General features: G+C 45.7%; 3 protein-coding genes across 7 annotated transcripts; 1 reads left to right on the top strand and 2 right to left on the bottom strand.

Moving 5' to 3' along the window:
* Positions 1–10,001: 10,001 nt before the first annotated feature.
* On the bottom strand, positions 10,002–34,104 carry LRRC74A (leucine rich repeat containing 74A). The gene is given in 17 exon segments (XM_064156071.1): positions 10,002–10,083; positions 11,297–11,382; positions 11,998–12,105; positions 13,153–13,296; positions 17,752–17,847; positions 18,554–18,748; positions 19,089–19,174; positions 20,829–20,910; positions 21,700–21,749; positions 22,171–22,267; positions 23,399–23,506; positions 24,086–24,261; positions 25,468–25,578; positions 30,615–30,651; positions 30,653–30,711; positions 32,723–32,789; positions 33,736–34,104. Coding segments are annotated over 17 exon segments (1,953 nt in total).
* Positions 33,990–53,959, top strand: ANGEL1 (angel homolog 1). 2 transcript variants are annotated; one of them, XM_064150358.1, is made up of 10 exons: positions 33,990–34,150; positions 36,719–37,303; positions 37,828–38,054; positions 38,591–38,660; positions 39,080–39,513; positions 41,064–41,190; positions 42,025–42,135; positions 42,920–42,989; positions 43,403–43,566; positions 44,394–53,959. In XM_064150358.1, the coding sequence occupies exons 2-10, from the start codon at positions 36,949–36,951 to the stop codon at positions 44,561–44,563; spliced, it is 1,728 nt and encodes a 575-aa protein (XP_064006428.1). In that variant the 5' UTR covers positions 33,990–34,150; positions 36,719–36,948; the 3' UTR covers positions 44,564–53,959. The 2 variants fall into 2 exon arrangements, with proteins under 2 accessions (XP_064006428.1, XP_064006422.1); XM_064150352.1 differs by lacking the exon at positions 33,990–34,150 and adding an exon at positions 34,231–34,351.
* Positions 51,264–67,537, bottom strand: VASH1 (vasohibin 1). Of its 4 annotated transcripts, XR_010303799.1 has the most exons (9): positions 67,028–67,537; positions 61,995–62,083; positions 59,929–59,985; positions 58,805–58,879; positions 57,279–57,660; positions 56,786–56,898; positions 56,022–56,225; positions 55,262–55,306; positions 51,264–54,915 (listed from the first exon to the last, which is right to left on the bottom strand). XR_010303799.1 is itself a non-coding variant. In XM_064150365.1 (7 exons), exons 1-7 carry the CDS (start codon positions 67,292–67,294, stop codon positions 56,153–56,155), a joined length of 1,056 nt encoding a protein of 351 aa, XP_064006435.1. In that variant the 5' UTR covers positions 67,295–67,537; the 3' UTR covers positions 51,264–56,152. The 4 variants fall into 4 exon arrangements, 1 of the variants encoding a protein (XP_064006435.1); XR_010303797.1 differs by having other exon boundaries at positions 55,262–56,225; XR_010303798.1 differs by having other exon boundaries at positions 51,264–55,306.
* Between the last annotated feature and the right edge of the window lie 2,845 nt (positions 67,538–70,382).

Here is a 70,382-nt window from a genome sequence, read left to right as displayed (position 1 = left end):
CATGCTGAGTACAGGATTCTTGTCCTCATTTCAAGTCTGCCTACATGTTCTTATCTCTTCAAAAGGAACCAATTTATAGAGGTTAGCAGAGAAAATGGGGCTACTGAAACAGTCCCCCACACTCACCTCTCAAGAAGCAACACATATTCCTTTGCACAGAGAATGAAGTCATTACAGACCATATGTTTGCACTTTTGCATCCCTCCATCTCCCAGCACCACTGTGCCTGCAGCCAGCCTGTTACAACATGTCTCCTCTTAACCCCTGCAAAGCTCTGTCAGCACAAACAGCCTCAGTTTTCTTCTTCCAGGTCATGTTAGTGCTTTCTTCTTTGCTGCCTCTCTCCATGGCCTGTTTTCTTTTGCTGTCTTATTCTCTTCTTCAAACTCACTTCAGCAATGAATAGCCAGCCTAGTGTGTAAAGGGCAGTTAGATACAAGCTTGTGTTTATAAACCAGAAAGTCTCTATCTGCCTGCAGCTACTGGCATGTCTGTCCCAGCCACATTTCCTAAGACTAGGATCTGATAAAGGGACAAAGACAAAAGTCCCCAGTTTGAGCAGCTAAGAGCTTTTGGCGTGTAGCTCAAATAATGGCACTTGTCTCTGCATTATGACCAGATGTGTAGGATTCCTCTCTTAGCCAGCATTTCACAGATTCCCCTACATTATGAGAATTTTCAGTTACCTTTTTGAAGGACTGAATGCCCTTTTAGCGGTGCCTGACATTACAGTGGTGACAAACTGCAGACTAAGGCTCTGGCCCAGTTACCTTTGGCATGCTGCTTGCTTTAGATTGTGAGCTCTACCGAGGTCTACAGATGGTGCCTGGGAGTTGTAATGGGAATAGGAAAGAAGCCAGGGAGGAAGACATTTTCTTTTCTGGAAAAGTGACAAGTGCTGATTTTTCTCTATGACTTCTTACACACCACTTGTGTTAGGATGGGATTCCTATCTACAGAGTTTGTCCATTGAATGATCCTAAGAAACTGAGGTATCTTCCTGTGAAAATCTTTGAATCAGAGACTGTGTTTCATTTCAGCTAACCAGGGCATGAGTTACATATGTGGGTCTGCAGTAGAGAGAAAATTAACTGCAGAGAGCAATGCCTATAGAATTAGATTTCACTGGGCCTGTTTGTGAGACACATATCCCTGTGGAAAAGGCACGATAAACCAGCTCTGATAAATATGACCAGGTGAAAGAACTTATTACTCAGCCTGTCGTCTAGTTCAGTGAGCCACATGTGGTATGTCTAGAAAGCTGGTAGCACCCCAGAAGTCACTAACTATGATGTTTAATTAAGGTCCTGTCTCATATTTTAGCAATGGGGCTTGCGTGACAGTATAGAGAAGGGTGGGGAGTGCCACCATGGGCCTGAACTGAGCACTTATAACCCTTAAAATCCAGGATACCTAAGAAAATGTCAGCATAGCATTTGTATTTGTAGCCAAGGCTTATTTGCAAAAAGTGATAGAATGTGATAAACGAGATACCATGCTACAGTTGTACTGGCTTAAAAGCAAGAATCTAGGCTCAGGGGAAAGAATGGATACAGAGGGATGAAAGGAGTGCCCTGAGCAGGGTGGCTTCCATGCGAAGGCAATCCTCAGAAGATGCTGTGAGAACCAAATGTCTTGAGGGTGTCTGGTTAAACAAGCCATCAGGATACTTCATCTGCTTGAAGGGAGGAAGCCCAAATGCTGCAATGTTGCAGGCAGCCAGAACAGCATGTACCATGTGATGTGAAAGATTTAAGCATACATGGGCTTTGTGGTGTTTCCTGCAAATCTGCACAGCATCACTGTGATGACTTGTAGAGCCAGGAGCTGAGTTAAGCAAAGGAGTTCCCTGATGAGCATAACCTGGCTGCTGTCTTACACAGGGCACGTGATTGAAAGATGCTGCTTGGCTGTGTCCCTTCTGAAAAGAAACAAAACAAACAAAACCCCCCCCACCTCTGCACCACCTCTGTCTTCCAAAGAATCCTGCTCCTCCTCATGTTGTAGATATACACCCAAGGAAACAGAAATACTCTCCAAGCTCCCCAGCTTGCTCCAGCTGCAGAGCAGTGGCTGCGACACGGAAAGTGTACAGCATGTAAGGGCTGTCTCTTGTGCCCTTCCCCCCTGGATGACTCCTCCATGCGCAGAGGTGTCTCCTGGTGAGGCAATCATTCAGCTGCTTGAGGTGATGCACATGTGCCCACTTGACTCTCTCCTGGAAAACCTCACACATCTCTTAAGGGTTGCTCACACCCAGACATATACATAGACATGTAACCCTAATGCTATCACATTAATGCAGTTGCAACCTATGCTGGTAGCAGCAAAACATAAAAGCTTCTCCCTTCACGCTTGTTTTTCTGGTTTGAAAGAGTAGGGTGTGAGCCCCTGCGTGGATAGGAGAGGAGTAGTTGCTCTTTCTGACAACACTGCAGCCCTGCTCCAGGACTGACAAGGCACCCTACCTGCAACTGCTGGCATGGAACTCAAGAGCTTCAGGTCACTTCTGACCTGAGGTGGCGCTTACTGTTGCTGGTAATTGTTACGTCCTTACACAAACCAAACAAAAATTCCTGCTGCACCGGCAGAGTCACCTGCTGCGGTTTACTCAGGGGGAAAGGAGTGGGCAGTGATGGCCTGGCTGATGCAAGAGATGTGTTGCTCCGTGCCGTGCCCTGCCTTTTGAGGAGATTAAGGACATCCAGAAATGTTCAGCGTGCATATTAGCTGGTTTTCGTCTCCCATATGTGTGCAGCCCACACTCAACACGTGAGAGTCTCATGGAAGGAGTGCTCATAGTTCTGTGGCTTCAAGTGCACAGGAGAGGGACATGCAGATGGCCCTTCCTTCCCAGGCCAATTTGGAGGGGTGGGTGAAAGGAGCTGAGAGTGTGGTGGAGGAACTACCCGCTGCAGATGACTGTGATTTGTAAGGGCACAAACCAGTGCCCCAGATGGCATCCCCTGCTCTGAACACTGTGAGCCTGCAAAGCAAAAGGAGGCAAATTCCATTTGCAGAGGATTTTTTTTTGCCTTGTTGCAGGCAGGGCCAGCTGCGTTCCAAAGCCGTGACCCCTCCTGAAGGGAGGAAATCTGAGCCCGCAGGCAGTTGTGCTGGGGAGGGCTGCACTCACATTTCTGTTTTGTTATGGAGCGTGTGATAAGTGGTGGCCTTCCTTCCTTCCTTCCTTCCTTCCTTCCTTCCTTCCTTCCTTCCTTCCTTCCTTCCTTCCTTCCTTCCTTCCTTCCTTCCTTCCTTCCTTCCTTCCTTCCTTCCTTCCTTCCTTCCTTCCCTCCTTCCTTCCTTCCCTCCTTCCTCTTCTTTCCCTCCTTCCCTCCTTCCCTCCTTCCTTCCCTCCTTCCTCTTCTTTCCCTTCTTTCTCTCTCTCTCTTTCTCTCTCTTTCTTTCTTTCTTTCTTTCTTTCTTTCTTTCTTTCTTTCTTTCTTTCTTTCTTTCTTTCTTTCTTTCTTTCTTTCTTTCTTTCTTTCTTTCTTTCTTTCTTTCTTTCTTTCTTTCTTTCTTTCTTTCTTTCTTTCTTTCTTTCTTTCTTTCTTTCTTTCTTTCTTTCTTTCTTTCTTTCTTTCTTTCCACTTGCTGCCTGCCTCTCTCTTTTTCTTTGTCCCCTCTGAACGTATTTCCACAGCCTCAAGCAAGGAATTTAAAAAAAAAAAAAAAGGGAAAAAAAAAAAGGCGAGTTCTGGAATGGGAACAAGTATGTTTCAAATTACAGAAAGGATGCGAAAGGTTCAAGAATTTGAGCCCTGACTCCGCCTGTGTCTGCCTCCACCCCCATCCCCCCACCCCCAGAGAGCAGCTCGCTTTGTGGCTTTTCCACTGCGCTGCACAATAATGTGGCAGCGAGGCCAGACCGCCCGGCGATCTCAGGCAGGCAGGGAGGGAGAGAGGGCGAGGGTGAGGATGCCCCTGGTAAGGGAGCAGCCGTGTCGAGCTGCAGCGCTGCCTGTGTCCGGCCGGCCCGGGGCCCCCACGCCCTGGCCGGCTCACACGCCCCTTGCCTGGCCGGATTTGCAAGGGTTTCGCGCAGTTTGTTTTGAGCTTGGTGTGCCTTTTTTTTGTCTCCCGGGGTGTGTGTGTGTGTCTCTGTATGTGCAAGACTTTTTCCTTCCACTGGTTAAGCCCCATCCCGGGAAATGCGCTGAGGAGCCACTTCTGAGGGCAGAGCGCCCTCTGCTCGGTGGAAAGGGAGGAAAAGCAGGCAAAGGTGCAGCTCTAGGGTGGAGAAGCAAGCGTTTTGCTGCTGCTGCTGCAAAGACACTTTCTGTCCTCCTTGGACACTGGTACACTGAGAGAAGCCAGGGCGTTGGCACATCAGTGCCCTCACGGTGACTGGAAGCGAGGGCTGGTCACTGTGCTGTAAGTCGTACCGCAGCGATAAGCCTCTGATTCTAACTGCTGTTGCTTAGACTTCTCAGCACATATTTCCAGTGTGAGTCCCATACCCACACCACAAAGATGGAGTACTGGCAAAGAGGCCTGGTGAAATGGCTTCATCTTCCCTTACTGGGAAAGGTCATGATTGGATCAGATCTCAGTCCTTCATGGAGGACAATATCCTAGAAAGATTTTCTATTGTCTGATTGCTTCATCCTGTGACCCTAAATGCAAGCATAGACCACCAGGGAATGTGCACAGTCAAGTTTCCTGGAAGGAGGGTCCTGTGAATAAGGTTATATGGCAGGACATTATTTCCTTGTTCTCCCAGGACATGGTAAGATACACTCTTTTTTCACAGTATTTCACAGTATCATCAGGGTTGGAAGAGACCTCACAGATCATCAAGTCCAACCCTTTACCACAGAGCTCAAGGCTAGACCATGGCACCAAGTGCCACGTCCAACCTTGCCTTGAAGTGCCCCAGGGACGGCGACTCCACCACCTCCCCGGGCAGCCCATTCCAGTGTCCAATGACTCTCTCAGTGAAGAACTTTCTCCTCACCTCCAGCCTAAATCTCCCCTGGCGCAGCCTGAGGCTGTGTCCTCTTGTTCTGGCACTGGCCACCTGAGAGAAGAGAGCAACCTCCTCCTGGCCACAACCACCCTTCAGGTAGTTGTAGACAGCAATGAGGTCACCCCTGAGCCTCCTCTTCTCCAGGCTAAACAATCCCAGCTCCCTCAGCCTCTCCTCATAGGGCTGTGCTCAAGGCCTCTCACCAGCCTCGTCGCCCTTCTCTGGACACGCTCAAGCATCTTAATGTCCCTTTTAAACTGGGGGTCCAGAATTGAACACAATACTCAAGGTGTGGTCTAACCAGTGCAGAGTACAGGGGCACAATGACCTCCCTGTTCCTGCTGACCACACCATTCCTGATGCAGGCCAGGATGCCACTGGCTCTCTTGGCCACCTGGGCACACTGCTGGCTCATGTTCAGGCGGGTATCAATCAGTACCCCCAGATCCCTCTCTGTCTGGCTGCTCTACAGCCACTCCGACCCTAGCCTGTATCTCTCCATGGGGTTGTTGTAGCCAAAGTGCAGCACCCTGCACTTGGAGCTATTGAACCCCATCCCATTGGACTCTGCCCATCTGTCCAGGCGGTCAAGGTCCCGCTGCAGAGTCCTTCTGCCCTTCAACTCAGTCACATCTGCCCCCAGCTTGGTGTCATCTGCAAACTTGCTGATGACTCCATGCCCTCATCCAGATCATCAATGAAGATGTTAAAGAGGATGGGGCCCAGCACAGATCCCTGAGGGACACCACTAGTGACTGGCTGCCAGCTGGATGTGGCACCATTCACCACCACTCTCTGGGTCTGGCCCTCCAGCCAGTTCCTAACCCAGCACAGAGTGTTGCCATCCAAGCCGCGGGCTGACAGCTTAGCCAGCAGTTTGCTGTGGGGGACAGTGTCAAAGGCCTTGCTGAAGTCTAGATAGACAGCATCCACAGGCCTCCCCACATCCACCAAGCGGGTCACCTGATCATAGAAGGAGATCAGGTTAGAAAGGCAGGGTCTGCCCTTCCTAAACCCATGCTGGCTGGACCTGAGCCCTTTGCCATCCCTTAGGTGCGTTCTTATCACCCCCAAGATAACCTGTTCCATCAGTTTCCCTGGCACTGAGGTCAGGCTGACAGGTCTGTAGTTCCTCTTCTGTGAGGCTGTGAAAGGTAGAGTATTTGTCTTTTAAGAGATGCACAGCTAATAGCACGTTAGTGGATTAACTAAAGTTCTCATGAAGTGTCTGAAATAGAGGAGGCTACCAGAACAATCTCTCCAGCCTGTGGTGTGTGTCTGGGTGCCATCTCAGCAGCCTGAAAGAAAGAGCATGACAAGGCATGAACTATGAGTTGGCTGCATTCTTCTGGTGGGCCAAATTCAGAATCCAGTCCTTTGGCTGATCTCTCTGAATTACAAACTACAAAATAGAGGAGGAGTCACCCAGGTAAGAATAGAAGATCAACTGTAATGTGTGTTTTTCAAGAAGCGAGGTGCCCATTATGATCTTGGCTTTTTGAGTGTCTGGTAAAAACCATTAGCATTGGTCAGGTGACCTGAATATGCTGCCTCATGATGAGAAATTAAATGTTGTCCTTGTAAACCTTCACTCTACTGTTTCTTCAGATTCTGTAACATTGCTGTGACAGATCCAGGTGAGGTTTTACTCATGGACACAGGGCTTAAGTGCCTCAGTTGCACGGAAAGGTACATACATTGTGCATGGCATGCTCCCAGTCCCATGATGTTTCATTTTGTGCATGGCTGCAGGATGCCTCTTTGCATAAGGCATTTGTCCACTGATATTCACTGAATGCCTTTTGATATAATCATTCTATGGATGGAAGGCCACTGGAACAAAGAACTATTGATCTAAGTTTAAAGGATGAAGACTAGTATCAGTGTACACATTTCAGCAGCCCATGAGATTTCTCCTTTGAAAGTAAAGCCAAAAACCTTTAGGCCAGTTCAGCTAGACAGATCAAAGATCTTCCATGTGAACAAGCTGAGATAGGCTGGCATAGAACATTAGTCCTTATACTTACTCTTGGATGGTCAGAGACTCTGACAAGTGGTGTCTTTTTTAATGCAATGGTACGGCATCCTAAGTGTTGCAGTGGTGCCTAGGAAATCAGTCTCAGACAGATCTCATTTTGGTGATGAGATCCACAACAAAAAAACAATTCCCCTGCAAAAGATCCAAGGGTTCATCTAAACACCAAGGACTCTGCGTGTTGTGTTTTCAAAACTTGTTACTTACACGGTGTTAATTTCTTTTTAATATTGAAGAGATCTGACAATGTCACTCAGCTGTGTCACTCTCACCAGCCATGGAAGATACAGAGATTATGTTTAGCCAGCTTTCTGCACTGTCTAATTTTGTGCTGGCAGGCTGAGCTCCAAAAGTATGTTAGATGAGTCTCAGAGCTGCCTTAATTTATGCTGGCCAAAGCTTTTCCTTCTGCGCCATTTCACAGGTGCAGAATCAGCAAAGCAATTCATGTTTCACTCCCCAACTGCTCCTGTTCAGAATCTACCACAGTTATCCCTGAGTTCCCAGCAAGGGGAAAATGCTGCCACTAAGCCTAAAAAACCTTTATTGATCTCAGGGCACTCAGAGAGACTCTGCAACAATACAAACTGCAACTGCATCCCTCCACCACACTGCTTGCATGTGAATTTGGAGAGCTAAAATGTTCACTAGCTCTCTTAGGACAGAAGGTTACACCTAGTTCCTTCCCAGAGATTCAATCTCATTTGATTTTGTGTTTGGCAAAAGCAGGTAGTTTTTACTTATTGCAACCTTCTAGAATGGAAAAATTGGCTCAAGCTCTCCAGCTGTATGAGCTGAATCTCCCTGTAGGTTTTTCCTGGTGTAACGGTACAATCTAGATGCCACATCACTGTTGAGTCTGGAGTTTAAATGGACACTCAGATAAACACCTGCTGCAGGCCAATACCCATCTGATTATGTTGTTTTCTTACAGAGGATTCCTGATGGCTGCAGCTAATCTAGAATCTTCAGGGTGATAATTGGACAAATCAGTTTAGCTGGGCAGCCCATTCTGTGCGAAGCTAAGCGGAATAGTAATGCATGACTAACACACTACAGCAGCTTGCATCAGATCAAGATTTTTCTGTAGCATAGGCAACACAAACCCTAGACACTGTGGGAAGACAAAAATATTTAACAATTATAGACATACTACTCCAGAGTGCACCCTTTTCTGCACAGCAAACACAGTGCTCTATGGACAGTGAAGCACAACCTTCACTGTCTGTCATCAGATACCCAAAGATCTCATTGGTCTCTCTTTCACTTTTTCCAATCTGGAAATGAGTGAGAAACTTCTCACCCCTGATCCAGATGAACTGACTGAAGAGCATCTACATGCTGCTGACAAACCAAGAGCCTCATTTCTGAGGAGAGATCTAGGATGCTCTAAATGTTGTTCTCTGTCAGGTAGCAATAGCTGCAGGACGTGCCAACCCCCCCATTACTTTTTGTGTGTGTGTGTGCAAATATAAAATTATTAGGTGTTCCCAGCTCCCCAGCCTCAATTCTCAGGCTGTGTGTTGGTATTTACATTGTATGCCTCTTAAGCTGAAGAAACACCTGAAAATTTAATTTCTTGGGGCTGAGGCAGGGAGAGACAATAGATACTTTAGGTTAGTGTTGCCAGTGAAGGATGAAGAGTTGATCAATGGACTTGATCCCATGCACAGCAGGAGGAGAGCAGTGGGTCAGCAGGTCTTGCTTAGGAGTGAGCTTGAAATGGTGGGTCTGGCACACTCCCTTGCCCTCCCTGAGCCTTAGTATTTGGGCGTGAGATGCACAGGTTTGGTGTGCACCTTTGTGAAAGCATGCCTTGGTGTTTAGGAACAGTCTGGAAATGCTAACGACACTTAGGAATGATCAGGAAAGGAACAGGAAAGAAAAACCCCTACAGTATTACATACCTGCATGTGCAGGTGCACCAAACATCTCAAACACTGTCTGCTGCTGTGATTCTTTATCTCAAGCCCCACATATTCCATGTGTGACAGGGACACTGACTGCAATCATATGTAAATTCTGGAAGACTCAGCAGGCATCAGAGGATGCAGACTTGCTGGGTTAAAGTCCACTGAAGACTACTGAGCAGTCGTACCAATACCATCGTTTCAACAGTGATGTTGACCAGTGTTAAGGCACTGAAGATACCTGAACTGTAATTCAAAGCCATGTGGGAATTCTGCTGGGAAAGACAGCCTTACCAGATGATAACTAGCTTCATCTTTTCCTTTCCCCTGATGGTGATCTTCCCAAAGGGTCCCACATTTCCCAGTACTCCAGGGTTCTTGCCATCTTGGAAGTTTCTTACATAGCAAAATGTACTTCCTGTGGATCTGCTCACCTGTACATCTTAACATTTTCTGGATCATATTGATTTATAAATATAAATAAATGCAAAGATTTAATCCCTTCTTAAGAGTTGCAACATTTTTGTAATGTTTGTTTTAAGAAAGTGGTTCAGTGTCTAAGTTTAAAAGCTGTTATGGCTTCCATCCTTCTAGCATATTATTTTCCATGGAGATATTAAATAACATTTATATTATCCATAAGTTTTTGAGCAACATGAGCTGTAGTTTCTAATGCATTTATTTTTTCTCCTTTTGCAAAGGTCCCTGTCAGAACTCCCTAAGTCTGGTGGGGGTTGTCTGCAGGGACTCAGTTTTTATCCATGTGCTCTTCTTCAAAAAGGGGACAATAACAATATATGAGGGTGTCTTAGTTCCCTTGTTCCTTCTTTTGTCTAGATCTTTGCAAATAAATTCAGTATTGTTGGTGCACAGAGCAAAACAGATTTGGTAACCAATCTTTTCTTGGACAGAAGGACCAGACTGTATAGGGATCTGCTATGTAGTGGAACATCAACTTTATTTCTATGTTCAATAACTTAGACTACCAGAGCACCCTACTGTTGGGCTTCCCCAAGACCAGGGCCACTCTGAGCTTTCTTCCAGTGTTTGTCATACAAAGTTTCATTGTCCAACCTGCCTTGATTCATTTTTTTGGCTCTTCCTTCTCTGCCTTCTCAGTTTCTCCTTCCACAGGCTTTTGTGATAGCTTCTGCTCTTTTAAGTGACTGATTGAAAAGAAAGAGGTGAGCTAGCATTAATCTGTAGTGAAGTATCATAAAGCTACTGGGAGGACATTCAGGGAACAGGCCCAAGGTGGGAACAGTAAAGACAGCAAAGGTCATAGCTCTTCTGACTCCTGTCACAAGGTGAATATTACCACTACCATACATGCTGCAGTGCTAAAACACAGTAAGAAGCTAGGTAAGGAGTAGGTATCTCTTTATTTCCTCCTGCATATCAACTCCCATGCATTTACGGCACCAAATGAAGTCTCTGTTGGACATTAGGTTTCAGCAGTTCCTAATCTGCTTACTACTTAAGCACAGTTCCATAATTTGTGCCTGAAGTACTCGGGAACCTCTGATCTGAGCATGGATTCTTTTAGTCCATCACCGCTGTATGCAAAGGAATAAAGACCAGACCTAACAGAACAGCTTGCTTCTCTTTGAAAACATCAGGAGGCTAAGTGGGGATGAGATTTGCAACACCGACTCATTGCCTATAGCCTCAAAACTGGACTGAAGCATATATTTAAGACCATGAGTGTGTGCTGAGACATGGGAATATTTGGGCATGATTAAAAGGGCTTTCAGCTGATGAGTCACATGTCAGAACTGACTGAAAATCTAGGGGGAATTTTGGGTCCAACGACAAGCGCTTTAGCCTGCAGCAACTGAGGAGTTTGCTGCTGACTGCTCAAGCTCTCAGAACTTGGACATGATTGCTACAGGCACTAAGGAAGAGACACTTTCAAGAGAATGAAAAGTTTTGTGGTTCGAAGGCAAGTTTCCAGGGAAAACTAGGTCTCCAAAGAAGAAGGATCAGAGGGAAGGAAAATGAGGAGACTCCCTGAGGATGGAAGAAAAGGTCTGACAGCACAGATATGCTGTCTTTGCAAATCTTGCTCTGACTTCGTGGGAAGGACAGTGTTGAGTTGATACTTTTCACACAGGCTTATGAGAATGAATGAAAATGCCATTCAGCTCTGAGATCTCTGTATGTTCACAGCAAGTTTATCAGAGAGAACAACAAACTGACTTCTAGTTTGACTCTACAGAGCTTCCAAGGTGTTTTACTTTTTACTTAACTACGTAATGGACTGGCCAAAAACATATGTCCCCTCATCTGCTAAGTTGAATGAGGTTATGAGTCTTTTGTGTAGAACCAACTTAATAAAAGGAAGACAAACCAGGACAGTAAGTGGAGTCACTCACTCACCTATAGTCCACAAACCCAGTCCGATTATGGTCTAGCTTGCGCACGAGTTCCCTAATCTGGACTCGATCCAGTGGGATGCTTGATTGCTAAGAGGAGAAGAGAAATGCTAACAAGCCTGGGTATTTTTAAGCAGAGAAATCCTCCATATGAGAATAAGGCCTGGCCATCTTCTAATGGGTGAGCAGACAGCCTGGTATATGGATGAAGGGATACAAAAAAAGTCCAGAATGGTTGTGGGGAGACAGTTTTGTTCCTTCAGGGTTAAAATAAGACTTTTTACCTTTTTTTTTTCTTTTCCTAAAAAAGCATCATAGCTGGCTGACCCATTGCTACTGATCCCAAGCAGGTTTTGGTAGGAAAAGAGCTGTCTACTCAGTGTGTGGAGGCAAGGGTTTAAATGCCTCTTTTTCACTTTCCCATAGCAGTAAGACCAAAGTACCTACCATCCTATGCAAACAGCAGACCTCGGTGGTACTCTGAAGGTAATCCTTCATCACTGATGCCATCTGCAATATTTGTTGGCCATCACAGCATTTCTGTTGGCCTCATCCAGGGCTCAGACTTTGAACTGGGTGCATTTAGCCTCCTAACCTGAATAGCGTCACCAGCAAGACTGGCTGGTGGCTGTGCTGCACAAGAGAGGTTTCCCTAGAACAGTATCCTGCCAGAAGAGCATCATGGCCATGCTTTCAGGGGCACACCTGCATCATGGCTTTCCGGAATGCTGCCACAGGGATCTTCGTGTTTCCATCCTTGTCAATATTCCAAAAAAAGTCCCAGAGTTGCAGGTTGTGCTCTTTCAAATATTTCTAAGAGAAACACAGATAAAGCACAGGCAGAATCATGAAACAGCCGCTGGTACCTGCCTCCGGTTCTCTCCTTATTCTTCCATCTGTCACTCTGCCTTTGCTTAGCCCATCACTGAGATACAGAGTCCTTAACTTCTTCTGAAGCCTCTCTATTGTCAGAATAAAACCCTTTTGTTCAGGTTAATCCTATTCTTCTCAGTTATACCTCCTTCTCCCCCTACCTTGAAAAGAGACTCAGCAGTAAACCTGCATCTTCTGATAACTGCACATGGCTATTTGGTCTTCATCCCAGCAGTCACTGCTTGGCTTGGCTGTCTAATCCAGAGACTGTCTTCCTGAGATCTCTGATCACTTTAGTTGCTCTTCTCTAACTTCCTGTCTGTTTGAATGAGGTCACATCTGAGCACCATAATGGCTGTTAAAAACTGCAAAGCATGCCAGTGCGAGCATCACTAGCTGTGAAGCACAGCAGTACTGTTTGATGTAAGCTAACTGCCCAAGCTTTTATTTGAGTTCATTTGAATCTGTATTTATAGCAAAGTCTCATCCAATTAGCTGAAACCCTGCTCAGCAGCTAAGAAACAGTGAAGCTGATAGTGCAAAGGTGTTACTTAGCATTGTTTAAGTGCTTGCGTTGCCTTCCAGTAAGGAGGACAGCACCATCTGCTGCTATCCATACAAATTACAGACCTTGAAAAGCTAAGGAATTTTCATTTAGGACGGTATTTGCCTATAAAACTATATCCCAGTTGTATGAAGAACATTAATTTTGATGTAAAAGTCAGCTATTGTGAACCTGAAATTAATCAATCAATCAATCAATCAATCAATCAGTTTTACACAGCAAGCAAACACCTGCTTGTACAGTCTGCATGGTCTGAGATATGTGAACACTGTGACAGCCTTTGTGAATATACTTTTCTGCAGGGACTTGGCCAAATTCCCCAAGTGGAAGAAAGCTTACTCCTTCCAACCTGTGTCTTTCCAAGTGCTTGGAACATGTACACTGTGTGCAGTGGAGCTATGGACTGCAGTTCAGGAGCTCACCTGAATGACTTTCATGGGATTTGGATGTTGCTTGGGGATCTTGGCAATATGACCTTCAACCTCACCATAGATGACATCTAGTTCAGGATGCATTTGATACACCAAATCCAGCAACTTGACAAAAGTTTCATTCACCAAGACATTCTAGGAGGAATGTAAAGTGCAGTCAGTGTGAATGCCCAAAGTACAATAAAGACTTGTTTGTATTCACAAAGTCATCTAAAGTCAACATTAACTGTTCTCTCTTAAGGGTGGTGCTGCCTTCTGTCTCTGCTCTTCACTTTCAGGATTCTCAAGGAGGCCTGACCCTTAAGAAGTGTTTTTGTTTCTCCTTTCACATGTCTGAGACAGAAAAGGGTATACTACTAATTTCTGTAGAAAGTAGCTTAATGCAAGGTAGATAAAGAAGACTAGGAAAGAGTGGTGCTGATCAACAGCTGGCTGAACATGAGCCAGCAGTGTGCACAGGCAGCCAAGAAGGGAAACAGCATTCTGGTTTGTATCAGAAATAGTATGGCCAGCAGCAGTACTGAAGTGATTGTACCTCTGTACTTGGCACTGGCAAGGCTGCACCTCGTATTATGTTCAGTTTTAGGGTCCTTACTACAGGAAGGAGATTTAGATGCTGGGATGTGTACAAAGAATGGCAACAAAACTGGTAAGGAGTCTAGAGAATAAGTGTTGTGGTTAGCAGCTGAGGGAACTGGGCCTGTTTAGCATGGAGACAAGGAGGCTGAGGGGAGACCTTATTGCTTTCTACAGCTATTTGAAAGGGCCTGGTGTTGTAGTGATGTGTTGGTCAGTCTGTTCTCTTAAGTAATAAGCAATAGAGCAAGAGCAAATGGCATCACATTGCACCAGGAGAGGTTTGGGTTGGATATCTGGAAAAAACTTCTTCACCAAAAAGGTTGTTAAACAGGCTAATTAGAAACTTAATGTCTTGGGACATGCTGCCGAGGGAAGTGGTTCAGCCAGCACTCCTGGAGGTATTTAAAAGACAGGTAGCTATGGTGCCTAGGGACATGGTTTTGTAGCAGACTAGGTGTAGTGCTGAGTTAGTGGATGGACTCAGTGTTCTTGAAGATTTTTTCCAGTCTAAATGGGTCTCTGGTTCTGTATGTTCATCAGGTAAATGTCTACATCAAAGACATTTAGTGTTAGATGGTTCAAGTGATTCATGATCATCCCTGAGACAATTCTATATCGGTGTCCTCTCCATTCAGTTGAGATGCAGACTGCAAATAGAACAATTAATGGCCAAAATGTGCCACAGAGATCTGCAAAAGTGGAAAAAAATAGATAACAAATTATCCAAGGGCTAAAAGGATTTCTGTCTTGAGCAGTGTAGCTTTGTAGCCCAGAAAAGAAAGATAAACCTATCTGAGAAGGGTCTCGGTGTCTCCAGATGGAAAGAACTTCGGTAAAGCTCTGTTTCATTGTGTAACCCTAACAGTCAGCATACCTGATGTATATTTTTTCCTGAGAATTTCTAATGAAGTAGTGACAGCTGAGCATTTGAGACCCCATACAGAATGGGAAGCAGCAAAGTGTCCTGATTTAGGATTTTTGGGCTATCAGAAAGCAAGCTATCGATGCAAATATGCAAATATTTCCAAAGATACCATAATTTATCCTTCTAAATTTAAGTGATGATAAAATTGCCTCTAACTGATCATTTTAAATTATGCTTATGATTTTGTCCATACCCATGATGACAGGGGAATTGTTCATGCATTTTGGTAGCTATATACTCAAGTTGTTGGAAATTTCAAGGCATTTTAGACAATTCCTCAGAGGTTCTGTTTTCTGTCATTGTGGGAGGTTCCCAAAGCATCAAACATTTTATTTTCATCCTGAGGTTTATGTAGAAAGACTCCCAATGCATTCTTACAGCTTCTTTTTAGCAGCTTAAGGTCTACTGTTCTCCAGGTACACCAAAAGCTTATCATCAACTGTGCATGGAGTTTGTGATTTCTGCAGCTCAGAAACAGTCTTGAACAAACCTGGGTCTGGTTGGGTTTGTTAGCTTTCATTGAGCTTCAATAGGCTCATAGGTGCAAAGTGTCTCTCTGAAGCTGTTCAGATATTGTTGCACTGTGCACACTAGCAGAGTGCTCTAGTTCTGGGAATACAGCACAGGAGAGCCTGATCTATCTTTCTTGTCTGCCAGCTTTCTCCAAGGCTTGCCAGCCTGGGTTTAATCTCATGAGAAAGCCAGCAGATGGCCAGTGCAGCCTCAGAAGCAGCATAGCCCAAGCACTGTGTCTGCCCTAACAAACTGTGCTGGGGAAGGGTGGCACCTGGAAGGAGCCAACTTGTGCATTTCTGCACGTTCGACACAGTCCACGGTCCAGAAAAACAGCACAGCAACAGCTGAAAAGCAGCAGCATTTCCTTCTGTGAAGGTGAAGAAGCGTGGGTGCTGGCTATTTTGACTCACAAGTGCTATAGAACATTTGATAGCCAGTATCTGCAAGCTGACACCCTATAAAAAGCAGATAATGAAGAGAATGTGGGGAACAGTCATGCTCAGAAATCTTGTCAGAAGCACTAAACTGTTGTTAAAAATGTGCCTTTCTATGGCTTTGCCTTTGCCAGTGCTGTCAAACCCATGCAGAGGTTTCTAGATGTGATCCTTATTAGAAATTCCTCTCACAGACACACTAGTTCTTCATTTCATAGAAATCAAGATAAGCATTTATCACTGGGCAGAAGAGGCTTTTGTTTATGTCTTCCTTTAAGTGTCCTAATTTCTTATAGGTTTGGAGCTGTGTACTTGCAAATACTCTAAACTGAAATGCAAGACTCCCTACATCAGAGGTGGAGTGAAGTCTGTCAGACAGATTAGATGTTTGCCTACAAGCATTTGACTGGGACACTGAAATGTCCTTGTAAATCTATGCCATTGATCATTTATCTTGTGAAACGCCAGGTAGTCTGAACTTTTTGAAGGGTGAGTTGAAGAGATGATCTGCTAACTCTAAGAAGCAGGAATTCATAGTGAGATTTATGTTGGATTGAGGATTCTTACTATTAGTTAACTCCTTGCCTCAAAATTTCACAGTATCACAGTATCACCAAGGTTGGAAGAGACCTCACAGATCATCAAGTCCAACCCTTTACCACAGTGCCCAAGGCTAGACCATGGCACCAAGTGCCACATCCAACCTTGCCTTGAACTGCCCCAGGGATGACGACTCCACCACCTCCCCAGGCAGCCCATTCCAGTGCCCAATGACTCTCTCAGTGAAGAACTTTCTTACATGCCTCCTTTTAAATAAATAAATGTCTTCCAATGATCTCTTTTAATTTCTCAGAATTTAGCTAAAATACTAATGACTCTTTCCAGCTTTATGAACTGTTTAGGTTACTGGGAATAAAAATAGCAGAACCACTACACTGTAATGAGGTCCTGAACTCCCACACAGCACATTTTAGTTTTCTTTTGCAGAATGAGGCCTGACTCCTTACAGATTTGGCAAAGAATTCTCTTTGATCTCAATTTATGCAGAGAAGATCTTCTGCCCTATAGGAATGCTTGTTCTTTGGATGATCTCTGTTGAAAGCCTTCAATACTCTCCAGAGAGACCATAGATGAATGTTATTTATTCTGCTTTGGGTTAGATTCTTTCTTCAATACAGGAACCACAGGTCAGAGAAACACATCCAAATGTTACTTAGATAGTCCTAATCTGCCCATAGACTTTTGTTTTTCAACTTGTTTCAGGTGTGAATGCATTATTTACATCCCAAGTCCCAAACCTAATCTTCCTGAAATACTTTCTCCTTTAGTGACAAGGCTGCCAAACATGGATGGAGTGCCCTGAGGCCTCTGACAGCTTCTGTGACTGTTCCCGTGAAACACCAGTGCATGAATGGGAGGGTCAGGAGAGGGCTGATGGCTGATGAGAGCCTAGGTCTCTCCTTAGTGCTTGTCTGCAATGCAATCCCTGCCCTCACTCAGGCGCTCAAGAGGCATTTCTGGCTCTCCCATTTTAGAAGCAGCACATAAGGTTACAACAGTATTTGTCATGCTTCTGACTTGCTATGGAGTAGCATACTAACATTTGGATTCTTTGATTTTTTAGTTCCTTCCACACCAGCCTTTTAATTTTTGCTGTTATCTATTTTTTCCTTGCATTTTATAATAGTTATAATTATTAATATAAATAATAGTAGTATTATTAAATTGGTTTGCTTTCAATACCTTAAAGCATCCATTTACTCATACATACTGACAGGGTATCAAAGCACTTCAGAGTATCTAAGATCTTAGACTACCCCTGAAGTGAGACAGCTCAGGGGATGAAGAGATTTCATCCTCCAGTGGGAATTCACTCCTTCTTGTACTACTGTTGCAAAATGGAAGATGCTGAAATGAGATGATAATATAGGCACCTCTCTCTAGAGCTAGCCAAAGGCCTAGCAGGATTCTAGAAGGGTTGTCAAATTGTAGTCCCTTTTTATTAATGGCTGTGCATAAATGAAACAAACAACAGGTATCAAAACAGCTTTGGAAGAGGGCAGCTCTGTGATTCACCCAGTTCCTTAAAATGCTTAGTGTATGGTCTTGGAGATTTTCCAGGACATAGGCTCTTACTGAGATGTTGATCTCCTCCATCATGGAGTTGGAGTTCTTTCTAACAGATGTGACTAGTGCTGTGGCACCTTCCAGGGTCAGAGGATTATTTGCCATCTGTGGAAGAAGAGACATAGATCCAAACATGTTTTTTTTTCTGAGCTGAATTCCTAGAGGATGGTCTTGGATTCAGAAGACATGTTAGTTCTCAGTCCTAACCTCTGAAGTCAGTTTGGTTTATCCATTGCAGGATTATGGAATCCCACTTTACTACAGGACAGTTTTGGTTCTCTTTTACCAGTACTTCATAATACTTCTCTCCTCTAGGTAGTGCTGTGGCATTGCCCTGACATGGCAGCGACAGTTTGTCCTGTGAGTAAATTTTTAGCTTATCATGGACATACTGAGAAAGGCACACTCTTGCCCGCCTGCACATTGCACTGTGGACCTTTGCCTTAGGCTGAAATGCACAGTATGTGCCCATAGGTACCCTGACAATTACATTTTATGTAGATCTGAATGCCTAGGCTCTCATCTGATTGACATAACGTGACAGAAATCAACCACTTTGGGGTAAGAATGGATGTGGGGTTATGCCAGCCCTGGCCCTGGGGGATCTTTTGAGGGAACAGTGCAATTTAGCTGTCCTGGAAGAAATTCATAGGATAGAATTTCTTCCCACTCTGCACACCTTCAACTCAGCACAATACTAATTTCCTCTAGTTCTAGTTCAGACAGCTCACTTCTGTCTTCTGTTTCTCCTGCCTCTGATCTTTCCACTGTCTCTGTTTATTCTTCCAGCTCTGCCTGGGCTTTATTTTACCTTCAGAATTTTGAGCTTTCCATTGACTTCAAGGCCTTTGCAGAGCTTCTTTGCTCCATCATTGTAGATCTGGTTGTTGCTGATGTCCAGGTGAACCAGCACGTTATTGACTTTGAGAGCTTCTCCTAGCGCCAGTGCCCCCTGGTTGCCAATGCCATTCCAAGAAAGGTTGAGGATTTTCAGTGCAGCATTGGTCTTCAAGGAGAAAAGAAGAATCTTAGCTGCTGCATACCCATCATTTGTACCACTCTACCTTTCTTGCCTGGCTCAGACAGGAGCATCCCTTAAGTCACACTCAGGCAGCCCAAACGAATCCAGCATCTCTGCAGTGTCACCTGTGTCTCTCCATCTATGTAAGTCACCAGACCTACTCAGTGCTTGAGTCTTTCTTTTGGTGCTGACTGCCACTGTCAGTAGTATGAGCCTTGCTAGAGCTACTGAATCCTGCACAGAACTCAGGGATGTGAGTTCCCAGTAAGTATTTCAAGCAAATAATAGCTGCAAAGAGTATCACAATGATTATGGACACTCCTACCCTCAGACCTGTGCCCAGCGCTGCTGCCCCATTCCTCTTCAGATGGTTCCAGCTCAGGTCCAGAATCTCCAGTCTTGTATTGCTGGCTAGGAGAGAGAAACTGGGATGTTAGCTCTTGAAGAGTGGCCTAAACACAGCTGCTGATCCACCTACAGACTAAAAGAAAGTTTGCTGGGGGTTCAGCAATAACCTTCATTAATTGCAGTAGGAGGAACCTGTAATTAGAGAGCCTTTGATGTCCACAGCACCCAAAGAACAGAGAATAGGCTGGGTATCACAAGCAGGAAGGGAACACAGGGTTTTTTCTGGCTTAAACAAATACTAAGTTGTGAGGGAGGAGGGCAGAGAGAGGGAGTATTTCTTATATTAATAGACACTGTCTGTTTTTCTCACTGTGAAAAAATGTCTGGGTTCTCCTGCCACATCTAAAATACACACTAACTCACTTTGCATATGTTTGATTAGCAGGAGAGAGGAATTTGGCTTCATATGGTAGTTGTGCCCAGCTGTATATGTGCCACTGCCAATTCACATGCATGACACAATTCATGGTGTAAGTTCTACTTAGAGCAGGATATGTGTGAACTCGTTTGTGTCTACTGTGACACTGAGAAGGGGCAGGACTTGCTGCCAACACTTGCATCTCATTCTCAGAGAGCATTTCTCATCCAGATTTTCCATGGATGGGAGGTTGGGTGGAGGCAGATGGTGAATTAGCTGACTTTAAAATATTCCTTTAAGAGACAAACCATATAAATAACAGATTCTGCAGAAATCTCAGCTGCTCCTGCCTGTAGTAAGCTGAAAGTAAAGAAGAGCTGTTAGACCTTTAATACTGGAGAGGCATTTTTCCAGCTTAGGCAGGTCACAAATTTTTAGCACTGATCCCTACATTGCCTACAGGTTTGTCCAAGGCAGGGACAGAGTATCTTGTTTTCATGGATCCATGTTTTAATGATATGAAATGAGATACATATCAGTGGAGGTACTGAACCACGAGAAGGAAAGTGTTAATTATACTGAAGGCACTGAGATACTGAAAAGCTCAGGGAACATTGAATGCTCATAGCACAGGCTTATGGCCATTATGGTTGCAAGCCTGTTGGACATCCTGTGGGAGGAGGAGTTGTCAGACACTCATGCAAGTCTCCCAGTGCACTACAAGCATCTGTGATTACTGTAACTGTTTTGTTTGCTTTCCCTCTCCAGGGCTACTAGCACACTCTGAATCTTGCTTTGTTTGAACAAAGAAATTAGGCAGCTTAATTTTATTTCTTTCTGTTTCTCTTGCAATTGCTGTGCAGTGGCTCAAAGCATTAGGGTCTGGGCTGCTTCAGAAAAACTTAAATTACTCCTAAACTTTGTAATCAAAAGCTTAAAACAAACAAGAGTTCTGATCTTATTAGATTTTAGTAAAATGACATTCTCTGATTTATACTCCCTGAGGGACTTCCCTTCCAGCTCCCTTCTCTCTGATACATGCTGCTCTGTTACTGTGGTTTCTCATTCTGCCTTTGTGTTCTGATACATCAGTCATAGTTGCTGTGGTCACCTGTGGTGATGAGGGTGAGCCTGTGGACCTGGCAGGAAGCTTGAAATCTGGGCACCCTGTCTTTTCTACTACCCATCAAGTCATGGGTCATTTTTGCAGGAGAAGAAAATACACGTCCACTGTGCTGATGCCATCAAGGCCCCCACAGCCTGTATGCCTGGCTTTGCAGGAGTCATAAATTAAGTTACCAAGCATCTGTCCCAGGAGCTGTCCTCCCTTCTCAGAGAAATCATTGTGGCTGAGGTCCAGCTCCTTCACTTGGTAGTTGCCCTGCAGAGAGACAAATGTACGGAAACAATGAGATCTTACAGTTATCTGCATCCAGTTGCCATGTTAAGGCCCCCACATGAGGATGAAACAGGGATATCAGGCACACTGAAATGTTCTGTGCATGGGGAGATCAGCAGCACGGAGACTGCGGCACTGAGTGTCCCAAAGCAATGCTTTATATCAGAGACACAACATCACAGTGATTATCCTCTCAAAACAGCAAAGCCAGTGGAATTTTGTGTTATGCATACTCTCCTCACACAGCTCAAGTTTGGCCTGCAACACATCCTGCAATTCTGTTCCTGCCCCTGTTTCACTCCCTCCATTGTAACCTGACCAAGAGCACTTTCTGTTATCAGGGCAAGACCTTGCTTCTGGACAGCTTCTGGTGGAACCAAATAATGCAGGGACTTTGAGACAGGAGCTAACCAGAGAAGTAAATCATCTTATTTTTACTGTAGAATTGCTGAGTGGTATGAATTTGGGTTACTTGTGCTTCTTGAAATGTGTTTGTCACTCAGATATCATTCTGTTGTTCTGTTACATAGTCCTGAAGGTTTCTCAGCCAGACTCACACAGCTGTCCTGAGAAAATGTTAACACAGTCCATGCTGCTCTGTGTCCTCTCAGCCTCTCTCATTTCTGAAGCAAGAGGCACTTAGCAGAATTATGCCAGGAAATATTATGGGCATTGCCAAGTGAAACCATGTGAAGTCAGTGGCAGTTTCAAGATGGGGAGAGTCGTTACACAGCCAGGGCTGCGAAAGGCCTTGGATTCCAGGTAACTCACCTTTAATGCCTCAGCGAAGTACAGTGCAGTCTCCTCTCCAAAATTGTTTCCTAGGGAAGAAAAAGATGTTAACAGTGTGCTGATCTCTGCTGTGGTGCTGTGCTGGAGTTTGCAGGAAGCTGTGCTTTTAGGGAACCTCCAGTTAATCACAGCCTGTATCTGGCTGTGAGAAATCAGTTGCTGTTCCACCTCGCTGAAGTAGAATTACCCTAAGATGTGGAATACACTTCAGCAGTTATCTAAATTCCTCATGAGGGACTGGTTTTCAGAGGTGCTAAAGGCTGAGTAGTCCAAATAGTCAATCACATCACTCTAAATCTAGATTTCCACTGTTATGCTGAGTTCCCATCAGAGACATATTTGAGAGACTAATTTTGCCCATAGTCTGACTAATATTCTCAGCATGAGAGACTGGAAGGAAGCACATTATTTCACTTCCACTGCTATCATTGTTTTGTGCATACAGATCACCTGAGAGATGAAGAGCATGGAGGTAGGACAGGTTTTCTGAAAGCAAATTTGCAATGGCTTCAGCTCCTGCTCTGTCTAGATGGTTATTAGAGATGTTCTGGAAGGAAAGAAGGGAAGATGAGAAGTATGAGTCCAGAGAATGAATCACCTTTATTGTCTTCTTAATGCCCAAGTTACCAAGGGAATAATGCAAGACAAGCTACATGAACAATGTCAGCCATACAGTAATCAACATCTCTGCTGTGAAGAAAGACTGGGAGAACTGGTGCTGTTTAGTCTTGAGATGAGAAGGCTGAGAAGGCATCTCATCAATGTCTGTAAATATCTGAGGGGTGGTGTCAGGATGAAGCTGCCAGTGTCTTTTCAGAGAAGTGGTGCCCAGTGATAGGACCAGGAACAACAGGTACAAGCTAGAACACACAAAGTTCCACCTCAGCACAAGGAGACACTTCTTTATGGTGAGGGTGATGGAGCACTGGAACAAGCTGTCCAGAGAAGCTGTGGAGTCTTCTCTGGAGACTTTCAAAACCCACCTGAAAGTGTTCCTGTGCAGCCTGCCCTAGGTGATCCTGCTTTGGCAGGGGGGTTGGACTCAATGATCTCTGGAGGTGCCTTCCAAATCCTAACATTCTGTGATTCTGATTCTGTGATACATTCAACTCCACATCCTTCCTAACAGGAATAAAGCCTTATAGTCATGAGTTTCACATGGGTCTTTGTCACCAGTGAGCCAAGAGGCATTTGGCTAACAATCTTTTCTTTAATGTAACACAGATCCCGTGGCCTATCAAAACATATTTTTTATACCCCAATTTCAGATCAAAGGAGCATTCCTACCAGTTCATATCTGAAAGCTTTGCATTAGTCTCTTAATCTATTTAGAAAAGTTTCCCCATGTCATATTGGAGAAGGAAAATTTCTAACCAAAACATGTTTTCTTTCTGTTGGCTAAGAAAGTCTTAGTTACGGTAATAATTTTCACATCTGCTAATGAAGAGAAGGGTTTTGGGCTCAGCAGACTGCCACCACATGCACACCTGCTCTTCAGAAGCTTGTGATTTTTAAAAGTAGAGCAGCATAAAACATCATGACTTTTAGAATGTGAATCTTTCTGCATGAAAACAAAAGCTATTTGGTAAAAATTGTCAGGCTAATTAATTGCTTTTCTTTCAGATGACTCAACTTGGTGAGCAGTAACTTTCATTACAAATTATGTCAGTTTGGGTACCAGTTCTTGAAGGGAAGAATTCTCTCGTAGCATCTCAGCTATGCATACAGCTCCTTCTGCCTGAATGCAATTGTCTTCCAACTCTAGATGGGTGACAGTTGTGTTGGACTGGGGAGAGACAAAGGCAAACAAAACACAGACAAAACTGCTGATAAATTAATGAAGGGTATGGTTTGCTCAGCTCAACAGACACAGGTATTTCCTCCAAACCTCAGAAAGCATTACGAGTCCAGAACAGGCTGGTGATCAGTGGATGTGACATAACTATGGTGGTGGAAATTGGCATTCAAAAGATAGGTGCTTTTTAGGAGAGGTTTTGAGTGGGTTGGACTTTCTGCCAGGCTGGAGACTCAGGCATCTTCAGCCTGTCCATTGGTGACAGTAGCACATCTGTATGCAGAAGCCAGAGTGCAAGATACTAATCCCTCCAGCCCTACCTCTGTCCCTGTAGGAGTTAGGAATACTAAGGACTCGTGACCCATGAAAGAGGATCAGTTTGCTGTTGAACATAACTCCAGCAAAGGCCAGCAGCTGCCACACAAGATTTTCCTGTGCAAGGATTTAGAAGCTCCTATACATAGAGTTTTTCTCCTACACTGTATCCTCAGTGATGACTTCCAGCACTGAGACAGGGCTAAAATGCCTATTGTTCTTGAGAACAGTGACACCACTCTTACTGCTACTCACCACCAGAGCAATAGCAATGGCTTTGACACCTTTGGGTCCTAGACCGTGGTGGTTCAGGTTTATATAAGGCTTTGTCAGGTTCTCAATAAAGTGTGAAACAGGCACAACCTCCATCAACCTGCATGCTTCCAAGTACAGCTCTGCATCTGTGATCTTTGCAAAGGCCTTCTCAGAGTCTGTGGAGAAAATATATATTGATGAGGGGTACGTTCAGGTCCTCCTTCCTCTTTTAAATACATTAAACAAAGAAATGACATAATACTATGCAACAACAGCAGGGTTTTACTCCTAATGGCTCTCCTCATCCCTTTATTCCAGACCTCTGAGAGTTAATAAAGCCTCCTTGCTTCTCCATTTGGCATCCAGTGACTTGCTGCATCTTCTCACCAGTCTGCAGTGTGACTAAAAACCTTTCTTGGTGTAATTGAGAATTCTTGACGTCAGGCAAAAACATTTTCATCTCTTTTAAATAAATATTTTATTTTAATTGAAGCACACAGCTGATATTGCCACCAGAGCTAGGGCAGCTCAGAACATTTTGGCTTACAACCAGCAGAAAGAATCCTAGCATTCTCATATTGGCCACTGGGTGCTGTTGACACAGCTGCAGTGAGATGTATCGGTGCAGCTGGCGGCTGTATTTCCACAAAACCCTGTCATTTGGAATTCCTTCATCAAACCCTGTACTTAGAGCTCCTATTTCTCCATGTTGTTCTATGCATTCAATGGTCTGACCTCAAGACAAATGCCCCTCTCATCAAAGCCATTTTCCAGTTCAGTCTGAGGCCTCTAACAAAATGGTCTTTTGTTCTTGCATTCTTATGGGGTTTGATTTTCCTTCCACTTAGAAAAAAATAAAAAGATCTCATCTTGACTTATGGGCAAACTCTACTGTTAAGAAAATGAGTGCAAAGCTTGTTCAGCCAGAGGACTGACTTCCCCAGGTCGAATATAAGAGGAAAGCCAACAGAAAAGCCTAGGACAGTTGTGGCAAGGGCATAGTACACAGGCTGCAGTTGCTATGCAGTGCTCCATCAGGAGTGCAGAAAGACAGCCTCAGTCCTACCCTTGGTTTCAGCTGAAAGGGAGAAGCTTCTGCTGCCCAGGCATTGGGCTGGGCTGGTTGTGTTGCTTATTAAAGGAACAATGGGATAGTCATAGTGTATAGAAAACAGTGAAAGGAAAATGCTTGACATCAAAGGGAGAGCTCTTAGAGGGAAATTCATCTGCCTTCATCTTTATCAACTGACAGATAACATGAGGTCGTCAGGACTCTGTCAGGGTTGTGTCCTTTGTCTCCATTTTGAATATATACCAATTGCTATGTACAGTTCTGATTGTAAGAAAAAGGCTAGTGAGGGCAGAGGTCAGAAAACATTCACCTTCAACTTCTAGGTCAGTGTCAGACCTTTCTGTGGCCTTCTTTGCTGAGGCATCAGTCAGAGACACAGACTCCAAAGACTCATTGATTTTGGGCACCTCTTCATTCTGATCTGTCATGAAACCAAACAAGATTGATTTTGTCAATGTAAGATGATTCCCTGGAAGTGATAGACCTCCCACTACTCACTGAAAACTGTGCCCCTCTTCACCTTGCTATGGATGCATTCCTTCATGCTCCCTGCTCCCTGTGGATTGCATGCAAGTGGTGCTGACCCCAGTGTGGACATGGGCTCACTCTGGGGCTGCAGATCTGTGGACTGGCAGCTTTTGGAAAAAGCCATGCCCAGAGTCTGTAGCCCATGTGTGTGGGACTCACAGTTGTCCTGCTTTAGATCTTCACTCCTTCCTGAGCTGCCTTTCTCCCCTTTTTCAATTTCTGAGCCCACCAGGCAAAGCAAATTTTCTTTCTTCATCCTATTTCCCCACAAACCCATGCTAGTTCCTCCTAGCTCTCCTGAAGTGGCTCACACTTGCTCAAGGCATGGGCAGGATATAATTGGCTGACATTGCAATCAGACTGGGAATGCTTCAAGCATGGCAGAAGATAAAGTATTTTGGAACTGAGTGTGATAGATGATACAGCCTCTCTTGCTTACAATTTATAATTTATTTTATAGTTAGAAGAAGAATTTGGAAAATTTTAGAAAGTAAATAAGTGCATTTAAAAAAATTAAGAGTAATTTTGACAAAAGAATTTCTAGCTAATAGCATAACACTCCCTTCCCCCCCCCCCCCCACCTCTAAATATTTGTTTTAATTCCCTGTCATTGCTTCCCATACTCATTATTTCCTTTTAGAGCTGCAGGCTATTGACCTTGTAAATTTGTACTCCTTTTGGATGTCACATCATTGATGTGTGACATGGAGCTTGCAGTTTGACTGTTCATTCAACCTATGTGAGGGAAAGACTGGACAGCTGGCACACACATCACTGCATTTCAAACAGTCCTACAGCTGCAGCTCCTTTCTTAAGACCTTTTCCTTCTGCCAGACTTCATTTGTTCAAATGATGGGTTTACTTGCATTAGTTTACTGTGAGAAAGACAAAAGGAGGAGTAAAAATAGGTCCAAATCCCATGTAAAGAACCCATGAGACAAGTGGAACCACAGATTTGGGACATTGTGACAATATCCACTGATCTTTGTTTAATAGCTCTACAGTGCTGGACATCCTGATAAAAACAAACTTCCTACTCTGGGGAACAGACAGGCTATGCTATATAGCTATGCTATAATATATGCTATGCTATGCTGGTTACAACCAACATAATGTAAAGTGGTGGGTGTGGAAATGGCTTGTATTAGAAACACAGTGGCCAGCAGGAACAGGAAGGTGATCATCCTCCTGTACTCAGCACTGGTGAGGCCACACCTAGAGTACTGTGTTCAATTCTGGGCTACTCACTACAGGGTGAGGTGCTGGAGTCTGTCCAGAGAAGGACAATGAGGCTCATAAAGGGGCTGCAGTAAATGGCCTACAAGGAGCATCTGAGGGAGCTGGGGTTGTTCATTCTGGAGAAGAGGAGGGTAGGGGGAGACCCCACCATACAGTACAACTACCTGAAGGGAGGTTGGAGTGAGGAAGGGGCCAGCCCCTTCTTGATGAAAAGCGACAGGACTAGAGGAAACGGTTTCAGGCTGAGCCAGGGGAAGTTCAGGCTGAATATTAGGAAATATTTCTTCACTGAAAGGGTTATCAAACATTGGAATGGTTTGGCCAGGGCAGTGGTGGAGTCATGGTCGCTGGGGGTGTTCAAGTGCCATCTGGCGCTTAGGGACATGGTTTAGTGCTGGGCTGAGAGTCAGACTGGATGATCTTTGAGGTCTATTGCAACCATATATATTCTGTGATTCTGTGAGACTCCTTTATCACCTTTCCCTTCTCCAGATGAATCTCTGTGGTCATCCTGCCTCATGTGTGGCTTGTGCCAGTGATGAACCAGGTGCTAAGAAGAGAGTTTACTCCATGGTTTGATGCATGACTTGTGAGGGATATATTCAGAACACTGTGAATCCCTTCTCTTGTGCTGGGTTAAAAATGCCTGATCTCTGGGATGTTGCTTTATGTCCCCTCACTTGTTTTGTACAAATATTCAATAAATCACACCAGCAATTTATACTTCAGTAGCTCTGCGGAGTTCAGAAAATGTTTCTTATCTTTTTCCTAGCATTGCAACAAGTAATGAATTAGTGCCTCTTAGAACTGATGGATGTAAAGGCCAGATGAAGATCTAAATAAATTGTTCTCCCTTTCTGCCAGGATAAAATCTAATTGATATGTACTAAGGAATTTAATCTGTGAAAGGAAGGTTGTCTTCACTTCTTTCATTCTGAATGTCTGGCCTAAAATGTATGAGAATAGCAGCTCAGTTGGGGCAACTCATAAAATGAAACCCAGCATTTTGCCATATGCAGACAAGTTATACTAATGTAAATGCTCAGATATGTGTATTTTTTAAACATCCTGTAAGGAATCAGTGGCTTGGATGGCAACACTCTGTGCTGGGTTAGGAACTGGCTGGAGGGCCGGACCCAGAGAGTGGTGGTGAATGGTGCCACATCCAGCTGGCGGCCAGTCACTAGTGGTGTCCCTCAGGGATCTGTGCTGGGCCCCATCCTCTTTAACATCTTCATTGATGATCTGGATGAGGGCATGGAGTCAGTCATCAGCAAGTTTGCAGATGACACTAAGCTGGGGGCAGATGTGACTGGGTTGGAGGGCAGAAGGGCTCTGCAGAGGGACCTTGACCGCCTGAACAGATGGGCAGAGTCCAATGGGATGGGGTTCAATAGCTCCAAGTGCAGGGTGCTGCACTTTGGCCACAACAACCCCATGCAGAGATACAGGCTGGGGTCGGAGTGGCTGGAGAGCAGCCAGACAGAGAGGGATCTGGGGGTGCTGATTGATACCCGCCTGAACATGAGCCAGCAGTGTGCCCAGGTGGCCAAGAGAGCCAGTGGCATCCTGGCCTGCATCAGGAATGGTGTGGTCAGCAGGAGCAGGGAGGTCATTCTGCCCCTGTACTCTGCACTGGTTAGACCACACCTTGAGTACTGTGTTCAGTTCTGGGCCCCCCAGTTTAGGAGGGACATTGAGATGCTTGAGCGTGTCCAGAGAAGGGCGACGAGGCTGGGGAGAGGCCTTGAGCACAGCCCTACGAGGAGAGGCTGAGGGAGCTGGGATTGTTTAGCCTGGAGAAGAGGAGGCTCAGGGGTGACCTTATTGCTGTCTACAACTACCTGAGGGGTGGTTGTGTCCAGGAGGAGGTTGCTCTCTTCTCTCAGGTGGCCAGTGCCAGAACGAGAGGACACAGCCTCAAGCTACGCCAGGGGAAATTTAGGCTGGAGGTGAGGAGAAAGTTCTTCACTGAGAGAGTCATTGGACACTGGAATGGGCTGCCCAGGGAGGTGGTGGAGTCACCGTCCCTGGAGCTGTTCAAGGCAAGGTTGGACGTGGCACTTGGTGCCATGGTCTAGCCTTGAGCTCTGTGGTAAAAGGTTGGACTTGATGATCTGTGAGGTCTCTTCCAATCCTAATAATACTGTGATACTGTGTGATACTGTGTGAATCACTTAGGTTCAGTGATGTGCCAAACGAGATGATTATATTAATTTGACAGTATTAAGCATTGAAGGAATCTATGAGGGAAGAGCTATAAGACGTGATTTTTGTATCCAAGCAAAGTATTTAGCAATAGATACAGTATCCTAAATGCTGTTTTTTATTGAAAAATGGAGAAAGTAAGTTTATTGTGACTTGGAAAAAAACTATCTGTGCCTTGGCTTGCTCATGTAATCAAAGGTATCAAACCATTGTCTCCTAAGTCATGCCACTGAGGATATTGAAAGGCTTCTAAAGAAATTATAAGCAAAATATTTTAGGTATTTGTGGGATTTTTTTTTTCTTTCTTCATCCCAATAGAAAAAAATCAGACAAAGAAAAAAATCAAAACAACCAAACATTCTGACAACTTCCTCCCTCTGGAGTAAGGAAGGATGAACAATTACACTGTTCTCCTACTGCTGACAGTCAGATTGAGCCAGCATTTTACCTACAACTATTCAATTCAAGGGAAAATGGCAACCAACTATCAACTGCTGAGATATTTCCTAGAGACAATCTTTTCAAAGTTAGTACTGTCAAAACCCCATAAGGATTACTAATTTTAATGTAATTGTTTGGGTTTGATAGCAGGTAATTAATTTTGTCTGATCCCACTTAAGGAGTGAAAAGTTCCAAAAGTTCATAGCCAAGAACAGAAAGCTCATTAGCAGAAAAGCTATCTAAAAGGGATTAATTCCAAACAGGCAATAAATTACTGTTGCAGAATCAGAAAAAACAAACAAGCTACCTTTAGAGAAAGATGAGAAAGGATATTTAGACAAATATAATTTTGAAACAGAAAATATCTGATAAAAGGCACCTATCAGAGCAACAATGAAGGAAAATTCTTATGTAACACTTTCTAAATTACATTTGTGCTCTGTTTAAGTGCAGAAAAACAAACACCAAAGAGAGAAGCTGTCCTACATATTTGACAGCCTTACAGTAACTACATTACAGAGGAAAAGAAGGAATTGATTTGTACCACCTGACAGACCCAGGAAGGCTTTGAACTTTGAGAGGAACCACTATGCTAAGCTAAGAAGTCAGGCCAAAGTCCTGCAAGCAGACCTGGACCGTGACTCTACGGTTTACAAACACTGCCTGAGCAGCCAGTTCACAAAAACTTCTGTTCCCCTCGTGCCCTGCCTGTCCTCCCGGGTGATGGAAGGCTCAGACACAATCTGGTCTCACAAGGTGCTGAGCCTGAGTCAGTACCTGGAAGCCAGTACTGACAAGCCCAGTTCTGATGCATTTTGTCTTCCAAGCTGCTGCTTGTCAGCACCTCCTGTCTCTGGGCACTGGCACCCTGGATCCTTATTTACCACCTTTCTCCTCATTGCTTCCTGGCTTCAGGAATGGCAGCCTTCCCACCTGGTAATGAGCCTGCTGTAACAGCAGTCCCTCTTGGGTGCTGGTGATTTTCCTTTGGCTATTTCTTACTACTTCTGAAGTAAGTTTGGTAGTATCTAAACACTGCACCTGTGTCCTTCTCAGAGTCTTTCTCCATGTCACCACCAGGCAAGAAGCACGTTCCTTTGCTTTTTCTCCTCTGTAAAAAGTAGTTCACAGACACCTCCTAGATGCCATTAAGTTCCTCATATCTAAATACAACAAGTGCAGTCACTTAGCTACAATTAAAACATCTCCAGGAGGAATGGTCCTACTTTTGAAGATCTGTGCTCTTGATTTGTACTGCTTATGAACAGCAGAATCTAATTTCCTGCTTGCAGGGACTGACAGGTGTCATGAGAAAGCCCCGTGGAGGCTGCAGCTGCCCTGTCCCCAGCACCTTGCCCTTCTATGACCTCATCTGCACCTTCTGACTCCAAAGGAGTGACATACAGTGCTGGAAACCCCATGGCTTTGGGATCCCATTGGCTCCTGATAACTGAGAAGAAAACAGCTGTGGTTTGGGCTGTGAACCCCCCTCAATGAATCAGAAATTCAGGCCAGGCTGCCGATAAGAATTCTACTCTCCTTTGAGTTCATATTCCAGTTTGTACAACTTCATAAGAAAGCCAGACTGCAGCAGCTGCAGTCTGAAAGGAGATGAGGGTAGAAGGACTGTATGTGCCACTTCAGTCTTGAACAGATTCAGTCATTCCTACTGACAAATTTCCAGGGCACTCCATAGTAAAGTGTGGCTTGTAAACTTGTCAACACATAATGGGGCCTCAAATCAAATACCCATTTATTCCACCACCTACTGTTAGTGCCAAAATTGGTTCAGTGCTTATAATTTTGTGTCACTTATATAAAGGGCTTTGTGACCCTTATTAAGGGGCTAAACCCAAAACTGTAATGGAAGAGGTTTTCTGACAAAGGTTGAGCAGAACTAATATATACAGTCAGAAAAACTTCCATGATGGATGATGCTCAGTGAACATAAGCTTTTGTGCAGAGTTTGAAGCCCACACACTGTATAACCTGGGCTATACCCAGAGGAAGTAAAAGTGCATTTTCCCAAGGATGGGATATATTTAGCAGTTTCATTCCTCTAGTTCTGTTACATAAACCTCTCAAGTAGTCCAGTCATTAGGCTCCATGATAGGGTTACATTTGGATACAGAACAAAATGCTACAAAAGCCAGTGGAAGGACTGACTGTGAAGCAGATGACCATTGTTAGCCTCGATTTTATTGCCAAAATTTGTAAATATGGTTTTTCCAAGTGTAGGCCGAATAACTGTGGCTGCCTAGATACTTGTTTGTGGTATCAGCTAATGTTCCTCTCAGATTCCTGTCTAATTATCCTGATGTGGGTTGGTTCTAAAGATATTTTCTCAGATCTCTTAAAGATCATAGAATCATAGAAATCAACCAGGTTGGAAGAGACCTCCAAGATCATCCAATCCGACCTATCCCCCAGCCCTATCCAGTCAACAAGACCATGGCACCGAGTGCCTCATCCAGTCTTTTCTTGAAGACCTCAAGACCACCTCCCTGGGCAGCCCATTCCAACGCCAATCACTCTCTCTGTAAAGAACTTCCTCCTAACATCCAGCCTATACCTCCCCCAGCACAACTTGAGACTGTGTCCCCTTGTTCTGTTGCTGGTTGCCTAGGAGAAGAGGCCACTCCCCACCTGGCTACAGTGTCCCTTCAGGTAGTTGTAGACAGCAATGAGGTCACCCCTGAGCCTCCTCTTCTCCAGGCTAAACAGGCCCAGCTCCCTCAGCCTCTCCTCATAGGGCTTGTGTTCCAGGCCCTTCACCAGCTTTGTTGCCCTTCTTTTAAATGCCCCAGCCCTTAATATTGCAGATCCCTCCTCTGGAGAAAGTCCTCCAATGATGTTTTCCAGAAGTTTGCTTACTGCAGCAAGGGATGTGAGGCCAGAGTCTTGTTCTGTGCTTTACCAGAGACATCTGTGAGATCTGAGACAAGTCACTGTGTCTGTAGTCTGCAGTGTTTCATAACTCAGGATCTGAAAATTAAACTGGTGGGATTATTATCTATATACATTATAACAGATCCCAGTCATGGACATCCGTTGTGCTAATCATCATTAACAAACGGGTTAAGAGGCAGGCTGTCCCTGAGAAAGGGTTTTGTGGAAGCGTACCTGAGGAGACAGCAGTTGGTCATCACCACAGCAGCTCTTGTCTGCACAAAAGGCAGGGATGACACAAGCCTTGACTTCATTGTACACACTCATCTTAAAAGATTTGAGTTTGGAAAAAGGCTACTAAGATCACACATTAGAAGCGTGCATTTTGTGTAAAATGTTGTAGCAGTGCTCACTCCGCTCTACTTGTCTTTAGATGTTGCTTACGTTTGAATGTGGAACAAAGTAAAAATGCTAAAAATGTGGACTTCAGCCAGGACTTCTCTTTTCATTTGGAACTGCCTGGTTTCAACTTGTAGCAGGTCTTAAGCTGCAGAGGCCACAACATCCTGCTACCTAGGTAAGTGTGATGGTTTGGGTGTTCCCTGCCCCCCCACGCTTTAGAAATACCCAGACTAGACTCAGCCGGCTCTGGGAATATAAATGAAGCTATTTATTTACAGCAGCACAATAGACAAGCAGATATTTACAGTATATACAGTTATAGACAGAAATAGACAAGGTAAAAGGTAATACAGAAACACAACTCCCCTCCCAGAAACCTGAGTCCCCAGGAGGGGCTCTCAACCACCTCTCACCTTCCCCCTGCCCCTCTCAACCTTACCCCAGTCCTAAAGAAGAATAGAGGTTCAGCCAAGTGGTTATGAAGCAAAGTGAGTTAGGCCAAATGGAAGGTGAGGTTAGGGAGATGCAGCTCAGTCAGAAGACCAAGGCAGAGTGCAAGACAAAACAGTGAGAGTGCTATCTAATGTTTTCATTTCTTCTTCAGCAAGACTCTGAGGGGAGTAGACATCACCGTGGATTTCCTTTCACAGCCTGTGATCTAGTTCTTCTCACCAAAACATTCTACCCTGCTTCAAACTAGCACAATAAGAAGGAACCATTCTGCAGAGCTGTGATGACCTGTGCACAGCACATACTCCTGGACAGGTATTTCACCCATGCCCGGTGTTTTTTGTCCACACGGAGGCTGCACTTTGCAAAACCTTGGCTATCATCAACTGTGTTTGAAAAGCTTGTGCAATTATTAACTTACCTGGAGTAAACAGGGCTTTATTTGTTGAGTGGCCCTCCAGGGGAAAAAAGTAACCTGGAAATGTTCATTTTTGTATGGATCGTTGGAGAACAGGGCACAACACACGAATTTCAGGATGGACAGTAAGCCTGCCGTCACCCTGCTTAGGGTCACAACTCGCAATGCTGCCAGAGCCGGCCCTGCGGCAGGCACCCGAAGGCTGGGGAGGCTTGGCGGGGCGAGGCCTCGGCTGCGCTCCTGCCTCAGCCGCGGCAGGGGGGACACGGCCCCACCAGGGCCGCCCAGCTGCGGCTGCCTCAGGCGCCTTCCGCAGCTGCCCGGGGGCGGCCCCAGAGCAGCGTACGGGGGGGGCCAGGTTCGAGCCGGCATCTAGGCCCTGCAGCGTGGCGGCCTGGCCCGGTACCGGCCCGACGCGGTAAGTGCCTGCGCGGCACCGGGACTCGGGCCGCGGCCGCGCCGCAGAGTCCTTGCTGAGGCGAGGCCGGCGCGTCGCGGCACGTCGCCTCGCTGGGGCCGGGCCGAGGACGGTGAGGCCGGGCCGCGCCGGGCGGTATGATCGGTACAGTGCTCTGCTACGTGCTGCTGCCGGCGGCACGGCTTCTCCGGGCCCTCCTAGGTAACGCGGCCCCGGGCGGGCGGCGGCGGGGGCCGGGGCAAGCCGGTGGCAGGGTTGTGAGGGGCGGGGCGCGGGTGCTCCTCGCTTCCTCCCGCTCGGTCTGAGGGGGCTGCGGCCGGAGGGGCCTCAGCTGTTGGGAGCCAGCGTCGTCTTGGCGGCCCCGAAGCTCTCTGCGGCCGAGGCAGCGGGAGGGGGCGGTTGGGGGCGTGGGCCTGCCGGCGGGGATGGCGTGCGCACGGGTATGGCGGCCGGGGCCGGGCCGGGCACCCCGGGCAGCGCCGGGCTGGGTTTCTGGGGAGACTCGCTGCGGGCTGCTGTGTGGCAGTGGCGGGTTGCGATCTGTGTGGAGGCCTGGGCCACCTGTCCCGGACCCGCGCTGCAGCCATGAGGAGGCCTCTGGACATGGGCTGCGCTGAGGTCTGTGGCTTCCCAAGGACCTGTGGGTGACTCACGGATGGACTCTAGCTTTGCATGTATCAGTATTTCACTTAGTTTATTAGATCCTGCTGCTACTTCACTGTCCGTGGTTGCTGCTGGTGTAAAGCTGCCCTCCTGCTTGACCCGCTCCTCAGGCCTGTGATCGTAGCGACCAACTAGCTGACTCGTCCAATTCAACTTAACATCCTATAGCAACAGGCTCTTGTAACAGCTGTGCCTAGCTAGTGGTATACAAAAGCTGTACCTTAGTGCATTGATGTTTCTGACATTCATGAACTTAATTAAAAAACTACAGAGAGTGTGGTTCTTGAAACCTCATGTCTGACACACGCAGAAAGCCTTGACATGGGCCACAACAACCCCAAGCAGCGCTATAGGCTGGGGACTGAGTGGCTGGAGAGCAGCCAGGAGGAAAGGGACCTAGGGGTACTGATAGATAGTAAGCTGAAGATGAGCCAGCAGTGTGCCCAGGTGGCCAAGAGAGCCAATGGCATCCTGGCCTGGCTCAGGAACAGTGTGGCCAGTAGGACAAGGGAGGTTATTCTTCCCCTGTACTCAGCACTGGTCAGGCCACACCTTGAGTACTGTGTCCAGTTCTGGGCCCCCCAATTCAAGAAAGATGTTGAGGTGCTGGAACATGTCCAGAGAAGGGCAACAAAGCTGGTGAGGGGCCTGGAGCACAAATCCTGTGAGGAGAGGTTGAGGGAGCTGGGCCTGTTTAACCTGGAGAAGAGAAGGCTCAGGGGTGATCTTATTACTGTCTACAACTACCTGAAGGGGCATTGTAGCCAGGTGGGGGGTAGCCTCTTCTCCCAGGCAACCAGCAATAGAACAAGGGGACACAGTCTCAAGTTGTGCCAGGGTAGGTATAGGCTGGATGTTAGGAAGAAGTTCTTTACAGAGAGAGTGATTTCCCATTGGAATGGGCTGCCCAGGGAGGTGGTGGAGGCACCGTCCCTGGGGGTCTTCAAGAAAAGACTGCATGGGGCACTTAGTGTCATGGTCTAGTTGATTGGTTAGGGCTGGGTGATAGGTTGGACTGGATGATCTTGGAGGTCTCTTCCAACCTGGTTGATTCTATGATTCTATGATTCTATGACATAAGATAAGAGTAAAAGCACACATGGATGTTGCTGACTCCTGTATGTTCTTGCTCAGACTGCCTGTCAGAGGGATGCAGTAGAGAAAAAGTGCTGTAGACAGCAAAAATTGCTAGCGTAGGGACTACTGCCTGTGCAGAGTTCTTAGCAAAATGAAAATGTTGCCTTCTCTTACATAAATGCAAATGGAAAGAGTCCCTGTCTTTTTCTACTTTTACCAATATTTGTATATTCAAGTGTGACATGTACAGCAGGGGGTTTTTAACTTTGTACCACAGGCGTCAGTCATCAAATGATTCTTACCAATATTACTTCTGTACATGTACTCTATTTAATGAGGTTTTTAACCACATGTGTTGGTCCTTCTGTGTCTTTGTTTCTCATCTCTTCATAGCAGTTTTTCTTCTAGAGCACATTCTTGTGGTCTGTTTGAGCATCGTAGTTGGCCATTACTTTCTTAACCCCTGAAAAGGAACTTGCTCCAAGTGATGATCTACAAGAGCTTGGCTTTTGTGCCTTTACACTGTTCCTGAGGACTGTCTGTTTCCACAGGCATTTCAGCTTGGATGACTGCCTGTGTCACTGCATTCCTTAGATTTGGTAAACCCATTACCATCCTGTACAGTTTCAGTGGCTAGTAACTAGAACTGGTCTGTGGCCTGGTGTTCAGGAGGAGGCAGCTTAAGTTAGTCAGGCTATAACTTTGTTGGAGTTGGTATCCTGAGGGTTGTATTGCACAGTTACAGCAAATGCATAAGAAAAAGAAAAGAATGAGCAAGAAAGGACTTCTCACTGTCTTATGTTGGTTTTCTTTGTTTTTAAATGGCAGATGCTTTCTTTACCTGTCGAAAGAATGTGCTTCTGGCAAAGACTACGTCCACCCAGATAGGTGACTTCACTGCAACCAGAGGAAGGTCGATCCCTGAAGAGCAAGAAGCCCTTCTCCAGCAGTGGCTGCAGGAAGGAACAGGGAATTCGCCATCCAGTGAGAGTGCTCCAGCAGTGGAGGAGGTGTCAGTTAAGCTTACTAGTGCTTGGTTAGAAGGTTCAGAGTTATTGATGACTAGCCTCAGTGACCTGAATTCAGTTCCAGAAATCACCCAGTGTGCTGGTCAGCAGCTCACAGAGCTACACACCTTGGCTTCTTCAGAACCACAAGAGCATGCAGTGTCCAAATCAGCAGAGGAAACAGTGGCTGTAGCAGGCAGTGCCCCTTGGGCAGCTGTGGTACCACAGACAGATCATCAGATAGCTGGCTGTGCCACTGTCAGTGTAGATGTGCAGAATGAAGACCCAGCTGTGCTGGCCTGGAGTTTAGCACACGATACAGACACCGTGCCAGCAGAACTCCCCACCTGGCCCATTCGGGATACAGTGCAGCTTTGTCCTCTCCCAACAGAGGTACCCTACCACGGTCAGTAGTAACTGCTCTGAATCTAATATTTGAATTTGAAACTTGCAGTGAATGTGATCAGGTTACTGTGTCTGGGTTTGCTATCATAAAGAGTTTGGTTGTACCTGTCCACACTGAGTTGACAGGATCTGCTTGTGACAACTGTGAAGTGAGTTTTCGCTGAGGTAGTGCTGGTCACAGCTAGTAGTCTCTGTGCTGTTAGACCCTCTGATCTGAACGTCAGTATATGTTTGTTTCCCAGAAACCATTCCCAAGTTCTGCCTTTATAATATAAAAAACACCCAAAAGCTGGTTGGCTTCAGTATGCTTGATTCTGGTCTTCTGTTATGCCATTCCCACTAACAACTATCCAAAGGCATCCAGAAGGAGCACCTAAAAAAAACAGAATGGGTGAGGGTTTGCTCAGAGGCTAAAATGTCTTAGCTTAGAGACTGAGAATGGCTATTTTCTGGGTCCTGGACCATGAAAGTATCAGCAGGGTACCCAGCATGGCTGCAACTTGGCTTTTTGTCTCTTACATACAGAGATTTTGTGGAGAGACTGGGAAGATCTTTCTGTCCAGCCCTGTGTGCTAGAGCAGGTAACAAAAAACACTCATCTTTTTGAATTTCGAGTCATGTCTTACAACATCCTTGCTCAGGACCTGGTGGAGCAGGGCCTTGATCTCTATCTACACTGTCATCGAGACATCCTGAACTGGAACTACCGCCTCCCAAACCTTCTGCAGGAGATCCAGCACTGGGATCCTGATGTGAGTATGACTGAGCCTTTCCACATCAGTATCCAAAGTTTGAATTTGTCTGATCTAACATGTTCAAACAAAAACACAAGGGAGGAAGTCCTACCTGCTTGATAACTGAGCACGGATTCCTCTGAGAGTGTTTGAGGCCTTGTGCATGCATTTTTTTGGGTTGTACTTTGATAGTAGGCCTTAACTTCTTTAAAGGGCTGAAATAGAGGAAGAAGAGATAATTGTGTTTGGAGAGGAAGGGACCAGGTTTATAAGGCAGCACACGAGGGGAAGCTTGCATAGAGGAGGACTTCATGACTTTTTCTGTTCCTTGAGTCATCTTTGTGTGATGAAGGAACTTCTGCCTCCTCACTGGAAAACTAAAAGTGATGTGACCCAGAAAGTTACTGCTCCTTTTCTGGAAAGTACAGGACAGAGTTGCAGTCATGACCTTTCTGGTTGCAGGGTTGGTATTTATCCTTCCTTTCTTCCTCCCCCTAAAGAAGGTAGCTAGCAAATAACTGGTGGAGTGAATGAGGTCTCTGTCTTCCTTCCAGATTCTGTGTCTCCAGGAGGTGCAAGAAAACCATTACTGGGAGCAGCTGGAACCGACCTTCAAGGCAATGGGTATGTTTTCTGTTTTTGTCTGTCTGTACCTCCTGCACATGAGACTGGTCTGTATCTCCAGCTCATGCTTCCTGCTTAATGTCTTCAAAGCACTAGGTCTTGAGAGAGCTCTTCCTATTTGTCAAGTGGCTGCTGACCCTACTTCTGAACTGTCTACATAGACCCTTAGCCTTTCTTTTATAAATGATCTCTCAGATTTGACAGATCAGTGTAACAAAACTAAAAGGGTCCTAGAAAGACAAGGAGAGAGAAAAATAACCCTTGATGATAAATGCTAAACTGTGATTACTGGAACAGAATTGGGTATAATGCTGTACCTAAATGTATAGTGACACAGACTTGCCAAATTCCCCAGCTTATGGAGGGAGCCTGAGGTAGTGACTGGATGAACTATTTAATAGGTGAGGTTTTCTTTTCAGGCTTTGCGTGCTTCTATAAACGAAGAACTGGGACGAAGACAGATGGCTGTGCAGTGTGCTATAAGCACAGCAGGTTCCAGCTGATCAGCTTTAGCCCCGTAGAATACTTCCGTCCTGGCCTGGATGTCCTCAACCGGGATAATGTGGGTTTGGTGCTGCTGCTACAGCCTCTGCTCCCAGACAGCCTGCATCTGAAGGCAGTCAGTCCTTTGTGTGTGGCAAACACTCATGTGTTGTTCAATCCCCGGCGGGGAGATATTAAACTGGCCCAGATGGCCTTGCTTCTAGCAGAGATTGATAAGGTTGCAAAAACTGCTGAAGGCAACCACTATCCTGTCATCTTGTGTGGAGACCTGAATTCTGTACCTGATTCTCCACTCTACAAATTCATCCGAAATGGTGAACTCTCCTACCAAGGGATGCCAGCCTGGAAGGTAGGTGCCAGCTAGAGATGGGATTGGATAACTCTTTATTGTATGTAGCTAGAAAAGTGCATGGCTGTATTGTTTTTCTCATAAGGATATAATGCAAATATTGAATTTGGTTATTCAGTCTTCACCAATGCCTGCATTGCTGCTGGGGAAGGAAGTGGGAGAATGTGTGTGTGATTTCCACCATTGCACTTCTCGTTTCCCCTGATGCAGACCAGGGTTAACAGACTGCTTAATTTAAGGTCTTGGTTCTTCCTTCCTATGGGGTTTTTTTGGCTGGGTGACTGGAAGGGAAAGGAGTACAATTCCACAAGACTTACAGAAATTATATGTGGACGTTTGGTCTGAAAACAGTTTGAAATGGGCACGTATGCTAGAGTCTTTTGCTAGAGTTTACACACCTGTTGCTGTGTATCTTTCAAGCTGAATCATAGATTGCTATGGGTTAGAAGGGATCTGTGGAGATGATCTAGTCTGACTGCCCTGCTAACACAGGTGACCTAGAGCAAGTTAAACAGGAATGCATCTAGGGTGGTTTTGAAAGCCTTCAGTGAATGAGACTGAAACCTCTCAAGGCAGCCTTTTCCAGTGCTCCATCACCCTCAAAGTAAAGAAGTTTCTCCTTAAATTCCAGTGAAACCTCCTGTGTTCTAGATGGTGACTGTTGCCCTTCTTCCTATTTCTGTGTACTACTGAAAAGAATCTGGCCCCATCCTCATGAGTCTCACCGTTTAGACAGTTACATGCATTAACAAGATCCTCTCTCAGTCAGGCTAAAAAGCCTGAGGTCTTTCAGCTTCTCCTTGTAAGACAGATGTTCCAGTCTCCTAATCGTCTTTGTGGCCCTCTCTTGGACTCTTCAGTAGTCACCTGTCCTTGAATTTGGGAGCCCAGAACTGGATACAGTACTCTAGAAGTGGCCTCACTAGGGCAGAGTAGAGGGGGAGGAGAACCTCCTTTGATCTGCTGGCCACATTCTTAATGTACTCCATATTGCTGCTGGCCTTCTTGGCAACGAGGGCACATTGCTGGCTCATGGTGAACTTGTCCCACTGCTTTCCAGTGGGTCAGCCTCTAACCTGCATGGGGCTCTCCACTTGCCCTTATTGAACTTCATGAGATTCTCTTCTGCCCAGCTCTCCAGCCTGTCCAAGTCTCACTGAATGGCAGCACAGCCTTCTGGTGGTGTGTCAGCCACTGCTTCCAGTTTTGTATCATCAGCAGACTTGCTGGGAATATGCTCTGTTCCTTCATCCAGGTCATTGATGCATATATTGAACAGGAATGGACCCAGAAGTGACCTCTGAGGAGCACCAGTCATAAGTTCAGTAATAGGTGCCTGTAAAGTATCTTGTCAGAAGACTTGCCCACAGCTGAAGGTTTACATTTGCAGCACATTCTGAATAGCTTAGCTCTAACTTAGTTCATGCCTTTCTATGAGGGCGTTCTCCTTTCTTCTCTTGTTGAGTATATGTACCTATATTGTCTGTAGCTTGCAAAAGTTCTTCCCTATGTTGCTGATGTTTCTTCTCCTGTTTCTGGCCTCCTTGCAGGTGTCTGGTCAGGAAGATTTTTCACATCAGTTGTATTCACGGAAACTGTTGGCCCCACTGTGGCCGAGCTCACTGGGTATAACGGACAACTGTCAGTATGTCACTCCATGCCAGCCAAAAAAAACAGGTGAGCTCCACTGTGCACTGAAGAATGTGAGTTTCCTGAGGATGGACAGTTCGTGCACCTTGCTGTCTTTGAGTAGCTTGGGCATCTGTTGCATGAGGCAGCAAAGACTCTCTTCTATCCATTTCTTTAGTGTATTAATTAATTTTTCTAAGTCTATTACTGTAGTCCAATTTCTGCCATTATTTTTTCTCTAGATGACCTTCAAAGGTCCCTTCCAACCAAAAACATTCTTTCATTTTGTGCTTCCTATATTCCCACACTTAAGGTTTTGTGCAGTTTTAAACCATGTTCTGCAGCCACAGCTTTCTGCTACAGATGCTTGTGGGAACAATTTTGGACAGTATTTGCACACCACTATGAGGCAATCATTCCTAAGGGCCCAGCTACAGTCATGACTGTTCTCTGCTGTCCTTGGAAAGAATTAGAAAAAAGGAGGAGCCCACACGAGATAGTTTCTTGAATGTAAAACTTGTATTCAGCTTAATCTCTAGAGCTCCTTTTATTCTTCTTCAGCAGACATTTCCTTGAGTTACACACTAATCTGCTTAAAAGTCCCTTGAACTTGGGGGACATTCTTGTTTCATCAAGGTGCTGACCATGAATCTTGCATTAACTAAAGGCACAGCAATTGCTGTGCTCTGTTCTGCATTTACATATCTGTTCTATATTTAGGTTATTAACTGATTACCATTCTTATGGGATCAGAGTACTCAGGCACAGAACCCTCTCTCAGACTGAGGAGATATGAAGGTGTAAGGAGCATGCAGATGTTCCCTGTAGATGGGACTTTGGTGTAGTTATTTTCTTCTTTTAACTTGTACCTTTCTTCTGCAGGCAGACGGAAGTACAGCCGGGACTTTCTGCTCCAGTTTCGTTTCTGCAGTGTTGCCTGTGAACGACCATCACAGCTGATCCTCCTGGAGGGTGTGACGGATGCTAATCCAGGTATTAATGGGAGACTTTTCATCTTGGAACGCTCACAGTTCAGTTTTGATAAAAATGTATGGTGGAGGTAATGCTTAGTGAGGAAAGTTGAGGGCAGAAGGGTGCCTTCTGTGGCTGTGTCATTACTGGTGGATTCCATGAAAGCTCAGAGGATACAATCTCACCATGCTTATACACACTGACTGTGTTCCTTGAGGTTCACTGAGATTCAGCCTCATTTGGAGACTGTTTCTTTTAAACTGAGATATAGCCATAAATCTTTTTTTTTCCTCCTTTTTTTTGGTGAGGGAGAATAAGCTGGAAGACTGTAATATTGCAACAGTCATAACATAGATGTCTCTGGAAGCTGGTATCCAGTAGACACTGACCTCTGGGCCCTGTGGCATGGCTGGTTCTGCTTTTTCAGTTTCTATTCACCCTTTCTAGTCATCCTTTGAGTAAGCTGTAGAGTAAGGCAAATAAAATTTCCTTTGCAAGCAAAGGTTTAAGTAGCCTGAGTTTAATAATATTACATGCTTTAAGGACATGTTCTTAGCAGGGCAGAACATGACTTCTCAGTTGTTTGCACTGATCTGCTCTCAGGATGTTCATGTTAGCTGGGATTAGTTAGTTAGCTGGGGTTTCCCTTGAGTATTTTAATTTAAGGTATATGTGACTGGAAGCTATCTGCTTTTCATGGACAAAACGATGTGTTTGGTCTCAGTATAAACTTTTCAGACTTGGGATGAGCAGCCTGTTCCAAGATCTGTGTAGGTCTGGCTGGAATCTCTTTGCTTCTTTGCAGAATGCCCTCCGCTCTGTCCCAAGCCTGCTGCTATGATGAAAGACCCAGATCCCCAGCCATTTGTCCCAAGGTAATTCGGTGCTCCTTCAGTGGTTACACTCTTCAAGCCTAGTCTTGTTTTCTGAGCACTGAAAAGTTGTCTGAAGTAAAGAGTGAAATAAATGTGAGGGTGGAAGAGAATGAGGGCAGTATGTAAGAGCCAGATCCACCCAGGATTGTCCCAGCAGCTGAGCACTGTTCTGTCAGCAGTATGTTGGTGAGGTCAAAAACGAAGGGCATGAGTGTTGGGAGACAAAGGAGGTTCTCAGTCTGTGGTGTAAGTGAGGTCTATCATTCTGAAAGACTGTTTTATGTGTTCACAAAGTAGAAACAGTTTGAACAGTTGCAACAGCAAGGGAACATCCAACTTCAGCTACCACTGTGGTACTGAACAATGCATTGTTCTCTTTACTTCCTTGGTAAACAGTGGCTGTTCATGTGCAGGTCTTCAGGCATTATGCGGCATGGCCTCAACCTAACATCTGTCTACAGCCACTTTCTGCCCCAGAGAGGACGCCCAGAGGTCACAACAATGCCCATGGGGCTTGGAGCCACCGTTGATTATATCTTCTACTCAGCAGAGCCTGTGGAGAATGGGAACAGAGGTGGTGAGTGTAGCAGTGTGGAGCTTATCCGGGTAATGTTGGGAGAGGGCTGTGAGGCATGCCAGAAGGCAAGCTGTGTTGGGCACTGCATTTTGTTAAGCTAGGGTGGATTTACAGGATGTGACTTTGAAATAATGTACAGAATGGAAGCAACATTTCCTCAGGTATCATGAGAAGAAATTGTGGAAAGCACTGTGGAAAAAATGTTCCTGCTTGTCTTAGATGTATGAAGGCTTGAGAAAGCTAGATGCTGTTCTTTTGTGTGAACATCTTAATTGTGCTCCTGATAACAGGCACTGCTGGGTCTTAAGTTCAAGACTTGAACTTCTGGTCTAATTGAGACTACACACTGGTCTCACAAGGTGGTCAGTTTGGTTACCTTACAATGGTGCCACCTCTACTACCTGAAACAGGAGTTCTGTTGATGAAAGAGTGCATGTAAATACATCCAGGAATTGTTTTTAAGCTGGTTTGGATCATGTCAGAATAAACTTTGGTAGGAGGCTTAGAATGAAGAGATGAATTTCTCCTCAGGGGAGAATCCAAAGCTACTGGCTACCAGGAAAAGAACTTCCCATGTAACCAACTGCCTGATGAATTTAGCATATACTTGATTTCTGTGCCTGCAAGTTTATGAAACCATTGAATGGCAGTATTGTAGGATATTCACTGCTTTCACATCTAGGCTCACAGGTGCAGGCAGTGTTTGTTCAGGCTGTCTTTGTTCATCAGGGAAGAAATAGGAAAGCATTTCCAAGGATCCCTCTGAGTGTGTCAAGTTATCTACAGCACCAGTCCCCGGCTGATGTTTTTTCGATTTTCTTTGTCAGGTCGTAGGCTGTACAAGGATGGAGCTCTGAAACTGCTTGGCCGCCTTTCCCTTCTCTCTGAAGATGTTCTGTTGTTGGCAAATGGTTTACCAAATCCTTTTTGTTCATCTGATCATCTCTGCCTGCTGGCTAGCTTTGGCTTGGAGATCTCCAGCATCAGAGAGGGTTAATGTTGGTTCCTTCTCCCTAAAGAAAAGCTGTTCTGAATACAGTAGGTGAGGCTCTGGACTGCACAATCTGCTTGTGAGAAAACTCTTCTTTATCATGTCCTATAAGTCCCTTTCTCCCCTGACACCCTCACCACAAGCAGGGGTGGAGACTTGAAGCACTTTTTGCATTGGTATTTTGTGCATCTCCTAATCTGTGTTCCAGTGGGCCTCCAGTTGTAGTCAGACATTACATCTCTTGAAGGGATTTTTGTTCCACTGCTTTGTGTAGCAGATGTTTTAATGCTGCGGGAACCAACATAAATCCTTTGTTTATTTGCCTTTGTGTGAGATCTTCAAGGAGCCAGGAAAGAGAGGGGCAATGCTGCATAGTTCTGGTAGGTTGACTGCTGCCAAGAGGCAGGGGATGTATACACCAATATTCACTCACACCAAAACAATGTTTCTTTTAATTTATCAGTGATAGTTTGTAAAGTGTGGTCCGTCCAGGACTAGTTGTTGTGTTGCCTTTTAAAACATTGGCTCTGCTAACTGCTTAGACATGGCTTTTACTTAATAATGTGTAAGGGCTGCCTTGCTGGCAGAAGGGTTTGTGTAGTTGAACAGTTTCTACAAGAAGCTGCCTGCTTTGACTAATGTACCATTAATGGGATTGCCAGGATTGGAGCCATGGGTTCTACAGATCCACCCACAGAGCTATAGACCTGCAGCAAAAGCCTCGAGGCCTTGGGGAAGGCTCCCTTGCTTTCTAGCAGTCTTAGGACAGTACCTAGTTTATCACTGTTAGGAAAAAGTATTTACTATCCTCTCTGTGAGTATCAGGTGGAAAACAGCACCTGTAAAGCTAGGAGGCTATGGCTGAGGGAGGTCCCAAAAGAAACATGAAAATGGAATGCATATGAAAGGCAACAGAATCATCACATCAGATGGAAAGGCTGATACTTGCCAGCTGCCCTACTCTTTCTCAGTGCCCTTCCTATTCCATTCAGCCTTCCAGAGGTCAGATAGCCAACCTGTAGCATCCTCCTGTACCAAACTGAAGTTCATACTGCAGCCTTCTGGAGCCAGCCATGTTTAGGTAGATAGAACCTATAGGACTGACTCCTGTCCCCTGATAGGGAGAAGGAAGGCTGTGTAACTTTGAGCCAGATTGTCAAGTACTTGTATCTCAATGTATCTGTGGTGTCCCATCAGTGTACTTTTGTCAGTATTGGCTTGGCCATTCCAAAGCCAATAGAACTGTGCGTGTTCCTAGGGCACGTTCCCCAGTTCAAGCTGACGTTGGGTGCTTGGTTTTTCCTTGAGAGATGAAAGCAGTGTAGGCAGAAACATTGTCATTCTTCTGTTCACAAATGGGGCAGAGAAATCCAGTTTCACCTCTGTTTTCTTTGTGGGAAGGTACAAGGACACTTGAAAAACTATCTCTTCCTGAGTTATATTGGGGGACTGTCATATTTTAACTGTTACTTTCTTAAATTGAAGAATAAAGTTTTTCTAATCTGAGAAAAATCCTGCAAAGTCACGGCAGTGCCTTGTGCTACTGGCAACTGAACCATCTGAGGACTTGCTTAGCAATGCTTTGCTCGCTGGGACATGAAAGGAGATGACAAATTAGCTACATAATAGAGGGAAGAAATGGTCTTAGCTGTTGTCTCTCAGCACATCCTCAAATCCCAAAAATGGTTTAGTTGGCATTGGTCTTGTCTTGCAAAATGGTTTGCATTCAGGAACCCTCCCCCTCCTCCCAGAGAAAACAAGTACTGCTGATCTTTTATGGCTCACTTCTGTAAACTGCACAGAAGCAAGGCGTCTGTGTGAGGACTGTGTTCTGTGCCCACATGATTGTGTAAGGACTGCATATTCTTCTCTTGTTGCCTTGCCAGATGCTGTGATATCTAGATGGCTTTTGCTACCCTAGTTGGGATGTAGGAGTCTGCATAAGTGAACAGCATGCAGGGGGTGTGTAAGTTTGCAGCTTTATTTGCCTTTAAATTCACAGTGAAAGGTTCTGGTTTGGTACTGGCTGTACACAGGGAGAGAAGCAGAGCTGGACATTTCTGTGCCTCTGTTTAATCTGGCAGTTGCACTAATTTCTGCAGAAACTTTTGTTCTGATTCTGTAATTGGTTGTATTTGTACAGGGAGAGGAAGAAAGAGAGACTGGTTAATTGAGAGCTTTACTTTCTTCCAGGCTTGAAAAGAGGTTGGCAGAGAGCAGCCTGGTTGCAGGTAACTCCTACCAGCTGGTAACATTATAATAAGAAACTTGGGACACACTAAAGATTGGAAAACAACCATCCAAAAGCAAAACAAGAAAAAACACTGTGACATGTAGTGTTGGCACTTAGAGCTTTGGCTGTCTGCTTCAGCTGTAATTGCTAGCTACATCTGATGGTTAGTTGAGGAGTGGGGGAGTGTGTGAAAGCAGCTCTTCTGCCCTGCTTATTGAGACCCATGAGGTGTGCACAGTGTACTATCAAATGAACCAGTTGCCCTTGCACAGGCTGAAGCACCTACCAGTTCTGTGATGTAACTGAGGTGTAGGAGCTGTGCTTCAAAGTTGCAAGTGCTTATTCCATGTTAAACCAAATATTCAACATTTCTTTTACATAACTTGCATGCAGGCACCTCAGGGAGGTTTTAAGCTTCCTGCTGTATCTATAATGTTCCACAGGTCAAGCTAGTACTTTTCCTTCTTGATACATGAAGTAGCATGGCATGAATTTGGAATGGTTATGTGATTGAACACTGGACACTGAATCACACTGAGAAACCTCAGACTGCCTGCAAGTCTGAGTTTTCTTTCTGAAGATTAGAAGGCTCCTGGAGGGACCTGCAGCTCTTGGAAGCCATGGCTGTTTCTTGGACATTCATAGGTGAAGCTATTGCAGAAATATAGAACCATTGCTAGTGACTGAATACAGCTTCAGACATAAAGAGCTGAAGAGTTGATTGCTGTGTTGTTTTGACCACTGTCCCTGAAGCTCTGATGTGGACCCCTAAGGAGTTGGCCTGTTGCAGGAAGTTTAAATCCCCCTGTGTTCTAGAGTAATTTGGACTTAATTTCAGATGGGTCTGGAGACCTGTCAATGTCTCCAGCTGTGTGGGCGTATAGGAGAAGTTTGGAGGTGAGGTGGGTAGAAGCTGTCTCTAGCTTTCAGGTAACAACAACTCCGTAGTTGTAAGGAGAAAGTAACATGTTCTTTGTTGCTTTAATAGCACACAATGATACAGTAAGAGGCTGTGGTAATGAGCAGATTGTGGTGGGGCACATTCCAGATACATTTCAGATGTATCTCTTAACAATTTTTGTCTAAAGGTACAACTAGTTGTCATTAGCATAGCTTTCTGATGAATTACAGAGAGGATAAAAGGAGAAGAATGGGAATAGCTGCTATGCTCAAAAAGGGAAGGTTCTGTAGTAGTAGGATCATTTACATGATGTTAGTAGTGATGTGGAGCTCAGAGAGACTGGTACTTAAGAGAGGATGCCAAAGACCACTTGCAGTGTGTATATATACCCTGTTACCAGCCTCCTAAGCTCCAGGAGCATGTCCATGTAGAGGCAAACATGTATTTGACAGCAGCTTGGATTGCACCACAGCTGCTAAGCTGTGTTACTTACACTGTTTAGAGTTGGATTTCCTTCACTTTCTCAAGGGTTTAAGTTCATTGCTTCAGGAGGATGCCCTTTATAGTCAGTTTTCCCCATTACATGGGATGGGATGAGCAGTGAACAATGTAATTGCTCTAATTTCTTTCTTTTAGTAAATGAAACATGGCTGCTCCTTGAGGTCTGCTTCCTCCATGCCTTTTCCTTATGAGCTATATCTAGCAGCTGTTTTCCCATAGTTGCCATATCTGTTTAAATTTCAGAGTTCCTGACATCTGGGGATTTATGCAGATGTATTTCTTCAGTTAAAAGTTATAGGTGGAATTCTTCACAGCTGAGTCTTAATATAAAGTTAACATTTAAATAGTGCCAAGCTATAGTGAGTTCCCTCACCCCTGAAGAGTTAAGTGGGAAGGGTGAGAGCTCTGGAACCAGCACTTAGGTGGGAATAATTCTTGTTATATAAAACAAACAAACAAAACAGGTTCAAGACTTATCATTGTTGCCCTGCTTTGTGAAGCATAGAACTCTGTAATGTACTTGACCTTAGCTCCTTTTCTCTGAGGAGTCTCTTAGAGGCTCTAATAACAGTTCAGCACCTCAGAGAATCTGTTTTAACTGTGGGTTAAGGTATGTGTCCTGCTTCTAATGATATTTGAGACTGGTGTTGGCAAACAGTCTGCAAAGCAGGATGTTGCTACAGAGCAATTTCTCCCCCCAGTGTGACCACCCAACTATGAACATTTATTGAATGTACTGTTAGGAATTTCCAGATATATCCATGGTTCATACAAGTCTCCCTGAAGCCTTTTGTGGCTTAGATAAAGGAGAAGCACACAAGCCTTAGGACCATCTCCTTCAGGAGGCTTCCAGCTGTGCAGGTTAATTGAATTGCTGGCTATGGCCTGCACCTTCTCTGACTGTAGCTGCCAGGCCTGAAGTGCTTTCCCTAGCACTCTCACTCTGAAATGTGCAATCTGTACCTTCACTGCCGCTGTACTACATCATGTTTCAAAGGGTGATACTCAGTGTCTGTAGAGAACTCACCTGCTATAATGTTTATCATGATGGCTGACGTAACAGCTGGGACGCCTGAGGTTACTTCCTTTTGTCAGATGTACAAGTTTGACTTCTTCTGTCCAGACAAGTTATCCTGCAGCTTCCACTGAAAATGTCATTCTAGTCTTGAAGCTCTTTCCATTTATTTAATTTTGAGTCTAGAGTGCATATTCTTTTGCTCTAGAGGAACAGGAATGCTGCATAGTGGAGCTGGAAATTTTTTCCTTGCTTCAGTTAGACAAAAAGCAGCTTTCAAGGTGCTGAGGTGGCAAATGGGAGGAGGACTAAACTAGACACTGGCATGTACTACAACAAAAGATGCATTTGTTCCATCCATTTTTTCCCCTTTTCTATTAAAAAAAAAGGATAATCCACTTAAAGCCTTAACAGTTCTTCAGCTTTTTAGTCTTTTCTTTCTGTCTGGGAAGCCACATACAGCAGTCTTAAGTTTATTCAGTTTTGGCCACTGCTGAACTGAGTATAGAAGAATGCAGTAGTTATTCTAAAGCTGTTCCTCTCCTTTTGTCCTCCATAGTAACGTTGGAGGTAGAATGGCAGTTACTCTGCCAGAATAGAAATATATTCCAGGAGAGCCAACTCAGCTGAGTTAACTGCAGGCTGCCAAGGGCCTGCTGTCCACAGCATGGTACACGTCTTTGCTCCATAATCCTGCAGTCTCTGCCCGAGTGGTGCCCATGCATGCGTTTTTCATAGAATCATAGAATGGTTCAGGTTGGAAGGGACCTCCAAAGGTCATGTAGTCCAACCCCCATCATGCTTTTAGGCACATGAAAGCTTTTCAGATTTGCAGTCTTGGTCTTTTCAGCACAGTAGCTGACTGTATTTTTTGTGTTTGTTTTGTTACTGCTCACTGAGTTGTGCATCCTTCTCGTGAAGGTACAAGTAGCCTGATCTCCAGTTGAGTAAAAAAGCCTAGAACTGCAGGAACTATCAGTAGCAGAGGGGAAGCCTGATCTAAGAAGGAACTTGTTTTTAATCTCAGCTGTGACCAAGTCACTGTTTTGCTGTTCTCACTCCACTGTCTGGCAATCACTGTGCATCTATATAGGGTTTAGGAGTTACCCAACTGTGAGACATGGATCAGGGGATATTTTCAAGCCAGCAAGTTTATAGAAGTCACAGCATTTTAGGGTTTTCTTGGCTAATAAAGTATTAGGGGAGCAAGAAGCCTTTGACTGCTGCTGAAGTCTGTTGTCATCTCTGGGGCTTGAACACAGGCCATGCAGGCTTATCAAGTGGCTACTTTCTTCTTAGGTTTTCATACCATCTGCTAGGTGCTGAGTAATTTCTTCCCCTCTGGGCAGAAGCTGTTCATGTAATTAATTAGCTAAAAGGGGCTATTGCATGGGTTGTCCTCTTTGCAGAGGCAGATTAGGGGATGTTTATTCCTTTCCTCTACATACTGTTGGCTAGCCTACATCCTGGCCCTGATCTCAAGCTATTACTCATTTCCCTAGAGAGAAGGGGTATCTTATGCCTGAAAGATGATAGCCTGAATAAAGTTGGATCCCCCTTGCTGGGGAAACACACTGAATCTTGCAGCTGGCTGTCCTTTATTAACCCAGTATTTGTCTTGAGAAGTCTGGTGAGGTCATTAGTTTGGAAGGCCAAGGTCTGACTACAGACCTTAAGCAGAATTGCTTTTCAGGCCAGGAAGGGAGATTGGATCATATGTTGAGGAACAAAGCAGTGTGAGCAGACACTTGAGTTAACTACCATTGTATTGTATCAAGATTGAAATTTATGTTGCTGTATCCAAAGGGTATTTTTTTTTCATGGTCCAACTGATGATGCACCAAAGAAGACAAGGTGAGTTTTAGCTTGTGTGCACAGACATACTCACCTGTTAGATGACTGAAGGCGAATGAAAGTTGTTTCATCTGCATAGTGTTGCTAGTACAGGGCATCCATATGTAATTTGTCTGATAGCATCACTCAAGGCTGTGCTTTTGACTTCTCAGCTAATCAAGAATGGGAAATTTAATTTGGAAGGACAGACAGTACAGACATCTTGTTTTCTCTGCACAAGCTGAGAACAGTACAGAGGGCATTTTATTATCTTAAGTGTAAAAAGAAAGCAGGAAGAAGTATCAACATAAGGGATAGGGGAGGTGCAGTAAGAACTAAATCTAAATAGGAATTCTGTGTTGGCTACATAAGAACACAGAACCACACTGATTACAAAAAGACACACATGAGATTGTTCTTAACGAGAGAAACCTTCCATATCTTAGTTCTGAGCTGTACCAGTGATAAAGATGTAAATGATTCTGGAGCACCCTATCAGTGCTAGAGCAGAGTACTAATGTGCATGGAAGGGGATCTCTCTGGTCCTGCTAGCACCATCTCAAACCAGATCTGAAGGGAAACTCTGCTCTGCAGAGATGACATGGGACTCAGTAGCATTCTGACCCTAAATTGAGTTGCTCATGAGCAGACAGGGCCAGGGCACCGCTAGAGGAGACTGGTGTGATACAAATAAACACTCAGAAAACAGACAAAAATACTAACTTTCTAAAGGAGTTCAACTTGGCTGGACTGTCTCCACCTTGCTCTGGCAGAGGAAAGGCCAAGCCAGAATAGCACTTGCTTTCTTAGGCTGAGTTAAAAATCCATAATGCAGGTTTTAATGTTGACAGGGTAACAGTGCAGCCACAGGAATACGTGGTGTTACTTCAGCCAGAGTGACACACACACTGCATGGGACAGAGGGCACCACCTGCTTACACATAGTGCCTGATCATAGGGACCACTTAAAATACTTCACTTAGAAGGAGCACATACTCCTAGGCAAAGGCCAAAGCAACCACATGAAGTGATTAGCCACTAGAGCATGGTCAATACCATGCAATTCAGACTCTTTTGCAATAGGAGCATTCATCTCTTCATTATGGTTTCTTAAACTCTGCACTTTTAAGGACAATCGTGTTTCAGTCTATAACAGCACGTGTGAGCCTATCTTAAGGGGCTGGCATCTGATTAAGGCTTTCACCTGCAGTACTCTAAAACCCCCACAGTCCTGTTAAGCAGATCTGGCAACAGCAACACAACTCCTGCATGAACATAAACTATGTTTCAACCCCATTTCTGGAGTCATTTATTCTAGTAGATCAAAGCATACTGTGTACTGACCCATACAGTGGCACACAGGTACGATAGTCAATTGGATAAAAAACCTGCTCCACTCCCATCTAAAACACTTGCTAACATACCTTAAGATCCTAAAGACACTTTTAGCTTAGATCAGTGTTAAAAAGAAGACTAGTGTCACAAACCCCTGGACACACAACCTGCTCTTTAGTATATGAAGTTTGCATCAGCAGAAAGTTTTTCTCATTAATCTGTTAATTCATTTAAAAAAATGCAGTTGGCCAGGTATCAAGGGACTTGTTTACATAAAAGTATAAAGAGGAACTCTTCTTTCAGGGTTTGCATTACATTTAAAATAGTTTGCTAGTAGCTCAGCAGTTGTTCAAGTCCTTCAAAGTCCACACAGACTTCACATAGAACACAGGCAGTGGCTGTCCATTCCTAGCACGTGGATGCAGTTGTCTTCCAGAGTTCAGAAGGACTTGTACTAGAGAACAGATGAGACCTACTGAACAGTGAACTTTATACCCCAGAGCTACATAAACAACCATATTAATATTTAACCCTAAACATCTAATAGGACTCCTCAAGATTCACCTTGTTTGTTCCGCAGGCACTAAGTTGCAATCTAGTTCCTTATTTTCACTGTAGCTCTAAAGATTGCAGAAGTGAAAAAGACTCATTGCCAGCCTTTTTTTCCTTATGATTAAAGGCAGACAGATCAGAAGCCAGAGCTGGTGGACGAGGAAGAAAGGAAGTGCAAAAGTTCATCTGTCATTGTAGCCTCCAGTTTCTTACAGCATAAAACTGGATTGCAGTAGTCCTCCACGTCACAGGGCCACAATACTGGTTTGTTTGGTAGTAAGGAAGTTAAGCTTTATACTGAAGTCATTTCTCGTGTAACAAAGAGCAAGAGGGAGACAACTGTTCAGTCATTTTCCAGTTTCTTGCACCAGCTGCTGAACTGGAGAAATAGTAAGGGACAGGAATACTACCACAAAGAGAGACATAGTAGAAGGCTTGGAATAGTAACCCTAGTGGAGGGCTCATTTCTGCTACTGTGTACACCTTGATAAGACATCATCAGATACACAAGAAGAGTCGCCTTTTAACATACATAATAGTAGAACTAAATTTTGAAAGAGAATATTCTTGTCTGGCTATAGCTGAGAATTAAGAGACCTTAAACTCTATTTGTCATTCATTCCTTAAACATCCACTTCATTTGGTTTTCTGTTAGCCTTAGTTACATCCTGCAGGAAAGTGCTTAATGATCAGGTCAAAAAAGCATTTTGTTTTAAGCCATTCCACCTTGGTGGACTGCTGAGCATCTCTTTTGCTCTCCACTCAAGAAAGCATTATTACCTTGCAGCTGACCCCTCACTCGCCCCATTTTCTTTGAAGTATTCCTCTCTCCAACATACTTCACTTCCTTCCCATCTAAAAAGGCTCATCAGAAGTTATGAAGGTACTAATTATTTTCAAGAGCTTTCCAGTTACTCTGAATTAGCCAACCAACCAAAATCATGGTGAGGATACATCCCACTATCAGTTGAGTGGCTGTCATTTTTTTTCTGGATTTAATCCACTCTAATAAAGCCTGCCACTTGGCCTGTCTTGCTGACTGCTGCTTCTGTTTATTGTATGATTCATAGTGGCACCTGAACGTTGAGTCCATTGCACAGCAAACATTATGCAAAGGCAGTTTGTGGCTTCCAAGTGACCCATCTTATTTACAGGTAACTGTGGTACCTTTAGAGCTAACATCACTGTCAGCATCCAGACAATCTATGTGTTGACTTACAGCCACACAAAATTTACCAGAAGACACATTCACTGGGTGCTTGGCTCCCTTCTGCTGTGAATGTCAAATCGCTGTATGCATTTGGAGTGCAAAGGACAGGACAGGTGTCGCACTGCACCGTCGAAAGCTGGCATTCTTTCCTGGATTACCATTATCTTGGATCAGCAGTAAGTTTTCCCACCTCCCTATGGATTGTCTTCCCAATTGTACAGTGTAGCAGAAAAGCCCACGCTGCAAAGAGAGCTTGGAAGGACAGCCTGCAGTGGTATGGATAGCGCCTTGCAAGTTACATCACACTTAAGAATGTACAATTAGGAACCTATGATGCCTGAGTTAAATCGCTTGTGGGCAGTGCTTCAAGGATTAACACTGTTAACTCAGCAGAAGAGCTGATTTATTTGGGGATAAGAACCCGTTCTCTGCCACCAAAATAGCAATGCTTATATGAGGGTGCAGATCCTACAGCAAAACAGCACTGGCAAGTATAAACCCAGTTCTAACAAAACTAAGCATGTAGTATTTAATGAAATTTAAGCTCCTTGTCAGTGCTGTGATTAAACAAAACTCAGTTTCTTTCAAGGATACTCCCACTCCCAATCATGAGATTTTTGTATCACCCAGATCCACGCATCCGGATCACGTCAAGCCCTCACTGCTTTCATTTCTGGCAGTCCCACTGTTTCCAGGCCCTAGGCCTCCAAGAGAGGCCTGACAACGCTCCAGGTTTCTGACAAGTGTTACACTGCTTAATCAGTAGTACAGCACTCCCCTGAAAAGAAGCGTAGGAAGGGTCAAGGCTGTAAACAGGCAGCAAGGCCTGGCCCAGTCCTTTGGAGAAGGCAAGTGTAAGTGCTGCTGCTGAATACTGCAGCTATGTGCAGAGCCTGGACACAAGCACAGCTCTGGGACTGGAGTGGGGAACTACTTTCAGGAAGCTCCAGGCTCTGCTGTCAGGAAAGCAGCTGCAATCACTTGAGCAGGGATTCCCACCAACAGGTGTCTGTAACCCTAGCACTAATACTACAGTGAAGAAGGAGCAAGACCCTTGTGAAAAGAGCTTGTAAAACCTGTTCATATCATTAAATCCTTTAACTATTCACTCCTAAAACTCATACCTCAGTGACTGAAGTGCCTTCTGCAAGCTTTCACAGTAGTAGTCACTAGAAGTTAAAAGAGAGAAGACTGATGAAGACATGACTCCAGGTTTCCCACCAGTCTCTACCTCTCCTTGCATCCACTACTGGGACAATTGAGGTGTCTCTGCCTGTTTTCATACGGCAATGGAATAGGCATATCCTGACCCACTCAACCACAGAAGGACTTACAGCAACAGCTCTTCAGCATCACAGTGGGTAAAGAGGATCATCACCCCACTGTCTACCTGCTGAGCAACAATGAAATGCTTTGAAATAGGCAGGACTAAGCACACAAGATGTTATTTGTCCTGATGAGAGGCCCCTGTATGATTGATATATCAGGCTGAGTAAATTCAGCTCTGTCTCTCATAAAAGCAATGCTAAACAGTGCTCATAATGAAAAAAAGAGGAGTTTGTATAAAAGATGTGGGGGATGTTCCATTCCAGCATCACTTCTCCCTCAGCCCTGCGCGCCTTGCATGGGTTGAAGACTTCTGTGCAGACAGAAGTACTGTTGATAAGGTACTTCATCTACTTGCTGTCAACACACAAAAAAGCAATCCTGCTGACTCCACTACCTTCATACTCTTCCTGCAGCAAAGTCCCACCAATGTACGGACCTATTTTATTTTTTTTTAGTACTTCAGTGAATTAAGATGGACACCTCTCCCAGAAACAGGCAGGTGAATCCTCTGGGACCCACGGGATCCACGTCTGGGACTGGCCCATTAGGAAGTACCTGGGAAGATCAGCACTATGTTCTGCTCCCATTCCCCTGTCTCTTTTGTCAGAATCACTGCAGGTGGGTCCAGGTCTCATTTGTGGTCAGCAAGAAGTCTCTGGAGACAGGCACACATGGTACAGCTCTCTTCACACTCGGATCTGGTACCCATTGAGGTCTGGCATGGCTTTGGAATCTGCAGGCTTCTTCTCACCAGACGGTCTGTGAACAAAGAGGGCAAGAACTATTTAGAAACTGGTTTGGTTTTGGTTTTTTTTTTCCCTCAGTCAGGAGGTGCTGCACATAGAGATAATAGCATGGGAAAAGGTACAGGACAGTTTCAGGCTTATGCTACACTACTGAATGCAGGATTATTCCGCAACCACCACAGAAGAGAGTGCAGGTTAGGAAGAGTAGGAAGTCCACTCTGGTACCCCGTATCAGTTTCAGGAAAACAATCTCACTGACAGCAGTGTAATTTTTGGAATATTTTTGGGGCACAAGTCTGTGAGACACCAGAGCTCAGACCTGTGTGTAAGGTTAAATATCAGCTGCCAAGATTTGAGCTGCCTTCCTCATCCCTGCCAATGAAATGATGTAACAGCTGTGCACCAACTCATGAAGCAATGATAAAGGCACAGACTAAGGAGGAATTCAGCTGGTCAGAGAAGTATTTCCTGTTACGAAGAACATCAGAAGGATCCAAAACCAGACATCAAGGTGGAGTCTGGGGGTAAAACAGGGATGCTGCAGATGGGTCTTCTTGTCAACAGCCCACTCACCGTCGGTCCCCACGGCTGTTGCGCCGGTGTGGGCTAGCTTGACCTCTTTGTGGGGAGGAGACATCTTTCTTTCTGTCCTTGGTGGGAGATGATGGCCCGGTTCCTTTGCCAATCTGACAGAAAAATTAAGGTAAGAGCAACATAAGCAGAAAACCAATACAAGTAGTAACTAGAAAACACAAAGCCTACCAATTAATTATGAATAAAACCACAAAAAAGCAAGGCAAAAATGCAGAAGCTGGGAAAAATATGCTACAGTGACAGCTGTGACTCCAAGGACTTTATGCAGTCCAAGATAATCCTAACTGCATTACTGCATGAAAGTCCAATAGGAGACCAGCCTGTGTACAAAGGAAAAGTGCCCCCAGCCTCCAGTTCACGCTCTACTCCACTACCATCTAGGAGATTGTAGTGCTGCTTCATTCCCCTAGCTTGCCATCAACCAGGCCAAGCAGCAGGTGCAGCAGCAAGCTACTCCATCCTTGATGCTCACCTTCAGCCTCATATCACGGGCATGTCTCTCAAGCTCTTTGCGGAAGTCTTCCCGTGTTAGCTTGTCTAGATCCAGGATGGAGTGCTTCCACTCAATCTGCTCCACACTGTGTGGGTCGTGTGACACACAGTGGCCCAGCTTCACCTTTTTGAGAGTGTGCCAGCAGCGGCGATATGCCTCCTCGAAGTCAAAGATGAGTTCACTCAGTGTGCGGAAGACAGGTGCTTTGTACATGAGCTCCTCGCGGCGGCTGATGCCCAGTGCCCCATAGCGGCCTCCAAAGTTCACCCCCAGCACAATGTGTCGGAAGTAGTTCCCTGAGAAGTGGGTTTTGAAGCTGATGGGGAAACGGTCCAGCGTGGTCATGTTGTTGGTGAGGTAACTGACAGCAGGCACTGTTCAGGAAACAGCCAGTGATAACATTTTCCTGACAAAATACTTCCTGCTCAAAACCCTCCCAGCCTGCTCAGCAGACTCAGCACTGATCCAGGCATCACATAGGCAGCATTTGTTCTCCAGATCAAGAGTTCAGCTCATTGCAAGCTCCCCTGCTTTCAGCAGGGTCATAGGGAAACCAGAGTTGGCCTTTTCAACAAGACAGTCAGCAAAGGGAAGTGAATTTGAAGGCAGCTGTGCGATGCGGAAGTTGCAACGCCAACACCTCAAGTGCACCGTATCCCATTGCCCCCACACTAGTAATGCTGTAGCAGTATTACTCTGTTTTAGTCTGTTTGCTAACTACTACTTAACAGACAAACCAAGGAACCTTCAGAAAAAAAACACCCACCAAACTCTCCTTCTGAACCATTCACTTGCCATCTCTGCCCCTCCAGGTGCCTTTGGCAATGTGCATCAGGAATCTATAGCCTCAGTGATGTAGACTAAGCCTGGAAAATAGCTAGGAAAGATGTGTAGAGACAACACCTGTCTAGAATTAATTAAGGTACTGCCTAAGCTGGCAGGCAGTGTTACACACAATAGACCAGTGACATACACCAGAATTAGATGTTGGGAGGTTCCCTAACTTTAATGTAGAACATGTGCAGGCAACATTGCAGTAGGGGAACAATGTTTTCCAAAAAGGACTTCCTGACCTAACTCCAGCTAATATTTCTGCCCCTCTTTAGATGGTCCTTAGATGCTTCATTTATCTTTTACTTCCTTGTATTGTCCATAGCAGCAGCATCCTCCTTGTGAAGGAGAAGCAACTTTGAAGAATTAGTTTTGATACTTCAAAAAAACCTGCTTGGATTTGGATTTTATTGGTGGGGTTTTGGGGGAGAACTGGGGAGGGGAAACAAAGGGTTGTGAGGCTTGGCACCAGTATTAGCAGCAGCCTCAAAGCATCGCAAGAGAGCAGAGGAGACCCAAGGATGGGCAGATGTGCACAATTCAAAGAGGAAAAGAGAGGAGAAGAGACAAAGATGGACAGAGGAGACTCGAGGATGGGCAGACATGCACAATTCCAAGAGGAAAAGAGAAGAAACAAACATGGGCATGTGTACGACTCCAATAGGAAAGGATACATTCCCAGGATCACAGCTTCCAGGCATTTTATTGGCAGGGCCTCTTTGGTCATTTCTTTGGCCAGGTCCATCAGCCTGTAGAGTGGAACAAGGGAAGGATGAGGATAGTTAGAGGGCTTGTGGTATGCAAATACAGCCTTCAGCTGTTTTCAACTATATACTTAATGTAGGTTTGCAGGAGAGAAGGTGGCCCATTGAGGATAGGGAACAAGAGAAAATACCTTCTTTAGGAAGATATTAAATCCAAACCAGGTCTCTACCACATGCTGTTGCTGCTTACAAGGAACTCCTTTTAGTGAGCTTCAGTGAAGCTGCCTATTAGCATTACCTCTGTTCTCAGAGAGATCACATCACTTAGCTCAGTGAGTTCTGGATGGACACCAATGTGACTACAAGCAGAAGCCTTAAAGACCAAGAGCCAGCAATGTTAGCCTCATAAGGTTCAAAGACAGTGAAGCCCTCTTCTCTAGCATCAGCCCTTCTCTCTGCACTGATTACAACACAAGACATTTGGGGTCACATTAGTCTATGGACTAGAGCAATAGTAAGAAGCTAGTCTTGGGAGACTCTCAGTATGCTGGCCAAGAGAGTCAGTGAGAACCAGGTGCTTATCTCCAAGAACTTACAGGGCACAGCTCTTCCCAGAATCTGAAGTAAAAAAAAATCCCTCTTCTCCTTCAAAGTATGAGCCTAGATTCTGCAAAAGCATTCAAAGGAGCTATGAATTTAGACCTATAAAGATATTTGGCTTTTAAGAAGCTTGTTTAGGGCAGGATCTAATTTCAGAATTCATCACAAGTCCATATAGTTATATTGCAATTAGAAGCAGGAGGAATCTGGGCATCTTTAAAATATATTTACACTATTTTACTGGATTTACTGATTTGTGACAACAGAACATACTCTTGTCCTTGAGAAAGGCCAGACACAGCTCTGATCAGCTGTGCCTCAGGTAACAGCCAATAAAGCCATCTAAACTAGAAAGGAGCTCCAGTACTGGAAGGCCTGAGTGCCACCTACGTGTTGGTCAGGGGATGAAAAAAAAAACCCAATAGTAGGCCTAGTAACAAGGCTCCAGCATTTTAAAGTGAGGATTAAAAGCTGCAGGGGCTGCCAGCACTTACCCAGTCAGAGGTCTGCTCTTCTTGATCTCAAAGAATTGTGTCCCAGTGTGATTGTACCTGGAGGCAAGAAGTCAAGGGCCTGGCAGCTTGGAAAGCAGTTTGAAGAAACCTTGTAGATCTTCCTTGTTACTTTGTCACAGCGAAGTCATGGTCCCGCAAATCTAACAGTAATGCAAGAAAGTCTCCAACTGCCTGTCCTGCAGTTCTCCAGTTTATAGTCCCTCTTACTTCCACTGTATTTCCCTCTTGTCAATTCAATTCTTCTCTTTCTCCTCCTCATACACAAGTTTCCAGTCCATTTCCCAAAGGTCCATGCTGACAGCACATGCTCTCTTCAGCTTTCCAGTTACCAGGGGAGAATACAGTTTAATAAATCTCTTCCTGGTTTGGTCTGCACAGAATGCACTGAGCAGTGAAACATTCACAGTACCTTATTCTAAGGCTGACTGGGACCCAGTCCAGAGAACAACTGCCTTAAATGGGCAAGAGGTGCAAAAAGTTCTGCCTTCTGATCTTGTTTTAGGGCTGAAGCCAAAGCTAGCTCTGTCTCATCAGTGAGATTAGATTGTGCTTGCATGGCATATACCTGCTGTTCTGCAGAACAAAGATGAAGAAATCTGTTTCCGAGCACACAGTCCCACAGGCAGCTCTGCATGTAAAGGCACAGGATACCACAGAGGCACCAAAGCAAGGTGGCTCTCTGTCCTGTAGATAGCTAGAGAAGAGCGTTCAAGTAGGATGGCTTGAGCAGCAGTTTTCTCACCACCACAGCTCATCACTGTCTTAACAGTGACATGACAGAGTTCGTAGTCCATCTGAGACCTGGCACTGCAAAGTCACTGGCTAGAAGGGTGAGTGGTGGGGAAAGGCTCCTGACAACATACCCATTTGTTACATGGAGTGAGCAGGATCAGAAGGTAAACTTGGTTAAAAACAAAAGAAATAGAGCAACAAAACAAACCATCATCCCAAATCAAACTGATCCTGTTCAGTATCTTTACTGATGATCTGGACTGGGGGATTGAGTCCAGCATCAGTAAGTTTGCAGATAACACCAAGCTAGGAGCATGTGTCAATCTGCTGGAGGCTAGGAGAGCCCTGCAGAGAGATCTTGACAGGCTGGATGGGTGGGCAGAGGCCAATGGGATGAGATTTAACAAGGCTAAGTACAGGATTCTACACTTTGGCCACAACAACCCCAAGCAGCACTACAGGCTTGGGACAGAGTGACTGGAGAGAGCAGCCAGGCAGAAAGGGACCTGGGGGGATTGGTAGATAGTAGCTGAACATGAGCCAGCAGTGTGCCCAGGTGGCCAGGAGAGCCAATGGCATCCTGGCCTTCATCAGGAACAGTGTGGCCAGTAGGACAAGGGAGGTCCTTGCACCTTCCCCTGTACTCAGCACTGGTCAGGCCACACCTTGAGTACTGTACCCAGTTCTTGGCTCCTCAATTCAAGAGAGATGTTGAGGTACTAGAACATGTCCAGAGAAGGGGAACAAAACTGATGAGAGGCCTGGAGCACAAGCCCTATTAGAAGAGGTTGAGGGAGCTGGGGTTGTTTAGCCTGGAGAAGAGGAGGCTCAGGGGTGACTTCACTGCTGTCTACAACCACCTGAAAGAAGGCTGTAGCCAGGTGGAGATTGGTCTTTTCTCCCAGACAACCAGCAACAGAACAAGGGGACACAACCTCAAGTTGTGCTGGGGGAGGTATAGGCTGGATATTAGGAAGTTCTTCATAGAGAGAGTGATTTGCCATTGAAATGGGCTGCCCAGGGAGGCAGTGGAGTCACCATCCCTGGAGGTGTTCAAGAAAAGACTGCATGGGGCACTTAGTGTCATGGTCTAGTTGATTGGATAGGGCTGGGAGATAGGTTGAACTCGATGATCTTGGAGGTCTCTTCCAAACTGTCTGATTCTATGATATCCAGCCTCTGGTTTTCAGGGGGTAAGTTTCAGTTCCCCATCAGCTACAACAGAATGAGCTTCTCTTCACAGACAAAGAATGTCCCCTTGCTCCCTCTTCCTGAGTTACCACCCCAGTGGCTAAGGTAGCAGTAAAGGATACTGAAGCTCCCTGATGTAGCGCTGTACAGCTTCCAGGCGCTCAGGGATGGGGGTGGATGGCTGGAACGCAGGCACACTTGGTATGGGAATCTGAAATGGGGACAGAACGTAAGTCACTGCTTCCAAAGTTTTACAGCTTCTTGACAAACTCAGTGGCACAAAGCTACAGGGAGCGTGTGCCTTTTTTTACTGCCCAAAGTGGCAACACCAGGAACATTCCTCTGTTCCCACACTGATCACTGGGAAAGGATTCTGAATGATGTGTCACTGCAGAGCTGCAAGAGAAACTGTTCAGTGGTCCTGCATTGGAAGAGTTAGATGAAATTAACTGACAAGGCCAGGCAGGAAAGATATCACCCGAGGGAACTTGGCCTCATTTGAGTATGCAAACTGTAAGGCACAAAACAAAAATATAAGGAGAGTGAGAGGCAAAATGGAGAACGAGTTTCCACAAAGCTACTGGAGCATATGACACCCCCATAAGCGAAGATATAAAGGTCTCTCACTACCTCCTGGCACTGACTAGAACACAAGACTTGTCAGCATCATGACTCCCCTCTGCCCTGCAGTGCCCATTGTTTTGAATTATGTGTTGAGAGGATGACTCCGAAAGTTCACCATTCAGAGTATTCTCCCATCCTGAGGCCTTGGTCTTACGGGTCCAGTCAGATGTTCCTCACCAGGGAATAACTGCACATTTGTCATCAGCTGAGGAAATATGTCTAGGAAAGGGAAGGGTTCTGTCAACAGGATGAATATAATGGAGAAGACACAAATTTAGTGTGACTGACAAACTTGGAGAAACAGCCCAGCATTTTCCCTCAGAAGGATAGCTCACGGATATAGGCCTCTGATAACAAACTGCAGCTTTTTACAGCTGTTTGGTTTTCAGCATTTCAGTTCCTCACCAGACTTCCCCAAGAGATGGCCTATCTATAGGTAACAAAGCATGAGTCAGAAACAGATCTTCCCTTGGGCCTTCCACTCTGCTGTGCACAACTGCCTCTGCTGGCCAAGGCTTTATAGCCAGTAGTGCTACTTAGCCCCTCATCACCCTCCATGTGTGTTTCCCTGGCTGCTGATTTCCATTCCTCCTCCTTCTGCCCTGGGTTGGCACAAGTAACTGGTAAACCAAGTCAGGCACCTGAACCAGCTGAAAGCAAAGCCAGTAAATGGGTAGTTTCCAGTCAGATCAGTTTCCTGCCTTGGTTTGCCACATGGCTGCACTCTACTTGTGCCTGGCATAGCACAAGAGCCACAGACTGCTGAGCCTTGAGACAGAGGCTGTTGCTCCTCTGGAAATCGTAATGTTGAAGTGTTTTTCAGTCTAGCTGCAAATGCCATCAGTAAGTAAACACTGAGCTAAACTCAGTATCTATTTTCTCTCCCATGTTTTGATATTAAAAAAAAAGATGATGAAGAATAAAACCCAAACAAGTAAGTAGCACTATTTGGCCACTGGTACCTGTTTCCCTGGCATCTCTTGAAGGTGGCAGTTGCTATCTCCAGTGTCTCATTTCTGTACCCTGTGTAAAGAAGGCAGAGGCACTGGCTGGCACACTTGCAGGAGACAGCACAGGAGCAGATGTGAAATTGGATTTGTTCATCCACAGCAAGAGCATGGAAGGCTCCAGAGAGCAGCACAGGGATGGAGCCATCTCTAGAACCACACGAGCTGAGTCAGTTTGTGAACTGCCTGTGAGCTGACACACTGAGTCATAGGAAATCAGCAGAAACAATGAGAGGTAACAACCAGGTCAGCTTGACCAACTTAGTTTTGTTTCTTCAGCATGGAGACTTTCATGGTTTTTGAGTGGAAGCATTTGGATTAAGTGCATCTTAACTGCAGAGACTAATGATTCTGGGTAGTTACTTCTGCCATATCCTCTTTTACATGTTCCCAGATCCTCTTTTTCTTAAAGAACTGTGCAACATTGAGACAGAGTAATAGCAACCAGTTCACCAGGGGACTAGTTAGCATAGAAGAACCTCCTGCACCTCAAGTAATTAAACTGATGAAAGTACAGTGTGCTCTCTCTCAGATCTGGGCCTGCAGCCCACACTGGGCTACAGTTTCTTTTGCATCAAGTCTATAGCATTCTAATGGGGCAACAGAAACAGCAGGAGAGGAATAAGCTCTCTATCCCTCAGTCCCATACTAACAGAGTGGGAGAGCCTAACACTTTGTACTTAGCAAGCATCATTCGCTGTAGATCTCAGAAGGGCTATAAATATTAGGCTGTCTTCACAATCCTCCAGAAACCAGAGAGGAAGTTCTTTGTAACACAAAAGATAGGAAATCAGGTCTATTCTGCTTTCCCTTTAGTTATTGTGAAAGCTGGAGAGGGAGCTAGGAAAAGAGCCCAGATTTCCCAGAACAGATAACTCTGCCAGACTTAGCAGACTGACTGAACATATCCTTGGTCACTCATCACTTGTGTGGAGGGGTTGCATTGCCCTATTCTTAGATTCATGCAGCCAGCAGGCTGGCTGTATGCATGGGATTGAGACTCTGCTTTTAGAACAAGAGCAGAAATTTTCATGTACTAAGCGGGCCCTGCTACACAAGAGACAAGGTAGATAGGAGTGAGGCACAGATAAAGCTCCACCCTGATCAATATCACAGAGAAGCTTTATTGGACAGCCTATATTAGCAAGTTTATTTTATGGTGCTTGTATGCATCCAGGCGCCTCTCTAATCTTCCTTCTGGAAGCCACATGGCAGCAATACCATTAGCCTAACTAAAGAAACTGGATTTTTTCCCTTCTCTTTCCTTAAGAGCTCATTAGATGCAATTCTTCTGTCTTTGCCCTTATCAGAACCTCATTTAAAATCAGTAATTGCTCAGTGAGGCAAGCACACGCATCACTCTGTATTTCCAGTGTGGACCTATTTGATGGTCCAAGCAGTTCCAAGCAAAGCAATACTCCACTCTGTTGTTCGAAAGGAAATGGCCTACAGAAAGGTGGCACCTTCAAGCCTAGCATGCATGGCCAAATAACTGTGCCCTGCCACCATAGCCAAACTCACTCCATACTCATTTACCCTGAATCTACCAGAAGGAAATGAAGATCAGAGGAGACCTCTGAGCTCTCACACTGCACGGAAAGACAGAGGTATCTGTGAACAGTTGTTTTGGGAGTTCTTTTACATAGCACACAATACTGGCTACTGTTTAAGGCCAAATGTTTCAGGATGGGCAAACCACTGGTCAATTCCCAGCACCTAAAAAGGCCTATTTACCCTCCAGCACACGGACAGTTCCTGGCTCTTCAAAGGAACCAGCCCTGCAAAGTACACTCATCGCCTTTACTGGCATCTGTTGCACCAGTCATTAAAAGACACTTGATGGCAGAGACAGGTGGTGGTACAAGCAGCACTCAAAAACCACATCTCTAGGGGGGGAAAGTAGCTAAGGAAGCCTTCAATCCTTACTGCTTTCTGTATCTCAGCATCTTCACAGCTGTATGCCTGGCAAGTTTAGGAATGGGATCTCTCAAATTGCAGAATGCTGAGTAGAGTTTCTAGATCTGGTTCCCAGAGGTGCTAGAAGACACCAAACAAACAGATAGCAAGAGCACATACAACTTGCATCTTCCTAACTTTATAGTCATCAAGCCTATAAAATGAGAACAGTGAAAGTAGTTCACATTGAGACTAAAACCAGAGACTGAATACTGTATTCCTCTCATGCACAAGACTCTCGTTTGTGAGCTTTTCTTCTGTTTCCCTCACCTCTCCTGGACAAGTCAGCCCTTTTGGTCAGGAAATTAATTACTGTGTGTTCTGACTGATCTGAACCATGTTTGCAGCCTCCACGCAGGCTCAGGACAAAGTCCGAGGAAAAGAAGGAAATCTGAAAAGGAAGGAAGGAAAAGTCTAACAGAGTTAGAATGGGGGCTGTAATTTGGATTCAAGATTTGTTCTGCTTGCTGCCACAGATGTCTATTAACTCTTCACTGAATAAAGGATGTTACATCACACACTTCTCCAGAGTTCCTCATGGAAAGCAGTACATATTGCCTGTGCACTCACTATATAAAAGCATGTTCTTGCACACTTCAAACTACCTTCCCAAGAACCCAAGAAGGTTAATTTCTCACTAAGAAAGCCCGAGCAGAAAAAAAAAAAATCATCCTTTTGTATTTGAATCTTCTCTCTTAGTGCGATGGGAATACTCTCATAACCCACCAATGGAGTGACACACCAAATGTTTGCAGTCTTTTGTTCACAGGAAGCCAATGAAAGGGGGAGATTTTTCTCCAGCTGAGGTACAAGACAGACAGCAGCAATCACAAGAACTCACATGCAAATGTTTCACTATGGCACAAGAGCGAAAGATTAAGTGAAACGATCCTCATTTCCTCTTATTGTAGAGTTCTCTGCAGTAAGGTCAGGAACACGCTTGCCAATCACATCAGACCCTACATCAGCAACAAGCTTCGTTAAGTATTCACCAGTTCCTCCTAAACCTCTTCGGTGTCAAGAGACTCTTTTCTGACAGACACAGTTCTGTGCAAGAATGGCTTTCCGTGTGAGAGACTGTACCTAAATCTAATTTCTTCTGGTTCGAAGGCTTACTCTGCCTGTCCAACTCTCCCTCCTCAAGTATTCTTCTAGCCTCTTCTAAATTTAACTCTCCTCATCTTTACATCATTTATCCAGTCTTCCTCTTTAGGACAATTCATCTCCCCCTCAGGGGGCTCACACATTAGCCATCGGAAGTCTGTTTCCCAGCAAGGCCTCGGAAGAAGAGGGTGCTCCTGGAGCGCTAGGACAGAGAACCGCAGACACCCTCCCGCACTCTGCAGCTGGAGTGCGACTTCGCTTCCTGCAAGAGCATCTCCCAGAGCCCTTTTCCCGAGGGATCAATCTCGAACTAGGGAGCTCGACCTTCCAGCGGGGCAGGCGAGCGACCCCTCCCTTCTCGATGCCATTTCCCCTCTTCCCTCCGTAGGGCCGGCATGGGACAGCCTGGCCGCGCCACCGGGACCCCGTGCCACACTAGCGCCGGGGAATGGTACGCATCTCACCTTGGGCAGGTCGGCGGCGCCTCGGATCCTCTGCGCCACCCGCTCCCCTTCGGGGTGGATCCTGCCCACATGCCGCCACATTCGCTCCCAGGTGGGCTCGTCCACGGGCAGCCCGCCACGGTTTACGAAGAAGGGGACGCCGCCGTCGCGGAGATCCTCCTCACCCTCCTCCTCCTGCTGTTCCTCGTCCCGCGGCGGCGCCGCCGCCTCGCTGACGGGGGGTTGCCTAGCGGCGGCCGCGGCCCCACCACCCCCTGGCATCGGCATCGCCCGCCACCGCACTCAGCGTCCGCCGCCCGCCGCCGGGCCGCCGGGGACCGCACCCCGCATGGCCGGCGTACTAGGCACGGGGCGTCACCGCCCCCGCCTCGCCCTCGGAGATATCAAGACGGAGGGATTTCGGGGAAAAGGGGGAAAAAGCCAGGCGGGGCGGTGCCGGGCGCCGCATCAGGCCGCCGCGGCGGGGGAGGCGCCGGCAGGCCAACCGCCCGCGGCAGTGACGGCGGGCACTGCACGGGGCGGGGCGGGCCTGCCGCCCGGGCGCCCCCGCCGCGCCGCCTCCCGAGCGCTGCGCGGGGCGTGGGGGCGGGCGGGGATAGCCTCCTGCCCGGCGGATGCTGCATGCGGGTAACAAAGCCCCGCGCGGGGCGGGGCCGGGCCGGACTGGGCGCCGCTCCCCTCCGCTCTGCTCCTCCCCGGGCCGGGCAGTGCGGGGTCCTGCGGGCCGCAGCGGGCGCCCAGCGGCGTGCGCCCAGCGGCGTGCCCGAAGCTGGCCTGCCGCTGGCGAGGGGCCGCGATAGGCCCGCGGGGATGCTTCTGCCCAGGGTCGATAAAGCGGCTGCGGCAGGGCGATAAGGGGGCAGGGCGCGAGCGAGCGGCCGCGGGGAGGCGGGGCCACGTGGGCGGGGCCGCGAGGCGGCCGTTTAACGGTGGCGGTGCGGGCAGCCGGAGGCGCTGCGGGCTGCCGGAGGCGCTGCGGGCAGCCGGTCCGGGCACGGAGGTGGCCCTGCTGGGCGGTAAAGCCCTCCCTTAAGCAGAGCGCATTTCCATGTGGGAGAAGCTTTGAGGAACAGAACAGGTGGGATAACGGGATCGGATAGAGAGCAGTAAGCAGTGGAGCAGGTAGCTGGGATATGCCTGCTTTGACTGCATCCTTCACCATCGCTTTGGGGCACTTGATAGACTCTCCCCAGATGGGAACTGCACTGCTACAGGTAATACGTCTCTCACAGGAGAGGCCCGGCAAGGCATTTATGCCTGGAGAGAAACCAAATGGTCTGGAGGTACACCACAGGGGAAAGACTGAGTGCTGTGCTCTGGTTCGTGGTCTAGTTCTCAGTTTCAGCCCTCTTGCAGTATTTTGAGGGACACAGCTTGGATGGGAGGTTCTCTACACTGCACAGGTGATGTGGAGGCCTGTTCTATCATGTGTTCCTGTTGCAATGGTGCTAAGACACCTGTCTGTAAGACACCTGTCTGTAAGACACCTGCTACGTGATGCTGTGGAGAGGACTGCTGGCTGTTTCCTTGCCACTCTGCGATATGAACCCATTTTGAAAGCTCTAGCATAAAAGCAAAGCTTTCTGTAATTTAAGCACAAGTTAAAACGAATGGGTACAAAGTAACAGGTTCACTGTTGAAGATCCTTCTGAAGGACATCGTGAAACGGTTACATTTAGCGCTCTGAACAAATGGCTGTTGTTCAGCGTCAGCCTGGGGAATGAGGGAATAAATCCTTCGCCTGGTTGCCATGGGACTTGATGTGTCCTGATAACTGGGAACTACCCTTAAGGAGTTGTTGTGCTAGGCCAGATAGGCCAAACATGGGCTTATCCATGCCCTGGCTTGCCCAGACATGTTTTTCTGCTCTCCCTCCTTTCTGCTGTGGGGAGAAGCAACTGCAGGAAAGAGGACAAAGGACTGGGAGCCATTGAGTCTAAGGACTCTGGCTTGTCCAGGCATGTTCCCTTGCTCTCCCTCCTTCTGTGCTGGGGGAATCAACCTCAGAAAAGGAAAACAACCCCCCTGGTTTCACCTAATACAGTCAAGCTTGGAAAAGTGCCATTCTGATTGGCTAATTTATGTCCAAAGCCCCATTAGTTCTGGGCTGGTGTTGATAAAAGGGATGAGCAGGCAGCGTGGTGTGGTACTGCTGCCTCATTGCATCCTGAAATTGCCTGGAAACCACAGCCTTGAGTTTACCAGGAGCAGACTCTTAGATGCCTGCACACAATCGGCCTTCATAGCCAGCGTGACACTGTGCCAAGACTGCACATCACATTGCATCCTGCCTGGCCCTCTGCAAGGCTTCTGCTTAATTAGGAATCAAGAGCAACCAGGTCAGAGACTATGCTATAGGCTCCCAGCTTCTGAGAGAAGAGCCTGGGAAACTCTAAAGCCTCTAATAGCTTTGAGACCACTGACAGCAACCCCTCCACATGCTTTGGGTACTGTCTGATGGTATTTTGTGAGTAAATACTTAAAACCTCTTGTAGTTCACTAATTGCCTTCTGCCATAAGTAGAAAGGAGCTTCCTGTGTCCTCTAGTGGATAAGCAGTGTAATGAACCACACATGGTATAATCAACCACAAGAATCTTCTCTTCCAGTATAATGTTTGCATTTGCCACTTTTAAGAAATAAGTGATCTAGTTTTGCCTGTTCCCTGCGCGTGTACATTTCCAAACCATGCGTTTTGAACCTTGTGAATAAGTTTTCTGGCAAGTTTTAATGTTAATAAGCAGTTTTCATAGTTATTAACAATCTTTGCCTGGATATCAAAATTAGTACAGGTTATTAATTTTGCATCATCTGTCACAGGAGTCTGGCACAGGATTTCGGAAAGAAATGCCCCTCCTTCTGTAATGCTCTCTGAAGAAATGCTCACTTGAGATAATTTCTCATGTACATAACATTCTGTTGAACTCAAGATTGCCTAAATTGCTCAAAGGTTGATTTCCTGTCAGGAAAATTAAACTGGATGCATATGCCTGCTTCTGCCTTCCAGACAAATAGCCAGCGCTGCTTCATGCAACCTGCATTAGCTTCTGTAATACATAAACATGTGCTTCTGTACTAAACAAGGACTTTCTCTTGAACGGGGGCCTGGAGTAGTGCTGATCTATCACTTCAGTAAGGTTTTCAGTGTTTTTATGGCTGTCTTTGCCTTTTGTCTGTGAGCAAGTGCAGATTGAAAGAAACTGACCAGTATCTAAAAAGGAAGCACAGCCTGTAACAGGAATCACTCTACAGCCTCTGAGCGGACGCTTTCTAAGGACAGTTTACACCCTCCCCTGCCCTTGGTGCCTTCTTCCCCAGTGGTCTCTCAGTTCCCCTACAGATGCAGGATTTGAAGT

This window comes from Pogoniulus pusillus, chromosome 1 (assembly GCF_015220805.1).
Source record: "Pogoniulus pusillus isolate bPogPus1 chromosome 1, bPogPus1.pri, whole genome shotgun sequence".
NCBI lineage: Eukaryota > Metazoa > Chordata > Aves > Piciformes > Lybiidae > Pogoniulus > Pogoniulus pusillus.
This window is presented reverse-complemented; position numbering and strand designations above follow the sequence as displayed.

Coding starts and splice junctions, on each gene's coding strand:
- ANGEL1 (XM_064150352.1), top strand. CDS start 34,288: ATGATCGGTACAGTGCTCTGCTACGTGCTGCTGCCGGCGGCACGGCTT. Junction 37,304..37,827: donor AACAGAGGTACCCTACCACG/GTCAGTAGTAAC, acceptor TCTTACATACAG/AGATTTTGTGGAGAGACTGG. Junction 38,661..39,079: donor ACCGACCTTCAAGGCAATGG/GTATGTTTTCTG, acceptor TTTTCTTTTCAG/GCTTTGCGTGCTTCTATAAA.
- VASH1 (XM_064150365.1), bottom strand. CDS start 67,294: ATGCCGATGCCAGGGGGTGGTGGGGCCGCGGCCGCCGCTAGGCAACCC. Junction 62,084..67,027: donor GCGCCGCCGACCTGCCCAAG/GTGAGATGCGTA, acceptor TCCCCATTTCAG/ATTCCCATACCAAGTGTGCC. Junction 58,880..59,928: donor AAGAGCAGACCTCTGACTGG/GTAAGTGCTGGC, acceptor TCCACTCTACAG/GCTGATGGACCTGGCCAAAG.